General features: G+C 33.4%; 4 protein-coding genes across 5 annotated transcripts; 3 read left to right on the top strand and 1 right to left on the bottom strand.

Moving 5' to 3' along the window:
* The first annotated feature begins 22,755 nt into the window (after nucleotides 1–22,755).
* LOC117573226 (paired box protein Pax-6) lies at nucleotides 22,756–41,268 on the top strand. 2 transcript variants are annotated; one of them, XM_034256274.2, is made up of 9 exons: nucleotides 22,756–23,582; nucleotides 26,298–26,478; nucleotides 32,679–32,910; nucleotides 36,637–36,810; nucleotides 36,915–36,985; nucleotides 38,404–38,667; nucleotides 38,725–38,873; nucleotides 39,683–39,891; nucleotides 40,241–41,268. In XM_034256274.2, exons 1-9 carry the CDS (start codon nucleotides 23,314–23,316, stop codon nucleotides 40,333–40,335), a joined length of 1,644 nt encoding a protein of 547 aa, XP_034112165.1. In that variant the 5' UTR covers nucleotides 22,756–23,313; the 3' UTR covers nucleotides 40,336–41,268. The 2 variants fall into 2 exon arrangements, with proteins under 2 accessions (XP_034112165.1, XP_034112164.1); XM_034256273.2 differs by having other exon boundaries at nucleotides 36,915–36,997.
* Nucleotides 41,269–46,083: 4,815 nt separating this feature from the next.
* LOC117573218 (plexin A3) lies at nucleotides 46,084–62,119 on the bottom strand. Its single transcript, XM_034256235.2, has 9 exons — nucleotides 61,821–62,119; nucleotides 59,480–60,992; nucleotides 56,553–57,798; nucleotides 51,960–54,305; nucleotides 51,314–51,509; nucleotides 49,835–50,221; nucleotides 49,644–49,774; nucleotides 49,430–49,575; nucleotides 46,084–47,433 (listed from the first exon to the last, which is right to left on the bottom strand). Exons 2-9 carry the CDS (start codon nucleotides 60,719–60,721, stop codon nucleotides 47,266–47,268), a joined length of 5,862 nt encoding a protein of 1,953 aa, XP_034112126.1. The 5' UTR covers nucleotides 60,722–60,992; nucleotides 61,821–62,119; the 3' UTR covers nucleotides 46,084–47,265.
* A 178-nt stretch (nucleotides 62,120–62,297) lies between these two features.
* LOC117573232 (eukaryotic translation initiation factor 5A-like) lies at nucleotides 62,298–62,959 on the top strand. The gene has a single exon (XM_034256283.2). The coding sequence runs from the start codon at nucleotides 62,368–62,370 to the stop codon at nucleotides 62,845–62,847; it is 480 nt and encodes a 159-aa protein (XP_034112174.1). The 5' UTR covers nucleotides 62,298–62,367; the 3' UTR covers nucleotides 62,848–62,959.
* Nucleotides 62,960–69,027: 6,068 nt separating this feature from the next.
* On the top strand, nucleotides 69,028–71,576 carry LOC117573227 (ATP synthase subunit beta, mitochondrial). The gene is made up of 3 exons (XM_034256276.2): nucleotides 69,028–69,193; nucleotides 69,741–70,052; nucleotides 70,322–71,576. Exons 1-3 carry the CDS (start codon nucleotides 69,130–69,132, stop codon nucleotides 71,461–71,463), a joined length of 1,518 nt encoding a protein of 505 aa, XP_034112167.1. The 5' UTR covers nucleotides 69,028–69,129; the 3' UTR covers nucleotides 71,464–71,576.
* The last annotated feature ends 513 nt before the right edge of the window (nucleotides 71,577–72,089 follow it).

Here is a 72,089-nt window from a genome sequence, read left to right as displayed (position 1 = left end):
GCGGGAATTTTGTCTTTTTTTTTCACTTAAATGCTTGTTTTAGATTATTTTTCTATTTGCTCAAAATTATGGAACAATATTTGCTGTAGCTGTTCTGTTGATGCTTGCCAACATTTTTAGTGACAAATTGATTGTATAGTGTTGTAAAGCAATCTCAAAGAATACTTCAATTCTTATCGTCGTCACTAAATGCAAAAGTGAATTTATCTTAAGTTCAGTGTGTTTTGCTTGTTTACAAAAAATGTGTCAAAGAATTTAAACAAAAATATCGGGACGACACGGACGACAGTTACTGCAATTGTACAATAACCGCAAAACTCTCTGATTTGCGCACCCACCAAAAAGCATAAAAGTGCTAGGGCCGGCTTTATGCAAACAAACCAAATAGATTTTGTAACTTTAACGGTCAAAGACGATGGAGCAAGAAGCAGTGCTATGTCTTTTTGTGGCCGAGCAAACATTGTTGGCTCATTTGTATCATTTAGGAAACCTAGTCGTTAAATACTTTAAAGACGACAGCTCTATTCGTTTTTCCGCTCATTGTTTTCTACTTAAAATGAAAATACAGTAGAATCCGGTTATAGCGACTTTCAAGGGACCGTCGTGGGTGCACTCACCAAAAGTTGAAAAATACAATTTTTTTATTTTTTGGTTGCCATAGGTTTTTAAAATACAACTAATTAATGTTTTAATCAATTTAATTTGTATGGAGGCCCAACAAGTCATCGAATTTCCGTCACAAAAACTGGACGGACGCTATAAGCGGCGTCGTTATAACCGGATTCTACTGTACATTTTATTCTAAATCATGCATTTACAGTTATGGCTTGCGCAGACTTGACAAATGCTGCTATATATATAATTGGAACGTTATAAATTCCCAAAAGTTATAGGAACTGGATGAACATATGACAATAAAAATGAGGAGAATGAGGATAGTTTTAATGAAATTCTTTAAATTTTGTGAATATTTGACCAGCTTTTGTACAGCAGCTGCTATACTATACATATGTTTCATTATAACCGATTTCGGTCACCTATCAGACTATCAGAAAAATATAGAGAATCCAATGAATTGAAAAATTAGCTTTTTTTATAGCTTTTTTCTAATTTTTTCAGCTCTTTTGCATCGTTCTTCCGTAAAAAATCAGCTTTTTTTCTCAACAAACGTTGGCAACACTGGCTGCCACCGATTCAATTGAAATTTTCGACGTCAAGGTCAGCGGTGCTACATTTTCTAATGCGAATTTGATGTGAAGCATTCAAAAGATAATAAAAGTTAAATTGTAGAAATCTTATAATTATTGTGCAGTATGTGAAAATATTTGTGGGAAATTATACTTGTATAAGGTGGTACATCGCTTTACAATCCTGATTGCAATTCCTTACTTCCAATCATAAAAAGTTGCAAGAAATTGGTATATAGGTCATAGAGTTGTTGAGTAACTTTTCATGTGTTTCGAGACAACTTTTAAATGTTACATTAATCTAAAGATATGAGATAATTTAATAAGTAAATAATTTTTTAAAATTAAAAAGATTGAACGCAATGGTTTTAAAACGATAAAAATATAATAAAAACCCAAGGAAATTTAATTCGACAAGGTGAATGCCATAAACATCCAAGTTCTAAATGGTTGGTAAAATTACTTAGAACCACGGTTGCCATACAAATGTACCAAAACAGGAAAATTTTGTATGCCTTGGTACATTTTAAATATTCCTGGTCTAGTATTTAAATTTTTCATAAAATTTGATCACTAACCATACAATACATAGATGCGTCAAGCACGGTTGCCACTTTTGGTACAGATGTACCAAAACTGGTACATTTTTTATGCGTTGGTACATTGGATCACTTTTTTAAATTTTGATACATTTTTAATATGCCTGTTTTAGTATTTAAATTTTTCATGAAATTTTATGTTAACATATATTATTTTAACAAATGGCTCTGTTCCAACAGACACAAACACACAGTTAGAAATTTGAACCATGACTAACACTGGAAAATATCGCATACAGTCGAATTGCGATGACAATTGACAGGATAATTGAGAAAATATGTATGCGCCAATGTAAGACCCACTACGTAAACAGTTATTTCGTGTGGTATATTTTTGCTAAATTGGTAAATTGGTAAATCACAATTTTTGAATCACAATTTGTGAAATACAAAAAATCTTTCGTGAAAAATGTTTGGTACATTTTTGCTAAAATTAGTAAATTTTTTCCAAATTTCGGTACAAAACATTTTTTTGGAATGGCAACAGTGCTTAGAACCTTAAAAATATTCGGGTTTTTGTATCACCGCTGAAATTTCCAATCGGAATTGCTGTCAGCGAAATACATTTTGTATTATTTGATTGGTGCTTCAACTCCGTTCGCTGTGCGCTGCGGCCGATGTTCGAAACTCGAAATCAGCCTTCCGCTCAGCGGTTGTTGCCACGGCTTATGGTGCTTTTTGCATTAAAACCACCTTTTCCCCTAACTGACACATGTGTATTCTTGGGCTATATGGATGGATAGGTAAGTAAGCTAATAACTTTTGAAACAACAAAGTATATATATAAATTTATAGGTTCATTACAAAAGAGGCAGCTTTTGGTGCAACTGAAGCTAATGCTCTGCAAGTGACAGTAGATGATGAGCCAAAGTGAGTCTTTTTAAAACTTTATACAAATATGTATGTATAAGTTTATTAACATTGCATTCTTTAATAGCAACAATTCGTCCAAAGCGATAAAAATGAACTAAGATAGTTTAAAATTTTATTTATTATTGATTAAGTGAAAGTTCTGTTTTTGTTTTCTTTTACATACTGTATACTATACTATAATTTGAAGAAAAATGAAATATGAAATAATAAAAGATAATTTAAAAAAAACGTTAACAAAATGTAGTATTTAAAGAATACCTAAAAAAAATTGGTACATTTTTTCAAAATTTTGGTACAAAAATTTTTTTTGGAATGGCAACCGTGCTTAGAACCTTAAAAATATGCGGGTTTTTGTATCACCGCTGAAATTTCCAATCGGAATTGCTGTCAGCGAAAGACATTTTGTATTATTTGATTGGTGCTTCAACTCCGTACGCTGTGCGCTGCGGCCGATGTTCGAAACTCGAAATCAGCCTTCCGCTCAGCGGTTGTTGCCACGGCTTATGGTGCTTTTTGCATTAAAACCACCACTGACGTATCTACGTATGTGTATTCTTGGGCTAGTGGTCAACTGTACTGTAATCCGTTTGACAACCGTTTGCATTTTAAAAAATATGTATGTAAACAGTAAAATTATTGTCTGTAACATGTTTTCACTAACCATATAATACATAGAACGTTCGAACTTCGAATTTCGAAATGAGCCGAAGAGACTCTGGGGTTCTAATCGCAGCGTTCGGCTCTTCTGGAGTCGCAATATTGCTGTTGCGAATGATACGTTTTGCTTCAAGACTTGGAGTATCTGTAAATTAGGGCATATTAGTAATTGAATTGTCTTAATTTTTATCAGATTTGTTATGATTGAATTTTGAATTTGGCTGATCAATTATAAACTTCAATTATTTTATAGTTGTTATACAGGGATGCCACAGAAATAGCTAGCGGAAATTCCACTCAGAAATTTCAGCGGTGCCACAGAAACTCGAAAATTGTTAAGGTATTTAGCCATTTTACCAACCATTTCGAACTTGGATGTCCATGGCTGTGTCAAATTAAATTTTCTTAGCTTTTTATTAGATGTTTATCGCTTTAAAACCATTGTTTTTAATTGTTTTCTTTGTTAATTTTAAAAGTTTATTTATTTATTAAAAGCTGTCTCGAAACACATGAAAAATAAATCAACAACTCCAAGACCTATTTACCAATTTCTGGCAACTCATTTTGATTGGAAGTAATCAAGTGCATTGAAGACGCCACCTGGAAAAAGCATAAATTCTTTCAAATATTTCCACTAAATGCTCAATAATTAGAAGATAAATAACCTTGTTCTACCTCAAAAGGGTTTTATTTTCTTTTGTTGAATTTAAAACATTAAAAATTTGATTCAATGCATATCCTATCAAATTCCGATTAAAATATGTGGCATCGCTGACCTTGACTTCGAAAATCTCAATCGAAAAGGTGGTAGCATTAAACGCCAACGGAAAGAAAACTAATTGATAGCGGAATCATTCCGCATAAATTTTGTCAGCGTAATGAGCTGTGTCACCGCGAAATGGAATTGCGCTGAAGCGATTTCTTTGCCACACCTCATAGTTAATGTACTGTATTTATATTAAATATACATTCTCCGCTCATGTACTGGGTTGTTATACCCCCATTTATAGGGTAGGAGACTATTATAACTTTTATATTCCCACTTTCACCCACGAAAATCGGAAAAAACGAATTGCAAGTTAAAGCCTGAATTCTGAAAATTTGGTTGCAATCAGATAAAATTGAAGAAGTTTTTGTGGATTAATAATAATATCCCGCTGTATCACAGTCTTGTTATTTGCACTGCTATTGCTTACCTTAACTTTTTCTAGAAATTGGGAACCTAATACTTCTATTAATATTTTAATGAATAATATTTAGATTCAGTTTTATCTCAGAAAATTCTTATCACATGCGCTTTAATTCCACACGATGCGTTAATGTCGATCCATGTTCAGAGCGCTGCTCTGATAAAAGTGCCAGGCCAAACAGAATCAGCTGTTGTTTTTCACGTTGCGGTTCATTCGACTCGAAAATTAATGACACACAAATTGTATGATGAAAGAGACGCTGTCAACAACACTTGTCGGATTAAAGACATCACAACAAAACCAAATTCAAACTCTCAGTTCAATCCAAAAATGCAATTAAAACGTATTTCGGGGTTTTCACACCAAGAGGGTAGATGGGCTTTTTGGCAACTGAATATGTATAGTTTGAAATAAAACATTTCCGACCGCATAAAACACATACATTCTGAATTAACTTCAACAGCCGAAATGTCTGTTTATACCCGCTACCCATGGGGTAGAAGGGTATTATAAGTTTGTGTCGGCAGGAAATGTATGTAACAGGTAGAAGGAGGCATCTCCGACCCTATAAAGTATATATATTCTTGATCAGCGTCAACAGCCGAGACGATTTGGCCATGTCCGTCTGTGTGTCTGTATGTCTGTCCGTATGAAACACTGGATCTCAGAGACTATAAGAGATAGAGCTATAATTTTTTTTCGACAGCATTTGTTATGTTTGCACGCAGATCAAGTTTGTTTACAATTTTTGACACGCCCACTTTCGCCCCCGCAAATCAAAAAAATCGAATAACAAGCGTAATTTTAAAGCTAGAGTAGATTTTGGTATATGTATATAATAACTACTATAGTAGTTATGATTCCTGAAAATTTGGTTGCGATCAGATAAAAATTGTCGAAGTTATTAAAGAAATACTTTTGTATGGGCAAAATCGCCTACTTACTAGGGGTCTTAGTTGCTTTGGCTGACAATCTGGTATATTGTGCCGTCTATGGTATATTTTGAGAAAATACACTCGACTGTAGCTTTCTTACTTGTTTTCTATTAGTATGAACACATACATCTTTTAGATCTCAGAAACTAGAGGCGGTACAAGTGCACATGAAGTTCATATATTTTGAACCGAAATTCGAATTTCGATTCTAAAGAATTTGAATTGACGGTGAAAAACCCGGTCTCAATTTTTAATGAAAACAAAACATTCCTGCGTTATTCTTACAATTATTGATATTCCTAAATTTAATATTCTGTAAAATAATAAAATACACCGGCTATAACAGGAATATCTTTCTTCAAAGCATAGAATATTAAAAATACCAGATCATCGTCTTTTGCCATGTGGACATGATTTTTTAAAAAAACATTTACAGAAAAGATGCGTTATACTTACAATTATTATTATTCTTAAATTGAATATACTGGAAAATTATCAAAATACACCGGATATAGCTGGTATATCCATATATATATAAAACCAACGATTAATACAAAAATACTAGATTGTCGTTTTTTGATATATGAATTTGCTTTTTTAATTCACTTTACAATTCTAATCTGAATCTCGACTCCAGCTTTAAAATTCCAAGGGCTATATTTGGTTTATTGATACAGTACTACATTCAAACAAGTAAGAAAGTTGAGTCGAGTGTGCTCGACTGTGAGATACCCGCTACCCACTTTTAATAAAGGCATATATGCCCATACAAAAGTATTTCTTTAATAACAATTTTTATCTGATCGCAACCAAATTTTCAGGAATCATAACTACTACAGTAATTATTGTATATACCAAAATTCGTAACTCTAGCTTTAAAATTACGCTTGTTTTTTTTTTTTTGATTTGCGGGTGCGGAAGTGGGCGTGGTAAAAATTTGAAACAAACTTGATCTGCGAGCAAACATAACAAATGCTGTCGAAAAAAAATTATAGCTCTATCTCTTATAGTCTCTGAGATCCAGTGTTTCATACGGACGGACGGACAGACGGACATGGCTATATCGTCTCGGCTGTTGACGCTGATCAAGAATATATATACTTTATAGGGTCGGAGATGCCTCCTTCTACCTGTTACATACATTTCCTGCCGGCACAAAGTTATAATACCCTTCTACCCTATGGGTAGAGGGTATAAATATACCATAGAGTGAAAATATTCCAGATTGTGAACCAAACCAGCTAAGACCCCACTGCAGCGAGGCGTGGCATAAATTTGAAACAAACTTGATCTGCATGCAAACATAACAAGTGCTTTCGGAAAAAATTAAAGCTCCATCTGTCTGAGATCAGATGCTCATACGGACAGACAGACGGACATGGGTATATCGTCTCGGCTGTTCCTGCCGCCACAATGTTAAACCCTTCTACCCTATGGGTAGCGGGTATTAAAAAAAATAACTCTCATCTATTATTGTATATGAAAATATAATTATTTACACAAAAACATAATATAAATATAAAAATATAAAGCGGGATAAACTAGCTGGACACTTAGTTTCACAGCAACATTTTCTGAGACTTCGTAGACGTTCATCAGCTTTTTATACAATAAACAGGCAGATATAATTGTTTAAAAAAAAAAATAATAAGAAGCCCTGGCTTAACATCGCATGGCCACTTTACGGTACTATCGTTAATAAACAAAAATCTGACTAGCAGAACAAAACGTATTCGTTAGAGAATTCTTTATTAAAGATTTACTCAAGTACATATAGAGAAGGTATGTGCACAGCGTTCATGTCTTGAAAATTAAGGACAGCACCTGCCAAGATATCTTAATCTTAAGGTGCCATGTACGTACCTCAATCAACACACCGTTGGAGAATTTCTCCTTAGGTATCAACTTTGTGTTTGGCTGTACATTTTCTATTGTTTGATGGGGAACCTATCTTAACTCGTTCTCAACTCATTCACTAAATCGATGACAACATTAAGATTGGTTTGATATGTGTGCATTTAAGTGTTGATTAAATCCATATAACTTAAGAACTTATTGAATTGTTAATTATTTACTTTATACTTCGAGTATGTGTGGCAGGGAACACTAATAATTACAGAAATATCAAAATACGTAAACAAAATTATCAAATTTATTTTGGTTAATTCACTTTAAGGACAGACAATCCTATCGTTCCGCTTTCACCTCTTCCACAACTAACTTTCTCCTGTTTCACTCACATCTGCATTCAAAAATTGTGCAAATGTACCAAATAGTTTCAATGTGCCAGTATGTCTGCCAATTATAATGCTGCGTTCAGTGTATATGCCAGAAACGATTGCTTAACAGTGGATAAAAATCAGATCCACATAGGTAAAAATAATACAAAATATAAAATTAGTAAATATATTATAAAATATTAAATATAGTAATATAGTAATATATTTTATATTTATATTATTCTTAATATTAATATTAATATATTAGCGTATATTATTAACTAAGAATGAAGAAAAAATGCCAAGTAACTGTTTCTCATAATGACGGGAAGCTTGGAATAAATAGAAAGTATCTCTGAAATGAAATATTTTATATTTCAACAAACCAATGATAGCAGTCGCTTATTTGAAATAGAGCCGTTTTGACATCTTTGCTTTTTTTCTCGGACCTTGTTTTCATACTGTGTATTCGCGTATATAGAGTCACAATTTTATCTGTGTAATGTAATTATCATTTGATTCCACTGTGCGAATGCGTATAAGCTTGTCAGAGTGTGTCCACTGTGTGGTGCTTAAACATTTGGGCTAGGAGGGTAAAGACAAAATTTACTGTGGCAGCAGAGATATTGCTTTTGCTTTTCGTTCTGAAGCTAAAGCTCCCTTTTTCCTTTTTCAACTCAATGGTTAATTGCTCAGTCAACTGGCAGCTTACTGAACATGCGAGTGTGAATGTTAAAAAGGGATAGAAAATGAAATTGAGTTAAGCTATGCTATAGTTCTATCGGTTGGTCTGTTCTTTTTGTTCTGTTCTGTTCTGTTCCTGGTAATGATGACCATCCACCGCAGACGCAGCCAAATCCTCATTGTAATTGTCGTCATCGTCATCTTTATCCCGTCATTTTTGGGTGCATCGCATTGTTGATTAAATGATTGCTGTGTTGTTCATTATTGCATTGAGAAGAATAAAATAAATTTAGGACCTTAGCTAAAGCTAGAGCTACCAAATATAACCCTGCTGGAAAATTTCTGCAAAAGCGGTGGCGTGATTTGTGTTTATAATCACCAAGTAAAAAGTATGTGCTTTTATGATTAAAAAAACACCCAAAAGTTTAAATAAATATATGTCTATTAATTCGCTCGCTATAATTTAGTTCAACAAGGCTTGTTATTTTTGTACGAAAATTCGGTTGCGATCAGAAATAAATTGTAAAAGTCATATAAGAAATACTTTTAAAGTGCAAAAAACGTCTACTGATATGGTGCCTTAGTTGCTTTGGATGACATTCTGGTATATATTGTTCTCAATAATAAGCATTGAATTACTGAATGCGCGCTTATTAAATAATAACATTTTAAAATAATAAATAAAAAATACAAAAGAAAAACAACAAAATAAATATAATAATTTTTGATCTTATATGATTTTTGGTCTTAAAACTATAAGATTTGTTTTCTAATTAATGAGAACTTGGGGCTTATATTATTCTAATATTACGATTAACATGTTCTTGACGCACTTTTGGGCGTGGCAAAACGCCGCTCATCGATGATATATGTACTTTTTGGGAAGAAAGCAACTTTATTTAAAAAATTGTGTCCTTCAAATAAGATCACTTTAAGATCAAACTATTGAAACGAAGAACATACAAATGGCAATTTTCAAATTATCGAATTCATCCAAATTATGTATATACATAGTTTTTAATGTCTTCGACAATACTCAGTTATTCGAGCTGTCGCACACCATTCATCATTGTAGTCTTAGAGTAGGCCCTGTTGCAAACGATGAGTGATTAAGTGATAACTGTTTTGTAAGTAGAGTGCTCAACACACAACTGTATAACAGAATGCGCCAATTGAATAATAAATTAATTGTATAAACAGCACATTTCAAATAGTCAGAAAAATACGAAAATATGTAATTCTTTTTTTATTTTTTAAAAAAAATGTATGGTCTTAAAAGTTTGCGATTTTTCTCTCATTTATAAGAAATTTTACTCATATCAAATGTTCTCGAAAACAAGATGTGATTTCTAACTTTAAATTTTTATGTTCTTAACGCAATTTTTAGGAGAAAATTGTTAGTACTAAGACCAAAATCTTAATTTGTCAACATTTTTTTTTTTAGTTTCTTTTTTTTGCGAAGCCTGCATAGATATTTTTTATTTCATTTTAGAATAACAAATCCATAAATTAATTCACTTCAAAAAATGTTCAGTGTCTTTGCATATGTAAACATTTGGCTCTATAAAATAATATAAATTATTCAAAATTTTGAAATTCGGAGATATGGGCACACTTGAAAAAACTTGAGGCTACCGTTGTAGAGTTTAATTTTTCATAATTCAGTGGTGTGGGCGATCGATTTCGAATCATTCGTGCCGAAAAAATGTCAAAATTCAAAATTTTGAAGACGAAAAATTTTTTCGAAAAACAAAAAGATGAGCAAACGATTTTAAAGCGATTTCCGTAAAAAAATTTGAAAAAAAATGTTTTAATTTTTCAAAAAACAAAAATTTCATAATTTTGAAACTGAGGGTGGGCAAAACAAAATTTTTCCTGGGCAAACAATTTCAAGCAATTTTTTTTTTAATATCTTATTTCACTGGACCCAGTTTCTCTGCGCTGTTTTTCGTTTATTTAATTATTTTTTGGTATTATTAAATTTACTGAAGTTTTTAGCATAGAAACGCGTTTAACGGGTTTTATATTTCCATGGTGACCGTCGCATATAACCATTAGGTAATGGAAATTCTTAAAATTATTATGCCATTGGCAAGGCTGCCGAATTGGCTCGGGGTTTACAGCGTAATCACAACTCAATTAACATCTTTGTTGACAGCCAGGTTGCAATAAGATCAATGCACTCTGATATGGTCAAGTCCAAAGTTGTCCTGGACAGCAGAAGAGCAATAGAGTCGCTGAACGCGTGCGTATCTATTGGATCCCAAGCCACCAGGGAATCGATGGCAACGAGATCGCAGACACTCTCGCCAAAGAGGGAGTGGGGCTCGATGTCGGTAAAATGTGCAATGTTCCGATATCCCTGCGAACTCTAGGCAGGGAAATTGAGGTGCGCTCTAGACTTCAGTGGGACGCGAGCTGGCGTAATGCCAACTCGTGCAAAACTGCAAGGCTGATGTGTGCCTCTACTAACAAAAACTTAACCAAATTCGTCATGCAGCTTTCAAGGAAAGACTGCAGGCTAATGCTAGGCATTTTAACTGGTCACTGTCTGTCAGCTATCCATGCTGTAAAGCTGGGTATCACGAACAGTGATCAGTGCAGGAAATGCAACGAACCCGGGGTTAAGGAAACACTTGAGCATCTTCTCTGTAGATGCCCAGCGTTATCCCGACTCCGGCTGAAACACCTTAATTCGCCGTGCCACAACGATCTTCGGGACGTTTCACGGCTACCTTCTAGGATGCTGCTGGCTTTTGCCAAAAATGCATCCTTACTGTGCGACTTCTGAGACGAAGATACGCTCCACTGGTACAGCTACGGACCTTCACTGGCCCCTCCGTACAGGGGCAGCCGGTCCCACCTAACCTAACCTATGTATGGAGACCTTATTATTAAAAAAAATTACCAAAACAAACAATTTTTTCGCCGTCCAAATTTAACCATTTTTTCATTCATGACAAAATTGATACAAATTTCAAAGTCTATCGTCAATCAACAAAAACTATTTTTTAAACACACGTAAAGTAGAACGGTCTTATAACTTTTTGCTTTACTCATCTCCGACACCATAAAGTAAATATATATTATCGATAAGCCGAGGCGATAAAGCTATTCCCATCTGTCTGTATGTCCGCATTAACAGCTAGAACTTTTTCGCCAGCACCCGCAATTCGTAAATAATCAACTAGCTAGAGTTACGAATCTAGAGAGCTAGACTTACGGATCTTATCTGCTTTGTATTAATATCAATGGATTATTGTAAAATTAATAGTATATCTATATATTTATACCCGCTACCCATAGGGTAGAAGGGTATTATAACTTTGTGCCGACAGAAAATGTATGTAACAGGTACAAGGAGTCATCTCCGACCCTATAAAGTATATATATTCTTGATCAGCGTCAACAGCCGAGTCGATCTAGCCATGTCCGTCTGTCCGTCTGTGTGTCTGTCCGTCCGACCGTATGAACACCTAGATCTCAGAGACTAGAAGAGATAGAGCTATAATTTTTTTTCGACAGCATTTGTTATGTTTGCACGCAGATCAAGTTTGTTTCAAATTTTTGCCACGCCCACTTCAGTCCCCGCAAATCAAAAAAATCGAATAACAAGCCTAATTTAAAAGCTAGAGTTACAAATTTTGGTATATACAATAATTACTGTAGTAGTTATGATTCCTGAAAATTTGCGATCAGATAAAAATTGTGGAAGTTATTAAAGAAATACTTTTGTATGGTCAAAAACGCCTACTTACTAGGGGTCTTAGTTGCTTTGGCCGACAATCTGGCACATTTTGCTGTCTATGGTATATTTTGAATGGTGTACTATATCGATATACCAAACATACCATTTGGTATATTTTTAGTATTTTCGGTATATTTTGAAAATGGTACCGCAATATTTTGCCTTTATTAAAAATGGGTAGCGGGTATCTCACAGTCGAGCACACTCGACTGTAACTTTCTTACTTGTTTTGTATTATTTCAGTACATTAACTGATTAATCATCTATGTTAGATCATAAGAATGACGTCGCTGTTTTGGGCTCATTTTTTATGTATTTTTAAATGCTTCTCTTTCGAATTGCGTACCTTCGATTCAACGTACATATTTTTTCAAAGATTTGATTACATGTTCTATATGAATCAAATGGTGTAATTATTACCTGCAAATTGAATATGTTGCTTCATTTTTGTTTGTTTATTATATTAAATAGATCACACTTTTTTGCATTATTTTAATCGTATATACATATACTTGAGATGTCTTAGTCTCTTTTACTAAAAAAGAGTCAAAAATAGTTCCCGATGATTGATGTTTAATGACTATGATCTTACAATTGGTTTACAATGGAAAAAACATAAAATAGTGTCGCATGCTTAATTATTTATTTATTTAGAAAATTTGCTCTATGTTCTTTAGTTTTTGTAGATGGGTATGCTTCAACAGTTATTATTATGCACAGAAAAAAATTCTAGAATCATGATTTTGGTCTTGATAATAAGAATTTTGGTCTAAAAAGTACATAAAGAACATGAAAATCCTAATGTTAGAAATCACATCTTGTGTTCAAAAACATTTAGTATTAGACTTAAGTTCTTATAGTCTTAGGACAAAAAATCGTATTATAAGATAAAAAAAATATTATATTTAAATATATTTTATTGTTTTTATTTTACTACCTATTTATTATTTTACCATTTTACGAAATCGTTGCGTTATTTTACTCTTTTGTGTCACTTTTACTTACGAAATATTTATCAGCTTGACTAACTAAACGAAGACATTTAAATATAGATAAAAACATTATAAGAGATGGATTACAGAACTTTGAAGTCTAAATCTAGAATTTTTGGTCATCTTTCGAAAATTTGGTATTTTTTAGACTGATGTTTTTAGTTTGAAGAATCCTTTTTTATGACGAATGTTCTTGATCTTAAAACTTGCTCTTTTTTCAGTGAGTCCGCTAACCATAGAGTAGAAGGGTATTATAACTTTGTGCCTCCAGAAAATTTATGTATCACGGAGAAGGAGGCATCTCAGACCCTATGTATCATATATATTTATGATTCCTACAAATTTAGCTGCGATCACACAAATATTGTAGAAGTTATTTTAGAAATACTGTTGTATGAGCGAGAACACCTATTTAATACGGGTCTTAGTTGTGTTGGCTGACAATCTGGTATATTTTGCATTATATGCACGGTTGCCACTTCAAAAATTTTTAATAAGCCAAAAAAGATTAAAAAGAAGCCCATTTGAATAAGAGTAAATTTTTATTTATTATTTATTTTGATTTTTTTTTTACTTTTATCATAAGAAAGTAATATAAAAACATAAACAAACCATTTTTCTGCAATGAAACAGCTTAACAGCTAAGGCTTAAGTCATTCTGGGATCAAACATATTCAGCTTTTTTTTAAGTCTTTATCAGACATATCATGAGTATCTTATCTTATCTTAATTTAAAACTTAGTACGATCAAACATAGAGCGTTTTTATACCCGCTACCCATTGGGTAGCAGGGTATTATAACTTTGTACCGGCAGGAAATGTATGTAACAGGTAGAAGGAGGCATCTCCGACCCTATAAAATATATATATTCTTGATCAGCGTCAACAGCCGAGACGATCTAGCCATGTCCATCTGTCCGTCCGTATGAAACACTGGATCTCAGAGACTATAAGAGATAGAGCTATATTTTTTTTCCACAGCATTTGTTATGTTTGCACGCAGATCAAGTTTGTTTAAAATTTTTGCAACGCCCACTTCCGCCCCCGCAAATCAAAAAAAGCGTAATTTTAAAGCGATTGCGAGTAATTACTATAGTAGTTATGATTCCTGAAATGTATGGGCAAAAACGCCTACTTACTAGGGGTCTTAGTTGCTTTGGCTGACAATCTGGCATATTGTGCCGTCTATGGTATATTTTGAATGCGGTACTATATCGATATACCAAATATACCATTTGGTATATTTTTAGCATTTGCAATATATTCGGTATATTTTGAGAAAAATACCGCAAAATATATTTCTTTTATTCAAAATGGGTAGCGGGTATCTCACAGTCGAGTACACTCGACTGTAGCTTTCTTACTTGTTTTATTTAAAATTAATTCCCTGCATAGCATTATGCTGTTAATTGCAAAAAATTTTGGCTCTGCTGCACAAGAGCTGTGGGAGTGATAATAAGTTGTGTACAAAATTAATGAGATCTTTAAACACACTTTCATTTAATCCATTTGTAGTCATTGAAATGTTATCCCAAAATAAAACTATATCAGTTTCTTTTTTGATGTATCGTTTCATAATTTCAGCATTTTCCACTGATTTATTATTTTGTGAAACTCTGATTCGCAGAGGTATTAAAAATTTTTTAGTAGTGGAACAATGTTCCACTCCTCAGCGGAAAGAACCTTGGCAGGAGTTATTAAAACCAAATTTTTTATATCTTTTCTTGAGAAACCAAATCGTCGTGTTATTTGGTCAATAAGTTCCAAATAAAATTGTCTTATTATTACTTTAATGCTGTTAGATTGATCTTCTAGTAAGCCAGAGATACACAAATGTATGTTACATGATTTCTTTACTTGCTTGTCCATTTTTTACAATTCATTTTCGAACACTTTGAGACACCACAATCTCCGCCAAATTTAGAAGCACATGTGAAAGTCATCGTACCAATACCATACCTTGTTTACAGCTACCATACCAGCGGAACAATTTAGTTTCGATCTGGCACTTTTAGGTTTCAGACATTAATCACTTTTAGAATTGCAAAAAAAATGCATTAAGAAAAAATATCCAAATAAAGATCCAAATTCAATAAAAATGGGCCAACGAGAAAAAAAGAGCCAGTTTTGGCTCAAAAGAGCCAATTCTGGCAACCATGATTATATGGTACATTTTCAATGTAGTATTATATAGATATACCAAAGGTAGTCTTCGGTATATTTTTATCATTTTTGTGGTATATTATTTCGTTTTGCTTTTATTCACAGTTGGTAGTGAGTATCTCATAGTCATGCACACTCGACTGTTGTTTTCTCACATGATTTGTTATGATAAAATTATAATTTTATTGATCTTGGGGTGCACTACAATTGATGCTAACATTAATTCTGTTCCATTGTTACATTTCAAGATACTCATATGAATGACGATATTCATTAATTCACCACAATTTAAAATGTTATGAATTGTTTATTTAGATTTTAAACTTTGTCGTATGCCTAATTTTTTCCATCATCGTATTTACATTAACCGTTATGTCAAATTATATTTTTCTTTCACTTTTTTCGCGAATCACATTTTCGGTATTTTCTGAATAGATGTCGTTTAGATAGCGCAGTTAATTTAACTTTATTATCGCAGAAACGCCCACTTTTTCGTTACCCTATGTGGAATGTGGAAGGGATTAGATTGGACTGTAATGTGTATGCGGCTCACCAGCAAGCAAGCACGAGTGAGTACGTTACACAACCCCAGTAGCAGGGCAGGATCACAAGTGGTGGTACACTGTTGATACCAAATATACCTAACTTGCACAGAGCTCAGCTCAGCATTTGTCAGCTTCCTTCCCTGTCATGGAATAGCATTTACTTATATCACAAATGGGTATCCCTTTGATTGTTTTTGGGATTTTTAATTATTTCATTTCAATGGTTTTCAATTTAACAAATTTGCTGTAACATTTCTCAAACAATGATTTAATTTCTTTTCATACAATATAGCTTGCTTACGGTTTTCACTAATAATCAAGCCAACGCCCAGTCTTCAACCCTGAAAATCCATGAATTCTGAAATCTAAAAAATAACATACATACAAATTCATTGACAATACTCCTTCATATTGCAAGCGGATCAAAGTTGTTCTATATAAATAAGGAAAATATTACAATATAAAATTAATTTTGCATTTGTGTATACCAAAATATCAGGACTAAATCGACTTAACAAGCTACCTTTTTAGAAAAGAACAAATATTTTGTTCTGATTTTTGATTCATAATTGCAGTTGAAGTCATGACAATTAATATCAAGTTAAGTGAGCCTCTTTTTCCTTAGTGTCTGTGATATGTATCTAAGAAAGATAAGAATGGGCAAATGTGAAATATATTCATATATGCACTTATATATTATGATATATCAATTTTAATTGCAAAACGCATCTGCGTCGATCTAAAACAAATTCTTAGAAAATGTCAATACCTAGCTCTTGATGAGAATTTATGAGTATCTCTAAATACATGAGCAGGTGCACATGCACAGCAAGTCACAATACTATGTTTGGGCAGATCACGTCAAATAATATTTGATTATTGGCTTCACTGTCATTTAATTTACATTAGACATGAGTGATTGAGCGAGTGCATAGAAACATAGGAAAGGAACAAGTGATGCCGAACAGCAATAATTAATTTTTATGAGTATTTTTCATGACCACGAATAGACAAACCTTCCTCAGGGAGAGAGAACATCATACGAGAATATTTAAAATAATTATTTGAAAGTCTACAAGTTAGTTTATATAAGTAACAAGCAGTATTTTCGTAAAAATGCGATATAGTTTTATACAAATAGTTAACATATTCTGAAATATTTGTCAATTGAATTAAGTTCCTCCTACAGATTGAAATTTAACCACTTATTAAAACCTTCTCTACTTATACTTTGCAAAACCAATAATATTGTGTACACCTACAGATTAGCTTTGTCGACCACCTACTAATCCCATTTGTACCATGTGCATGTTTTTATTCAGCCACGAAGCAGTGTTTGTCTAGGACATCATGTGAGTTTAAGTCAAATAGCACATATACATATATTGTACATGTATATACATATGTAACAGCCCCACACACGTACCCCATACTCTTGCGACTGGGAGCTACATTCGTACTTATGCCTACTTATCATAGTCAGCTGTCCATATAATTAATCACTTTTGTGTGTGCATTTGTCCCTTTCGATATGTTAATTAATGCTGGGCAGTGTATGATGTATGTGCGTGTGTATGGTGTACAAGTACTGCTATCTCTGACAATTGTAAAAATTCCCCTTAACGGTTGAAGTCTCGGCTGACATCTTTGAATTTTACAATTGATGCTTGTCTGGTTTAGCACTTGATAATTGGCAGCCAGGCGACCAACGATCGATAACAATAAAATTGTTAAAAGCGCAAAATGCCGCAAAGTGTGTAATTTTTCGACAAGCGTCGAGATATAAAGAGGGAGATGGCTAGTGAGTAAGAAAGGGAGAAGTGGCAACGATACCGTGTGGCGAAACAACTCTATTTGAATTCATCAACGGCGTGTTTAAGCAGTTTGTCAGCGACACGTGGCCGAGCGTACGACTGTTCTTTCTTTCTAGTTCGCCTGGCAACAGCAGGCGGTTCGATTGGGACTGGGACTCGATGTTGGTATGCGGGGGTGAACGGTGATTTGAGCAGTAGAGCGAACGCACAACGAGTGTGTTTGGCGATGACGTAAAACATCAGTAGCAGCATTGGGAAAATCATGTGAACGTAAATAAATTGATGTCGTATCAACCCTCTCATTAGGTTGCTTCTAAGAAAAGGTGAAATAAATAGAGATTTATGCGCCTGTGAGAGGTGTAAATGGTCATTTGCCTGCTGGTTGTTGTTGTCAACGTAACTTGAAAAAAATAATCAAATTACTTAAGAATTAAATTAATCTTACTTCATACACTTATCTCCTATCACAAGGATTGATACCTTTAAACGCTACCGTACAGTCATACAAGCATATGTATGTAGATATAATAATGGCTTTCTTTACTGCACATGGTGGGTAAGATAGAGAGAGTATAGTATACAAGAGTAAAGGGATCTGATACGCAAGCAATTGAAACGTATGCGCCTTTAATTTTTCCTTAGGGAATAAATATACATAATTTATTGGTTTGCTTTTTATAACTCTTTAAATGCTGTACCTTATTGGTATTCGGTGGTATAGTACCCGTTGACATTGACGTTGACCCGTAGCTAACTCCACATTATTTTTCATCTCCGTCAAAATCTGAGAAAATATAGAGCTACCTTTTTTTACAATGCTAGTTTGTTAGTTTGTTTTTGGATTTTTGTTAAGCCCACCTCCGAGCACACAGTCTGAAAATTAATTTGATATATTTTAACGATAATACTACTTTCGAATTCTTTTTGATAGCAAGTTTATCTTAAAGCTTTGACTGAACTATCATGACAAGAAAACTTTGTCTCAGTAGTATGCATAACTACGTATGATATTATATATCTTAAAAAACTTTTTGCAACAACACTTCATTGCATAATTTTGTTTTTAATAATTTTTATAAAAAACAATAAACATTTTATTTTAATTTAGAAATTTGTACACAGGAATCTGATTAGAAATTACCAACCCTATGAATACATGATATAAGAAATTATTGGGCTATGCGAGCTGAAAGAATCTGAGGGAGAGAACTGTTGTATTCATGCGTGTAGCAGAAGGCTGGTCTATTGATTTAGTCTTTCAATGAAAATTGTTTGGCGATCCCAAGGTGCTGACAACCGCTCTATATTCCCTACATTGAATGTTTTTAAAAAGAGAAGAAACAAAAGGTAATATGCGAAACATTGGGCAAAGTACAATCATCACACTTAACCGCAGTTGCAGTTAAAGCCAACGCTAGTCTGGCTTTGAAGTAAAAGTAATGTAAAAAGTAATGATGTGCATTGTTTAGACTACTCGATAAATATCCTAATCCCTCTCCCAAAATGCATACAACGGATCAGGGAGCATACAAATCTACCTGGGGCCTTTTCCGTGCGTTTACCTAAAGTCATAATATCCCTATTTTTTGTTGGTCGAGCACTATGATAAAAGATAATAATATATACAAGAGAGAGAGCTAGGATATACATGGATAAGATGGCTTAGTTAACAATGAAAATTAAGGCCAGGAAAATCAACCAAACCGCAGCCCATGCCGAAAGGGAAGAGCAACATTAACCGACGGTAATAGTAAGGTCTTCTTCCAACAAAAGAGGTCAAAATTGTTACATTACACACAACATGCAGTTCAATGAAAGAAAGAAAACGAGGGACTTATGTGGGAAAGGGCATACGCTGTGAGCCTCCTACTTATGTAGGTCTGCAATATCCCTGCCTACCCTTGAATGGAAAACAAATCTTGCATTGTTATAGACTACCACAAAAATTAGCAACTGAAAGAACTATCATTATTTCGCGAGTTCTTCTCTTCTTTTCTCTACCATGAGCGAATATAAAAAGCTTTGTTTGAAAGCGAAATGGATGGATGTGACAACTCTTATATGCACAATTATTTACGGAAACACATTGAAATTGGGGACTGAGATGAATGCATTCACGAACCCAGTATTTAATAGTTTATAAGGTTTATTGAAATGTGCGAATTAGCCAGGGGAGTGAAATTAAAAAAAGGTTTTTATTTCAATACTCGTTAACCATGTAGTGAAAAGGTGTTATAATTATATATACAAATATAACTGGAATTGTAACTGGAAAACGGAAACATTTCGAATGTCAACAAGTAAGAAAGCTACAGTCAAGTGCGCTCGACGGTCAGATACTCAGATACTCATACAAAAGTAATTCTTTAATAACTTCCACAATTTTTATCTGATCGCAACCAAATTTTCAGGAATCATAATTACTATTGTTATTATTGCTATATATCGAACAAGCTCTAGCTATAAAATTACGCTTATTATTCGATTTTATTGATTTGCGGGGCGGAAGTGGGCGTAGCAAAAATTTTAAATAAAATTGATCTGCGTGCAAACATAAAAAATGCTGTCGAAAAAAATTATAGCTCTATCTCTTATAGTCTCTGTGATCCAATGTTTCATACGGACAAACACACACACGGACAGACGGACGTGGCTAGATTGTCTCGGCTGTTGATGCTGATCAAGAATATATATACTTTATAGGCACGGAGATGCCTCCTTCTACCTGTTACATACCCTTCTACCCTATGGGTAGCTCGTATAAAAATCGTATATGAGAATATGATCATGAGATCATGAACCTCGAATAGTCACAGGACACACATGCTAAAGCCACACTTGCTAAACACTATTAAATAACAAAAAAAAACTATGTACTTATTAATTCTTCTACTAATGTGCGCAAGTCCACTGAAAATATCCGCATTAGTCTGTAAAATGCAAGTTTTATAATTCGTTAAGATGTCGAAAGAAAGTTATCAGGTTTTGAAGCAATCACTTTTAGGTTAAGGGCAGATTTTATGTGCACGCGTCGCGTATTACTTGCCGGATTCGGAAATATTATTTTAAATAACTAAGCTACCATTCACAGAAAAGGAGCAAAGGGAATTGCCTGGGTATTGTATTTGGGGACTGAACAGAATCGCCCGAGTATGCAATGTATGCAATACTCATAAACGTAGTTAACTGGACTGGTTCCGTTTTGGGAAACTGTATTTAAGGGTAGACGCAACGCAATGTGTGCGTGTGTGCGTGTGCACGGGAAATTAAGAAAGGAGCGTGCTCAATTGAATTCGTAATATTGGCTTACTCGAAAGCCAGCATCATTTATTAATTTATTGCAATGATTTAAAAAGACATAATCGTTTTAATTTTTTTGTTTGACTCATTCTAATTCACATTTTTAATCAAATTATATGTATGTTATGTACACATATACATGTATATAGTTTATATAGAATCTTCATATGTCAATAGTGTACTTCATAAAACATATTAATATCAAGCGGGATTTTTCTTTTACAAAATCCAAAAAAAAAATATTTTTCAAGGCTCTACATTTTGTGGCGGGTGATCTCTGTATCTGGGGATGCAATGTGAAACAAATTAACGTTTTTCACACATTCCAGGAAAATTTGATTCGTCACCTCCACAATGTTTTACTGCACTTAAAAACCGTGCTAGGAATTTGTCGCTTTGAAGATGTAAAGGCTCTATGATGATGATTTTGCCCCTCGTGGGTTGTAGATTGTGGGTATTTAGTGAGGGGATGAGTAGTGGGATGGCCTTTCGAATCGTTGATGCGTGTGACTTCAAAAATCCAGAAAACGTGTCGGACAGCATGCTGAAATTGACGATGGCCTACGCAGCATCGAGTACGACTCGACATGGGTAAAGAGTGAGTAAGTGTTGCGAGTGCTGAATGCAAGTAAGTAAGGGTTTCTCTTGGGTGTTGATGCTTTCTTTCTTCTTCCCTTCTAATTAGGGTGGAAATTTGTTTTCCTTTTCTTAAACATTCGACATATATGCCCAGTGTACTCCGTATCAAAAAATATAATGAAAAATATAGATTAACCTACCTGAAAAGATTAAAGCGACAAGTTAATTTCCAACTTTATATTTTAGTTGTTTGTTTGCCTTATCAATAGTTTTATTTTATTGTTGTTTACATAACGTTTGTTTTATAACAAACGTAATTTTGAAAACAAAAATTATAAGAACATTGCAGCAGTGTAGAGGCATCTCTAAAATTTGATGACTCATAAGTATTGATTATTTCGTATTGTTAATTAAACAAATTTATGTTTAGTTTCAATTTGTAATAAGTGAAGGGAAATTGATAAACAATATTAATTTTTATTAAAAAATAAGAACTTTATGGAAAATAAAACAAAATTTTCTCAAATGAAGGAAAAATTGGTTAGTCACACAAATCAAAATGTACTTGTTCAGAAGATTGGGAAGCCCTTTAGTCTCAAGTTACTGGGTACTGGGTACAATAAAATCGAGTAATACATGGACATATGTATGTACGTAAGAATGTCGATGCGTACATACAATAATTTACATCTTATCCATACATACATATGTATATATATATATATACATATATATCCTACTGGCTATATATACATATACATATATATCAGTAGTTGGTATTACGTATATACATATTTATATATATATATACAAAAAGAATTAAAATGGTAAAAATATATATATATATATATGTATATACACATATTCTTGTTTATATATGTATGTACATATGTGTGGCGTCATACTCATCAGTTGTCCGTCTATATTAAAAAAGTCTTTCAAATTGTAGATTATAAATGGCTGCGAAATATTGTGAAGATTTTACTACGCCCTATTGTACTGTGAGGCATTCGAAAAACGCTACTATTGTTCTCTCGCTCTTTCATGCCCGCCATTCATAACAGTATAGCTGTTTCGTGTTTGCGTACAGCACTCAAGCACATATAGTGCCATTTCGTTTTCGCTTGGGAAAATATAATGTTAAAATGGCTGGCGATGTAGCATTTGCTGTTGTGTTCTGACTTTTGGGGTCTGCCTATATCTATTATGTACTACCCTGTCTGGGCAGGTCTGATCTTTCGCATGAGAGCTCATTAACGTTTCGCTTGGCTAACCAGTTAGTCGTCAGCAATTTCGTTTAGGACACAGCAACTCCGCCGCCGCAAGTTTTTGCTTATTTTAGCATTTTGAGCAATCAAAGTGAAGTGACTGGTCTCGCAATCCGTGGCGTTTGCCGCCGGGTAGCTGGCTGCCCATCGGCAGATCGGGACCAATTTGCATACTCAATAAGTATTATACTATAAATTCTTTCGAAGTGCTCGTTTCAAATCGAATAGAACCGAAATAAATATTCAAGTGCAAACATGAAACATAAGTTTATGCCTATTGGTACAAAAAATTAATATATTTTAAAGTATCTTATTACAACTATAAATATGATAACAAACCCGCCGATTGGAATCAGAAATATTACGAAGTTTAGCATTTAAATACTCTAAAGGAATAGCACACACAACGAAAACAACAAGCCTTACGCATCAGAATCAGTGAATAAAAACTAGTCAACAACTAATTTCGACGTGTTTGACAAATTAAAAACCATATATTGATTCGGTAATTCAAAGGATAGCTAAAGCCCAGTTGTTCTTAATACTAATAACGCGACGAAATGATGTTAACTACGGAACACATCATTCATGGCCATCCCCACTCATCCGTGGGCGTTGGAGTAGGGGTTGGTCAAAGTGCATTATTCGGCTGCTCCACAGCGGGTCACAGTGGCATTAATCAGCTTGGTGGCGTTTACGTAAACGGCCGACCCCTCCCAGATTCTACCCGACAAAAAATTGTAGAATTGGCACACTCTGGTGCGCGACCATGTGATATTTCGCGTATACTGCAAGTGTCCAACGGATGTGTTAGTAAAATTTTAGGCAGGTGAGATTACAAGTAAATAAATTTGTATAAATAATGATAAATAACTGTTTTGAAATTACACAGTCTATAAACAAGTAAAATAAATGTTTACATGCCATCTTGAATATCAACATTGAGCGCGGTCAACACCATAAAAACATTCCTTATCTATTCAACGTATAGCGACGGACTTTGTTTAGTAGAATCAGTAAAAATAAATACACTAATAACAAAAGTTATTGTTGAACAAATATACACTAGCGTATTGCTTAGGAGTTTCATCTAAACATTTTATTTTAAATTTATCTAATTATGAAACATATTTGTATTCTCAAAATATGGGTAGTAGGTCCGACCGAGGTGATTTCTTCAACTTAAATTAAACAGCAATCGCTTTAACTAGATATCGAGAAACCGGTCCTTTGTGGTTTAATGTATACATATTAACTCTTATAAGTAGTTGCTTTAATAAATAGAAAAAAGGGGAATTTAAATTCAAACTTCCTTGCACTCCATTAGACGGATATGAGCACACAATTGCCTCGGAAGAACTTAATTGTCCTAACGTTAAGTGTCCGTTCAAGAGGGTTTTGACTATATTTGAAATACTTTTAACACATAAACAAACAAATAACATTGCCACGACAGCAAATTATAAGGAGCCTAATTTATTCCGAAAACAATGTTTTTTCATGCTGATTTAAATGGGTTGGGTTAAAAAAAAAAAAAGAAAAGAAAAGAAAGGTGTGACATACCCGATACGCGTTGTGAATAAATCCCAACAGTGCGGTATTAATTTTAAATTATATTGATATTGATATAGATTATCAGCCGATACAAAAAATCGCCGCTCTACCTTCAAAATGACGCTTGCTACAAAACTTGATCTGAAAGCATAGCATACTAAATGCTGTCGATAAAAACTTAAAGCTTTATCTCTTAATATAGTCTCTGAGATCCAGTGTATTATACGGACGGACCAACAGACAGGCATGGCTAGATACCTATAGCGTTTTCACCACTATAACCTAAATATTTTCTTTGCACAATTTCATTTTTATTATTATAACGATTGTTCGATGAAATTTGCATTTACCGTTTGCCCTGTGCGTCGGCTCGTCAGTTCAGACAACTTTGGAAACATATGTAGATATTTCAATATAATTTCAGAGCGTGCCAAATATTTATGCTGTTTTCAATTAAAGCGAGGCAAAATTATTATCAGGACGAAATCAAATTTTCCAACATGTACCATTTGAAATTTGATTTCTTTCCTTCATATATAGATACAATTATTCCTGTTGAAAATAATAAAACAATATTAAATAACAGAAATAATTTTCAACAAGTAAGAAAGCAGCAATAGAGTGCTCTCGACTGTAAAATACGCCCTACTTATTTTAATAAAAGCAAATTTTAGCGGACGACAGAATGGCAAACAGATAGACGACATCATGTCGGTTGCCGAGGCTGTTGGTTTTCATTAATGTATTTTGTACTTACTATGCATTTACTTTACAAATTTAAAGAAACGTCCGTCCAAGTCGAATTGGAAATCAAAATTGCAGAAAATAAGAATGATTCTAAAAGAAATGTTTTTTAAAGTGTCCAAATGGTGAACATAAGATATTTATGAATTAAAACAAAGAAGAACACGATAATTTTATCATTTTTCGTGTACGTAAGTGTGACTTCACTGGTAAAAATTGATATATATATACATACATATGTATGTATCTCGAAAAATTAAAATGTCTGCTCATTATTTATGTTTATACCCGCTACCCATAGGGTAGAAAGGTATTATAACTTTGTGCCGGCAGGAAATGTATGTAACAGATAGAAGGAGGCATCTCCGACCCTATAAAGTATATATATTCTTGATCAGCGTCAACAGCCGAGACGATATAGCCATGTCTGTCCGTCTGTCCGTATGAACACCTAGATCTCAGAGACTTCTTATAAGAGATAGAGCTATAAATTTTTTTCGACAACATTTGTTATGTTTGCACGCAGATCAAGTTTGTTTCAAATTTTTTCCACGCCCCCTTCCGTCCCTACAAATCAAAAAAATCAAATAACAAGCGTAATTTTAAAGCTTTTGGTATATACAGTAATAACTATTAGAAGTTATGATTCCTACAATTTTGGTTGCGATCGGATAGAAATTGTGGAAATTATTAAAGAAATACTTTTGTATGGGCAAAAACGCCTACTTACTAGGGGTCTTAGTTGCTTTGGCCGAAAATCTGGTATATTGTGCCGTCTATGGTATATTTTGAATGCGGTGTTATATCGATATACCACATATACCATTTGGTATATTTTTAGTATTTTTGCAGTATATTTGGTATATTTTGAGAAAAATACCGCAAAATGGGTAGCGGGTATCTCACAGTCGAGTACACTCGACTGTAGCTTTCTTACTTGTTTTCCTTTGACCTAATTCTAAACAACTCGAACGACCACCATGCATATTGGATAGACAGAACCACATTTTTGTAGCCGACCTCCTGATCAATAATTTATATTTAATTTATTAGGGATGACTTGCTTAACTAGGCGTTGGGTATATAGCTCCACTCTAAATTTAGATTTTGTCCGATATATTTAGAAATAATACAATATGTAATTAATATTAATATGAATATGAATGCAACACATCTTTGATAAAAATATTTTTAAGTGAATTTAATTTAAATATAAACATGTATATACATATAACTCAATTTGTAGATATTACGAAACCGGATCAATAAAACCTCGAGCGATAGGTGGTTCAAAACCACGAGTAGCCACAACGCCGGTCGTACAAAAAATTGCCGATTATAAACGAGAATGTCCAAGCATATTTGCATGGGAAATACGAGATCGACTGCTATCGGAACAAGTTTGCAATAGTGATAATATTCCAAGTGTAAGTACGCGATATAATTTTGTTATTTTTAATATCATCTTTTCAACAAAAAACAAAGAAACACAAGTCAAGAATTTCCGACTACAAGAGGTTATTATTTGCTCTTTATATAAATTTAAGCCATTAAAAAAAAAACCAAAAAAAATGTTGCTCAGTTTTCCCCAATACTTCAATTAAAAATAAACATATTTTCCAATACCATTAAGGGCATAGGGCTTACGTAACCAAAGCTTTCACAATTTTTAACTAGTTAATTTGAATATGCGGGTATGTTTTCTATCTCACTATACATATGTATATGTACATACATATATGAAATTATTACATAAGAGCTTTTCGAAATTCAAATTCTGACCTTCTTAAATGGCAAACATAGTTAACGAAGTTGAATCATACTCCAACTTTTAGGTTTCTCAACACTCTCACTCTATCTTAAATAGGTCATTAGAATTTTGAAACTACTATATTTTTTATACCCGTTACCCATAGGGTAGATGGGTATTATAACTTTGTGACGGCAGGAAATGTACGTAACAGGTAAAAGGAGGCATCTCCGACCCTATAAAGTATATATAATATATTCTTGATCAATGTCAACAGCTGAGACGATCTATCCATGTCTGCCTGTCTGTCCGTCTGTCCGTAAGAATACTTAGATCTCAGAGACTATGTACCAAAATTCTAGCTCTAGCTTTAAAATTACTCTTGTTATTCGATTTTTGTCGATTTGAAACACACTTGATCTGCGTGCAAACATAACAAATGCTGTCGAAAAAAATTATAGCTATCTCTTATAGTCTCTGAGATCTAGGTGTTTATGCGGACAGACAGGCAGACGCACATGGCTAGATCGTCTTGGCTGTTGACACTGATCAAGAATATATATATCGTTATATGGTCGGAAATGCCTCCTTCTATCTGTTACCCTATGGGTAGCTGGTATAATCAGTTGCAGTTTTTACGAAACGATGTTTCTGACCTACATATGTTGGATAAAAAATAAATCATATCTTCTGTTAGATAATACTTCAAGAACTGCAAAGGTTTTTTTGAAACTATAATCTATTTTTAGTACATAATAACTACAGTATTTATGATTCCTGAACTAGACGGACATGGCCATTGTCTTGAATAGAATATATATAGTTAGAAGAAGAATATATATATAGAAGAATATATATAGTTTATGGGTCGGTAATGACTCCTTCTGGCGGTCACATACATTTTTTGCAGGCACAAAGTTAAAATACCCTTCTACCCTATGGGTAGCGGTTATAATTAATAATCCAGATAGCGAGATCAAGATTTTGTTTATGTTCATTATAAATATTTTCGAAAAACAAGTTTTTGTAATTGAAACAAGGCAATAGATATTTATCACTCCAGGCTAACAGAAAGTAGTATGAGGCATGCGATGTAAAAACAGAATAAGTGAATTTCAAAAACGAACATGTCATTACCCTTAAAAATGGATTAGAATAGCAGATACACATTCAAACACAACCACTTCGTATCTCGGTCAGGTAAATAAATACTTGAACATCACTTAATCCTGCCATAAAGACCGAACTACGTGAAAGTAGGTGCCTTTTGAATATCGAAATCTAACCTAATGCCTAAATCTTTGTGAACTCTACCAATGATCTAGAATATATTGTAAATATGTGTATATATTGTAAAACCAAAAAGAATAGAAATAATATAGCCACAAATGGACGGTATCAAACATACCTCAACGTGCACAGAAATAATTTGCATACCTTTGTCGCCACTGACCTGCATTTTACTACTCACATATGTATATTCCATTAGACGCAAAATGGTATTTCTGCTACATGGAACCAAAGGGCAAGAGAAGAATCAAAGGAATGTGAATAAATAATATTGAATTGTATTTTAATTATCAAAATTTAGCTTCTCTTTTCCTCCTCTTTTCTGTCAGCCTATTCATATCGATATACACGATATTCATATTCATATCGCACGCCAGTGTATATCCAGGAAAAGCGATATCTTAGAGACTATTGAGCACCACTTCTAGCATCACGAAAATCAAGTAGCAATAACTATGTATCATTACTGCTCACTATTCAAGAGAATATTTTTAGTGAAACCGTTCTGTATTTCTCGGACCCTATACATCACCGACTACAGCTGAGACGGTATAGCCATGTCAGTCTGTCTGTATGGACAGAGGCAATACTACAGAGGCTTACAATTTTTAAACCCATAGGATAGAAGGGTATAATAACTTTGTGCCGACAGGAAATGTATGTGACAGGTTGAAGAAGGCATCTCCGACCCTATAAAGTATATATATTCCTGATCAGGGTTAGCAGCTGAGACGATCCGTCTGTCCGTATGAAACACTGGATCTCAGAGACTATAAGAGATAGAGCTATAATTTTTTTTCGATAACATTTGTTATGTTTGCACGCAGATCCAGTTTGTTTCAAATTTTTGCCACGCCCCCTTCCGCCCCTGCAAATCAAAAAAATTGAATAACAAGCGTAATTTTAAAGCTACAGTTACATTTTGGTATATACAGTAATAACTATAGTAGTTATGATTCCTACAAATTTGGTTGCGATCGGATAGAAAAATTGTCGAAGTTACTAAAGAAATACTTTTGTATGGGCAAAAACGCCTACTTACTAGGGGTCTTAGTTGCTTTGGCCGAAAATCTGGTATATTGTGCCATATATGGTATATTTTGAATGCGGTGTTATATCGATATACCACATATACCATTTGGTATATTTTTTATTATTTTTGCAGTACATTTAGTATATTTTGAGAAAAATACCGCAAAATACATTGCTTTTATTCAAAATGGGTAGCGGGTATCTCACAGTCGAGTACACTCGACTGTAACTTTCTTACTTGTTTTTATCTGTAATTGCGACTTTTGCATGTCGCGAACGCAATTTCGTATTTCATTCTGATTCGATCCCGTAAAGAAGTGTTATGGGAAAATACAAATTAGTAAGCAACACGGGCTTAATTTAAATGTTACAATTGCAAAGTATTGCTTTCTCAAATGTGCTTTAATCTATGTTTCTCATTATCAAAGCTAGAATTTTAAAATGAATAAAATGAGTTATTAGTAATTTCGTCTGTCGATTTTTCTCAACTTTCCTGATTATTACCAGGTTAAATGCCTGGGTATAATTATACCCGCTACCCATAGGGTAGAAGGGTATTACAACTTTGTGCCGACAGGAAATGTAAGTTACAGGTAGAATGAGGCATCTCCGACCCTATAAAGTATATATATTCTTGATCAGCGTCAACAGCCGAGACGAGCCATGTCCGTCTGTCTGTTTGTCCGTATGAAACACTGTATCTCACTGTAAAATACCGCAAAATATATTGCTTTTATTCAAAATGGGTAGCGGGTATCTCACAGTCGAGTACACTCGACTGTAACTTTCTTACTTGTTTTTATCTGTAATTGCGACTTTTGCATGTCGCGAACGCAATTTCGTATTTCATTCTGATTCGATCCCGTAAAGAAGTGTTATGGGAAAATACAAATTAGTAAGCAACACGGGCTTAATTTAAATGTTACAATTGCAAAGTATTGCTTTCTCAAATGTGCTTTAATCTATGTTTCTCATTATCAAAGCTAGAATTTTAAAATGAATAAAATGAGTTATTAGTAATTTCGTCTGTCGATTTTTCTCAACTTTCCTGATTATTACCAGGTTAAATGCCTGGGTATAATTATACCCGCTACCCATAGGGTAGAAGGGTATTATAACTTTGTGCCGACAGGAAATGTATGTTACAGGTAGAAGGAGGCATCTCCGACCATATAAAGTATATATATCTCACTGTAAAATACTGTAAAATACCGCAAAATATATTGCCTTTATTAAAAATGGGTAGCGGGTATCTCACAGTCGAGCACACTCGACTGTAACTTACTTACTTGTTTTTGTTTCTTCCTATTAAATGTTGGAATTCCTACTGCCGGGAATGAATATTAAGTGGGCCCAACCATATTCTTTATTTTTTATGTTAATTATTATTTATTTATTTATTTAATTACATTTTAATTTAAAAAATTCGATCAAAACTATTCAAAAATTCACTCTTCGTAGTTATTTAGCTATGTTTTTCTGTAACTCATCTTTATAAATCACAATTTATATTTGCTAAATTTGTTGCTTTGTGGGAATTTTATTATTTTAAGGTGGTGAACATGGTTTCAAATACTCTAAGTCGTAAAGAATCGCGTCTAATTATAAATTATATATGTATGTACATATGTATGTATGAAAGTATGTGTACGTACATAAAAACATGCTAACACATATTCCTACAATGTTTCTGTTAAATGTTGAAAAGAGCGTAGTCATTGCCATTAACAAAACATGAAAAACAGCACTTTCGACATTAAGTGTTGCCACGTGACTTAAAGCATTGGAGTTGTCGTTTTTCATCTTTATGCTTCAATGTTTTTGTTGTTTTTCTTGTTCTTGTTGCGGTCCGTTGTTGTTGTTGTTGTTGCACTGTTTGACTGATTTTTATTCATACATGAAAAGATCAAAAGACATCAAAGGCTTGCAATAATGTCAAGCTAAATCGGAGCCTTGGACATGGAGGTGAGACCGTTTGTGTTTTAATTAACATTAATAAATTACAAATTATGAAGTGAATTTTCTTTCGACATCCATTTAGTTATGAGAACAAAAGTTAATGCACATGAGCATTGCCAAAACAGTTTCCACCAGGCCAAAAAAATTTCTTTGACAGTCAAAAAGTTGCAGAGCAAGCTTTTTGCTTTTTTGTGTCTTTTATTTCAAATTTAAAAACTAGAAAAGAAGTATAGTATTTATTGTGATAGATCCATGCGGCAATTTTTTTATTGTGAATATTTTTTCCACATAGACAAAGTATTTTCCTTAATTCAGCAGGTGGCTTATGGTTTTGTTTATCTAACCACTTTTCATTCGGAAAAAAGTGAGTATTTTTTTAAATTAAGCAATTAGCAAAAATGGCGACGGTCCTTCGGATTATTGGTAAGAAAGTAGGTGCAGACGAGTGGGCTTGACTGAGGTACCCTCTACCTATTTTGAATAAGAGCAAAAAAGGGCGGTATTATTCTTAAAATATACCAAATTTTTATACTGCTTACTTAGTTACTTATTCTTTATCTGATCGCAACCAAATTTTCAAGAATCATAAAGACTATAGTTTTTACTGTATGTACCAAGACTTGACTCAAGCTTTGAAATAACGCTTGTTTTTCGATTTTTTCTATTTGAAAATTTGTATCAATCTGCGTGCAAATAAGTGCTATCGTAAAAAAATTAGATCTCTATCTATGATAGTTTCTGAGATCCAAGTGTTCATGCGGACAGACGGACAGACACACAGACGGACAGACGCACAAGGCTATATCGTCTCGCTTGTTGACGCTAATCAAGAGTATATAAACGGTCGAAGATTCCTTCTCTCTCTGTTCAATACTTTTATTAGAGGCACAAAGTTATAAAACACTCCTACCCTATGGGTATTTGTACACACAGACTTTGTGCCGGCAGGCACTCAATTTTTATTTCTCTGATTTCTGCAGTTATTAAACGCACACGAAGAATGGTCAAACTTAATTTACTGCCAAAAACAAAAGAATTGTCTTCTAATTTGTTGTAAAGTTTATTAAGTCATGCATATCATATGTAATTTTCCTACTAGTACTAAATAATAATACCATAAGGGTATCTGCTATAATTATTTTAGGGTCATTTGGCCTTCATTATTAGAAACAGTGTACTTCTAAAGATTAATTAGTGACATTTATAGTAACTTTTTTTATTGTTTTGAATTAAAGATTCACATTTTTATGTTTTTTTTTTAAGAATCTGTACAGGATCTGTAAGCACGATAGCCTTAGTTGCTCAGCGGCTGTTGTTACCTCTTAAGTGTAAACGAATCAGATGCTGTGCTTGTGCCGTCGTATGTATGTCTATCCCGCTCTCGTGCATGAAAGTACGTGATTGGTTGACTATGCACAGCCAATGAGACCGAGTTGTTAGTCATCAAAAATTGAGGGTTGAAATGAAACAATATTTCCTAGTAGTCTGGTCAACTTCATATGTACTGCAGTTCAAACAAACTTCGTTTTTTCTTTCTATAAGTATGTATGTATATAAATAAGTGTGCATGTAAATATGCATTTGCTTTAATTACAGGTGTCGTCTATTAATAGAGTGTTGCGTAATTTAGCTTCACAGAAGGAACAGCAAGCGCAACAACAAAATGAGTCTGTCTATGAAAAGCTGCGAATGTTTAATGGACAATCTGGTGGTTGGGCCTGGTATCCTGGTAATACTACAACGGCACATTTGGCTCTTCCACCAACACCCACGGCAGTTCCAGCCAATCTATCTGGCCAAATTGCCCGAGATGAAGTGCAAAAACGCGGTAAGCTTACAAAGAATTTTTAACTATCATCTGATTTGTACACAGAAAGAAAAAAGTGCTAAAACTATGATAAGAATAAAATCTTGAATCAAAATTGTTTGTATAAACCAAGACGGTTTATTTTTTTCCAATCTTGAAATTCAAGATTATAATATTTTTTCAAGAATAGAAAAATCTTAATATATATATTTTTTTACACATTTATGTATATTATTTATTTTTTTTAATTTTAGTTTACAATTATAACACTTTCCCATTTTTTATATACGAACCGACAAGAGTTTCTCAATCTTAATCTTGATTTAAGATTTTAAGAACAAACTTAAAATAAGAATTTTAGGTTGAAACATAAAATTCTTATTTCAAGTTTGCTCTTTTTACGATCGGAAAAAATCGTGTATCAAGATTTTTTCTCTGTGTGCATGTGATAATTGCTCTGAAAAGAAAAACAGCTGTCGAATTATAAAAACATACAGACAGATGGACATGGATATATATTATAAACACTTTTTGTTCATATTATATATAACCTACTTAATGGTAGCGGGTAAAAAATGTAAAAGCCTGTATATATATGTATATACATATATATATGTGTGTGATATACATATGTATATATACATAAAGATAATTGCTTTGAAAAGCAAAACAGTTGTCGAATTATAAAAACATACAGACAGATGGACATGGATATATATTATAAACACATTTTGATCATATTATATATGTATATGCCTACTTAATGGTAGCTGGTAAAAAATGTAAAAGCCTGTTAAGTTTATTGAAATATACATCAAAAGTCTTTCTCCAATCCTACGAAGTATTATATATATAATCAGCATCAATAATAATTAACCCCTTTAACACTTATAAAAAAGATTTGCAATTAAAAAATATATTTACATATATTTTTGTCTGCATCAGCTGTCTAGATGATATGAACATCCCCTCCTACCTTCACAAAATCTAGATCTCAAAGTTCTACAGCTAAATCTTTATTTGTACACAATTTGTTTATTCCCGTAGTTTTTTGGACAAAATTTATCTTTATAAAGCCGAATGCAACCAAATCCTCTAATCATTTTTTTTTTTTTTGAAGTTCTCGTATCCATTTAAATGTGTCCACTTAAATTTTACTGGTACAGATTTAGTATATCTTCATCCCAATCTAGTAACTAGGCACTAGTTAGTATTTTCTCTAGATTTGTTAATAGAAAAATCGTCATAATAATACTGATAGACAAAAATAAAAAGTTAATAAAAAGATTACTTTAAGAATGAATATCATACTGATCTAGGATATTGCGGTATTAACTTTTAAACTACATTTTCTCAAAACAACGTATCAAGTACAACCGTTTCTGTAAATTTACCTGATTGGGCCTATGCCCTTCTAATGTGTAATTCTCTAAGAATGGACAGCAAGTGTCTCACGTTCTAGCCCTCTCGACCGATAGTGTTAAGATTTCCTTTAAGCAACAGTAAAAATTCAATATCAAACACAAATATATAAAAGAAATCAACCCTTAACAGTTGTAAGTGATGGCGGCATTTCGAAACATTTTGTCACAGATGATCAAACACGAGGAAGAACATGTAGTTAATTTGTTGGTCATTTGTTATTTGCCATTATATCTAATTGAGGAACGTAATTTAGCCAACTTTCAATTGTTTGTATTTATATTTGTACCGATAAATAAGGTTGACATATGTCCTTTTACACAGCTCCCTGCTCTTTCAATCTGCAACCACTTGGACGCAAATTGTATTCTACCCTTACCCATTAGTATTATTGCAATATTTCTTTGTAGTGCGAGAAGCATTATTGTGGGTAAATGTTCCGTAAGGATAAGAAAAAGTAATATATATAATGCTTTTAAATTCTACTGACTTTTAAAAATAATCGAAATCTAAAGATCGAAACAAATTAAGCATTGCCATTACATCTGCACATATCTTATAAATCGAAAAATTAAACAAAAAAAAAACTTTTTCAGTGGCACAAACTTAATTATCATATAATACAATAGTTTAGTAGTCAAAGCACCGCTAAGCCCTTCAATAACTAGCAATTCTATACTCCATATTTCTCAGAATTTAGCTCGCGTTACTTAAATGAAAAAGTTGTTCAATTATTGAGTTATTGGATCGATATGTGTTCTTTATCCACTTCGGTCAGAAACCCAATCGGTCAATAAATAGACTTTTTATACCCGCTACCCATAGGGTAGAAGGGTATTATAACTTTGTGCCGGCAGGAAATGTATGTAACAGGTAGAAGACCCTATAAAGTATATATATTCTTGATCAGCATCAACAGCCGAGACGATCTAGCCATGTCCGTCTGTGTGTCTGTCCGTCTGTCCATATGAACACCTAGATCTCAAAGACTATAAAAGATGGAGCTATAATTTTTTTTCGACAGCATTTGTTATGTTTGCACGCAGATCAAGTTTGTTTCAAATTTTTGCCACGCCCCTTCCGCAAATCAAAAAAATCGAATGGCAAGCGTTATTTTAAAGCTAGAGCTGGAATTTTGGTATATACAATAACAAGTATAGTAGTTGTGATTCCTGAAAATTTGATTGCGATCAGATAAAAATTGTGGAAGGTATTAAATAAATACTTTTGTATGGGCAAAAACGCCTTCTTACTGGGGGTCTGAGTTGCTTTATCCGACAATCTGCCGTCTATGGTATATTTTGAATGAGGTACCATATCGATATACCAAATATACCGCTCGGTATATTTGTAGTATTTTCGGTATATTTTAAAAATAATACCGCAATATTTTCCTTTTATTCAAAATGGGTAGCGGGTATCTCATAGTCGAGCACACTCGACTGTAACTTTCTTACTTGTTTTTGAGTAGATGCGGCTCCAGATTCATTCATATAGATTTTGATTTTGTGTCCTATTCTTCATTTTTCATGCGCAAACAGACTTATTGAGACTTACTATAATTTGCTATTCAGCAATGAACATACATTTGCGTTTTTTTATACCCGTTACCCGTAGGATACTTTAACTTTAGGCAAAAAATAATTCATACATATAAATAGCTATATAAACTATAAAAGATAAAGCACTAGAATTAGATGTTTACCCACTTCTGTCCTTTGAAAAGCGAAAAACCCGAGTTTCAAAACTATATTTTTGCATTAATAACTATACGTTTTCACTGCAAATTTGGTTGCGACCAGATACAAATTACAAGAAATTTATATGGCAATGGCATTGGTACATCCGGTACATTTGATATATTTTAAGAATAATACCGCACTGCTTTGCTTTTGTTGTTTTCCTCCTTTTTTTTGCCAGATTGTAATGCTCATGCATAATTTGAAAAGTAAAACATTTTAAACTAACTAAACTAAGACTGATAGTTTTCCGGAAATTTTAATTGGAATTCGTACAAATTTCAGCTCAGTTCAATCACTAAATCAGTCTACCAACCAGGAGTAAGTCATAGTTCGTTCATAAAATTTTTAATTGAATTGAAGCGCGATAGTTAATTAAGAAACATTTTAAGTGGGTGATCAGTTGATCTGCTCTATTATTTAGAACTATATTGTATGCTTAAATAGCTTTTAATAGAATAGTATATATCTACCATTTATACTGTATTTTGGGGCATTGACTGGTGGTCAGTCAGTAAAATGAGCACTTCGTTCTACACACTTGACTGGAGTAAATTGAATCCTGAATGTGTCTTTTCATTCCTAGATTTGTACCCCGGCGATATATCTCACCCGAATTCACATGAAAGTGAATCAGACTGCAATTCAGAGCATAATTCATCTGGAGATGAGGATTCACAAATGAGGCTACGATTAAAACGTAAACTGCAAAGAAATCGAACATCGTTTACTAATGAACAAATAGATAGCCTCGAAAAAGGTTGGTTATATATTCCTTTTTATTCTTATTGCACTCTTTGTATTTATCATATAATAATTGCTTGCGACAATTTTTTTTTTGTTGAATTGCAACATCGTTTATAGAGTTTGAAAGGACGCATTATCCAGATGTTTTTGCACGGGAGCGGCTTGCAGAAAAAATTGGTTTGCCAGAGGCACGTATTCAGGTTTGTCACTTATTTTTGTTTAATTATATTTGGTTTTAGCTTCATTTATTTATTTTTTATTCGGGCATTTAATATTTGCCTTTAAGTTGTATACCGTTTATAGTTAAATACAAAAAATGAAATAAACAATTACAGGATTAAAATCCTGGGAGAGCTCTCATGTTGTAACCGTTTTGTCATTGCTTTGGTACGTACAACGGGAGTGTTATAGCTATGCGAGTTGAAAGTCAAGTCAAGTCAATGTCAACCCTCAGTATACACCCTTCACCCTATTTCATTAATAATACGTTCCTTTGTGCCTTCATCGTTCATTATTGAGCTTACGATTATTCTGTATAAGTGAATAAAAACAATTTGACTGTAAAAACACTTGAAACTACTCGTGATTTTCACATGAAGTTCATCCGGGGCTGCCAACAGCAAACAGTTTCAAAGCTGTCCGAAACAACCCACAATGTATAGCCGTAATAAATGTCACGAAAATATGAAAGCATAACAAATATTGTAATCCTTATTCACCCTTTTTCAGCAACAAGGCTGTAAGACCCACTCTTCAACGGTTTTCTTTCAATTGGCAGCTTTATTTTATTTATTACATGTCTAGGCTGATTGGAACCGCGACTCGACAAAGCAAATTGTGACACTTGAGTGTTTATTAATATTGCATCCTTCATGTGAAAATCGTATTGAAACACCAACTGTTATTTCTACTCGTATTCGTCAGGATTACTTTTTTGGATTACTTTTGAACTCTTTTAGCATAGAAACCATTACAAAATTTTGCCCCGAAACTAAACATTCTGATGTTCCAGCTTTAAGAAAACAAGCGCAACTATTTTTTTCTATTGTGTTCATTAATTAACATTACTTATATTTAGTTATACGTTTTTTTATATTATTTACTCATTCCAAAGATATTGTTTTATGAATCGACTTGCGTCTGAACGCTGGATCTTCGACTTTATACAGACTAATTTATGACATCTCTAATTACTGAGCTAATACACCGACTATACCAGTCTTAATGTTAAGAATGAAGTGGATTAATTGAGGATTACAATTTCGTGCTTTCAAATTTTTATTGGAACAACAAAATAATTCGAAAACTTGAAACAAGATCAATTTAAAATTTATAATTCTCTAGTAATATGTTTTTATTAAATTGATATCCAGTTTTGAGTACATTTTTTGACCGGAATCTTACTTAAAGAACATTTTTATGATCGAAACTTTTAAAACCCACAATGAGTTTTTTTTTTGGCAGATACCAGGCAGAAAAAAATTATATTGTTTTATTAGCTTATATAATGAAACTCATTTTAAATTTTGGTAATCATATCTCTAAAGGTATTTTGGGTTGCAATAGTTACAAATAATCATTATTTATCAATTTACTGATCTTCTAGGTTTGGTTCTCAAATCGACGGGCCAAATGGCGAAGGGAAGAAAAACTACGCAGTCAAAGACGTTCTGGTGATAATGGAGGCGCTGGCAACGGACGCTCAAGCACCAATAATACCATCGGAGGAGGCTCTGTGCCTAATAGTGCAGCAGCGTCAAGCAATCCTACGTCCGGCGTTGTGAGCTCGGCTGGTCCAGAAGGAGCTTCCTCCGTCCATCCCGGTAACAGTAGCAGCACTAACGTAACTGAAACATCGAATGGTCCAACAGTATGTACATTAGTATTACATTATACGAATATACCATACATTGTTATCTGTGCCTAGATTCATGGTGGAGATGTTAGTTCTGCGCATCCCAACTCGGAAAGCCCGCCCCTGCAAGCAGTTGCCCCCCGTTTGCCGATCAACACTGGTTTCAACACAATGTACTCGTCTATCCCGCAACCCATCGCAACTATGGCTGAGAATTACAAGTAAGTCCCTCTAATATCCTTTATAGTAACAAAGTAAATTAGCTGGAAAGTTGAATATCAAAACAAATTAGAATGCATAATGCATTAGTCAATAGTACTAGGTCATTCCATATCTTGTATCGCACAAACCCACTATGTTTTATTAGGAACAGATACAGTAAAACATGGCTACAGTCAAGACAGTGAGATGTACAGCTTCAAATACGTGAAGTCGACTGTGAGATACCCGCTATCTTTTTTGAATGGAAAGCAGTAAGGACCATTCTTAAAGTATACCAAGTAAAAATACAGCAAAATAACAAGAATTGTACTGAAGGCTATATTTGATATATTATAAATTATTTCTTAAATAACTTCCAACATTTTTTATCTGATCACAAGCAAATCAGGAATATTGCACGAATAATAAGCACTGTAGTTATTATTGTATGTACCAAAAATCGGGATCCATAGCTCTATATCTTATATTTTCTGAGGTCTAGGTGTTCATACGGACAGACGGACATGACTATATCGTCTCGGCTGTTGACGCTAATCAAGAATATATGTATATACTTTATTGGGTCCCATTCTACCTGTTACATATATTTCATGGGGACACCAAGTTTTAATACTCGTGTACCTTATGGATTGCAATTATAGAAGTTGTAGCTCTGAGATATAACTCAAACGACAGACTGTCATACATTAATGTATCGACCATTTCCAGTTGACACAAGTTTTGCTTAAATGGCAAAGTTTAAAATTATACAATTCAACAATACTTACATTTACTATAAATAAACCAATAATATTGCTTGTGCTTTCAGTTCAATGACGTCGTCGTTAAGTTCCATGACATCGTCGTGTTTACAACAAAGGGATAGCTACCCATATATGTTTCATGATCCATTATCACTGGGATCTCCCTATGCGGCTCACCCACGAAATACAGCCTGCAACCCGGCTGCAGCTCATCAGCAACCACCTCAACACGGAGTTTATGGAAACAACTCTGCAGTAACCACAACAAATACAGGTAAAGCTTAGAGTCCTGAACCACTAATTAAAAAAATATATGCATATCCTAGCCCATTCATTAAAAATACAAAATATTTATATAAATTAAAGTTTGCAATGAAACAATGCAATGAATTTAAATAAATGAAATTGATGTATTTGATTTTTAATTATTTGAAAACCACACAAAAATATGGTACTTCTTACATTTGATGGCAATATTTGTCGCCAAGTTTAGAGCGCTCCATACGTATTCCATTATTTGAGTATGACAATCTGTACATTAGTATGTATAGTTAAATCGAGAAAGAGTTAATAAGATCAAAACAGTTAATTCATTATGGTGCTGAATTTGAATATAATTTCAGGTGTGATCTCTGCTGGAGTTTCGGTGCCTGTCCAAATATCAACACAGAATGTCGCGGATTTAACTGGCAGCAGTTATTGGCCACGCCTTCAGTGATCTTCAATCTTTAGAATACGCACGGATTTGCTTTCGAAAGCGACAGCTGCTGCAGTTTCTGATACCCACTATGAGCAGAAATCACATTCGCTGAAGCCCACGTCATCTCTGTTTATGGACAGACCAGAAGTAACCGAACCCGACGAAATAGATTCATCTTTGGTGTACATTAAGTTGACTGAAAAGTCAATCAATCAAAATAGTTTACCACCTATTACAATTAGATCAGTGCCATCTGATTCAAACTCGTGTATGTATTAAGCCCATGCAACAAGTCCTTCCCAAATAATTCCAAATAATCGTCATCAGTTCATTCTTATCTTTAATAATAAATGGTTAATTAATGAACGCATTCAGTATGAATTTTTTATTTTTGTCATCGTAATTTCCGTTTTTATACTCGCCACTCATAGCATTGGGGCTCCAGGAAACGTATGCAACAGGCAGAAGGAGGAATCTTCGACCCTTTAAAGTATATATATTCTTCATCAGCGTCAACAGCCAAAGCGACATAGTCATGTCTGTCTGTCCGTATGAACTCCTTGATCTCAGAGACAATGAAAGATAGAAATATAAATTTTCGATAGAACTTATTATGTTTCTATTGAAAAAAAAGCTTAATGCGAGAATCGCGAGTTTTGGTACATACAATCAAACTACGGACTTTGTGATTCCTGAAAATTTAGCTTTGTCTAATCATTTTGTATATTTTGTACTCTACAGTATATTTCGAATATATCACTATATCAATATACCAATTATTGCCTTCGGTATATATTAGTATTTTGTGGTATATTTATTTCAAATATTTTAATAATAATACCGCACTGGTTTGCTTTTATTCGAAATGAGTAGCGGGAATCTCACAGTCTCTCGACTATAGCTTTCTTACTTGTTTATTTATTTTCTGTATTCAAAACACAATATATGTATGTATATGAGCATACAACATATCTAAAGAATTTAAAAAATATGTTCATTCACTTTTCAAAGCATATTTTTATTTTTATTTCTTTATCCAAAAACCAAAATGGAAATTGTGTCAATTTGATTAGCGTGTCCAAAAAATAAATAGAAAAATAAGAAAACTTTGTGTTTTGGACTTATAAATTTTACAATACACCTAATGAGTAACTTTACACTATTATTACTATAAACACTCATTAAAAATACATTTTCAATTTGGTTTTATTAACAACCATTTACATCAAATGTGGTTGTTGTTATGTTACCAAATTCTCAGTCTTTAACTTTAAATGTACATGCACCATTCACATTTTCGTATATATTCACATATGAAAAGTATTGCCTAGAAACTTGGGATCTATATATTTGATACGTGTACTTTACACATACGAATTTAGATATCTTGCCCAGGACCATAAAGATTTTGGTAATGCTAAATTTATATTCTTCCTAAAAACGAATTTTATGTAGCCGATGTATGCATATAATTTAAGTTTTAATTGGAAATGTTGGCATATCTTGACAAATTTTCTATATTTTTAGATCACCATTTAACGAAGTCAATGAGGTTAGGTTATATTGGGGAAGAAAAATTAAATAAGAACAGAAATCTATTATTTTCATTTTGTATTTGGTTTCTGACAAATAGACAATCAGTTTCATCGATTTTAAACATATTACACATAATGAGACATTGAGTGCATTAACAAATTTGTTGTAACGAATCAAATTTGACCCTCATCTTAAATAATATGTAATCTAAACACTTATAACTAAAATCCAAGGTCTAGTCAAGACAAAAATAACATGTGTAAGATTATATATAGATCAACATAAATTCATTATTTTATTTAAAAAAATTAAGAAATGAGCAATTGACAAAATTATTATATACTCATGAAGTCATATAGTCATTATAGACTATATATAATGCTTGACTTCATGATAACTTGTGCTCAGTACTTAGTTATACTGACTCATCTTAAATAATGCCATGCCAAAAAAGGCGAAGGCATTGATTTCTTGGATGGAACTGGTAAAAATAAAGAAAGATCTATGTACATACAAATCTACATCGTTGTTAAACCGCATGTATAATTTATTTCTAGAATGTATCCCATTTTTATTTACGCCAATAATATGAGCACAGACCAAGCACGTATTTACTCAAAAATATTTTTAAGAAACATTACAAAACTGTAAAAATAAAAATAAACGAATAAAATTGCATCGACATTTTGTTTACAATTCCAACATAGCCAATAAAAAGTCATTCAGAGCGTCTCTATAATAAGCAATACAATTAAGACAAATAGTAGATTATAAAACCAATATTTACTTACTTTACTTTTATCTATGGTTCGAATTTATATGTATGTATGTAGATAACAATAAATGTAACAATTTAGTGTATATGAGAAAATAATAAATTAAATTATGTATGTACATATGACATAACAACGTCACGATAATTATTTGCTTTGGGTGATGGTTAATCAATAAATCTCATATAAATTGATTTAAATTTATTATATATCCTGTGCAATATTCAGGTCTACGGAGCCTTTAATCGATCCTTCGATGAATGCATTCCAATCCCTAATAGATGGAGAGTATAGTCTAGTTTTCACCTTTACCTTTTAGCACTTCAATGGTGAATTCTGAAAAAAATATTCATGTAAAATATGCCAGCTTCCCATTCTATGCGACGTCTACGAGGTCTTCCTTCTTTATACTATGATTTCCATTCTTCAGATTTGTTTGTAGGTGTAGGTTGTATACATTCTGAATAATGTGTTGCTTCACTATACACATTAACTGATATTCCAATATCAGAGAAACAAGGAATAAAGGGCATTGTCATCCTTCACAGTTCCGTTCTCTACGCATTTTATTACGGGATGATCTAACCCTCCTTCTCTAATGAGTAATAATGGTCTACTACAAGATACTCCGTGTTATAGGTCGGTTATGTGCACAGGAAACAAGAAATGATGTCCCCGAGCTCTTAATGGTGCTAACAATCTCAAATGAGATTAAGAAAATGGCAAAGTACAATTTTCCACAATATTATTAATATATTTTTAAAATACTTTACACGCACAGACAGACACACATATATGCAAATAAAATAATCATACCTTGATGGTTGTTACAATGTAATTATAAATTTTTCGTTTTGTTGTCCTGTTTTTACCAGTTGTAAGTTAATACTTGTTACTAGCTGTCTCTTAGTTTACTCTTGAATTAAATTTGATTATAATAGTGGCTAGAAAACAGAATAATATTTCGCTTACAAATAGTTTCTTACATATAGTAAATAGACACTCAAGTAAATACATACACTTCTGACATTAACCATATTTTTATTTATTTTAATCTCATCGCCAAAACTAATAAGTTAGTGAGTATTGCGATTCTTTTGTTAATTTGCATAGAAAGCCTCTTTTTTTTAAATATACGAAAAAAATTAAAGGTTAATGAACAAAAAAATATTGTTGTCTAACAGATATGTTGATTGTGTCAGAAGCTTTAATTAGTTTGTTTCAGTTTGTTATTACATTTTTGATGGCTAGTTATTTATATCAGATTTATTTATACCTTACAGTAGTTCAATTGCTACATTTGATAGACATTAATTTACATATTATTATGGACTACAGATTCTTACGCACAACCATAAATGTTTTGTTTTTTTTTTCATTTTTCTATATGTAGATTTTTCATCTGATATTAATAGTTTTTACAATTTGTAATTAAAATACTGAAAAAAATCCAAATATAAATAAAAAAAAATCATGTTATTCGATTCTTAGACTAATGCATTTGAGCAATGCGAACAGTTTTCTCACAAATTTTTTTTGAGTACACCCATACTATATATCTCGCTTAACGCTAGCGCCGCCTAATGTCATTTGACTCGAATTATGGCATTTAAAAAGTTAAAAATTACTAATGACGATGCATTGTGCACAGAAAACTTGTTGCTCTACTTAACGACTTTTAGTCCAGCAGCGCTACCTTATTCGGACCCAGTTAATCTCGGCCGTTAATCGAGTCGAGGTATAGGCATACTTACATACATACATATATAGTTGATTTTACATTTATTTATTCCTTTAATTAAATTTATGTTCAATTTGACCGAGTAGTTTGCAAAATATCTCAAATTAAGATGCCTAATGACTGATGTAAATAGCGCAGTATGCTATATTTAGAACCATCGACCACACAATGGCATACATATTTCCGGTTTAAGTCGGTGGTTCAATTGTACAAATCTATATACATATACGACACAACAAAAAATCTATTCGCAATATTATAAGAGAAACTATGCTAATGACTGTAATAAGTGTGTTTTCAGTCTTAGGATACAGTACACGACACAAAATCTTATTATTAATGAAAAACATAATTAATTATTAAAGCGCACGATTGAGATGTTCTTTTTTAAATACAATTATTAAAATTAACCTTACGTTAGTTTTATAAATGTTTACACACAATCGTATTTATGTTTGGTGGGGATTTTATTTATTTTATATTTTCTAAAAAATTATAGTATATTTTTTTTATTTTATTATCGATTAACAAAATCAGTAATTTTTTTATTGTAATTATTTCAATGATGACCCACACAGTGAAAGTGCATTAATGAGTTATTATTGAATTCTGCTAACAGAAGTTAACTATAACACAAATAAAATTGTATTAATCGATGCCACTCGCTTAGAAATACCGTGTACTCATTACTTTTTAATCTTAATCTGTTTTCATGCATTTCCACACATCAAATTAGTGTACTATATGTGTACTGTAAACGTACATATTTGCTTGGGCAGCACTATGAAAACTTATTAAAAATATATATATTGTTCTTATAGTCAAATTTTGTAATTAATTGAGTATATAAATATACTATACAATTTACAATATAGATTCTATACCAGAAAAAAGTGAATTTACTTCAGATAGATTGGATTTTTATGAAGTGTGGACGTAGGTCTTACAGTATCCAAAGTAAAAATAAAACTTGCTCTGTTTTGTGAATTCAGGAGCCCCCATACCAAATTTTGGATCTAAAATTATTTCGCAAATAAAACATAGATAATTAATCAATTAAAAGAGAGGGCCATTATAGGTAAAGAATAAAAAAATTATTAACCTAAAAATCAGTCAACTGAATTGTGGAAATATGGTTAAATCTAACATCAATGCTGCATTGCATATTACCAAAAATGGTTGAAACTAGTACAGTTTATGATAACATGGTGTATCGGTTGTAAAGTCACCAAATATTTTTTCCATTTTAAATTTTTATAAACATACTTATGAAAATATAAAATTATTATTTCGATTGACTCTAAGAAGAGCAACAGAGCTCCGAGTATTGTTGGAAAACCATTACTCTTGACCATATAGATGACATGAAAGAATAAACAAATGATCAACTTATCCAAGTCCATCTGATGAATATTACTAAATTTGTTGAATAATAATAATTTTTTGATCTATTAATACAAAACATTTTTTGCAATACGTTGTAGATACTTATACCTATTTATACTGTCTTGTACTCATACGAAGTATATTCGATCATTGATTATAAATTGAACAGATCTTTAATATAAATATGCAAAGTAAAAGAGTAGTGTTACAGAAAATTTATAGATGTGATTGAATTAAATCGTTAAAAATCATTTGCTTTTAATGTAATAATAAAAACCAAATTGTAATAAGGTAAATATCATTTATTCCATTGCACTTTTGTAGACAATAGATTATTTAAACATACGCTATAAATAGGCGTTAAAAATAAATAATTAAAATACGAGATATTACCAAGTATTTTAGCGAAAAATTTGTATTTCATATAAGAATGAAAAATAATGCTCAATTGTATATAAAATAAAATTATATTTAAAATGGTATGGCTTTTTCAGCAGTGTTTTCCTTTCCGTATCAGATATATCAGACCATATTCGGATTTTGACGCTGCTACAAATTTACTTAGGCTCTCTAGTCTTATTTATGTATATAGTTGTATTTGAGTCGAAGCGTTACTTTAGAATTCGTTACTTGGGTGGCGTAACGATTCGATTATATTAGTAAGTTGTTACGCTTTTATACAGGTTTGCAAGGTTACCAGGTAACATAGTATTCAAAGACCCAAATTGAAAGAATGACAAAAAATCCCAATCATTTGAGTGTTGTCATGTATATGACATTGTAGTTTTTAAGTAGCAATTATTACCCAAAAAATCTTAACAAATTCACAATAATAAATTACATTTTAAATACAGCATACATCGATTTATAAACTTTAAATTAAAATATCAATGTTATATTCAGTCGATTTTCGAGTTTTTGGATTAAGTTATAGTTTATGTATATGTAATAATGATTCTTAGCCAGTAATATTATTACTTACATGTAGTACATACACATAAATATACATTTGTATAAATACATACAGACACATATAAAAAAAAATACCCATAAAACAAAAAGTAGCGTATGTATGTATAGTGTGATTTATCAATGGAATGCTTTTTGAAAATTTTCAATGAATGTTGCAAGATTTTCGTTCGCGTTTAATATTTTAGTTTTTACTATAATGCTTTTTACTAAATGACAGTTAAATTATTGTTATTTTGTATCTTGAAATATCCTGCATTATAAAATACACAAAAATATTTAAATTTTGAAATAATCAATAACTTATGTTATGTTATTTGTATATACTCGTCATGTGGAATACATATTTGCGGTGCACATTGAAATTGAAATATGTATATATATTTGCATAAGATTTTGATATAGAGAAATGGCATTTGCTGCTAAATTCTATTTAGGATGATGATAATACATAAAAACATTTAATACCATATTTTGCTCTCCATTACGAGTTTTTTTAATTTTCACTTAAATGGTAACAAAATAATAGTAGTATACATACACTTATTCAGCCGACATTATATTGTGAACTTGTTCTAATTTGAAAGCCAATCGCTGTTTTTGCGAAAATTCATCTTCCTCCAGAGTGACAGTTAGCTGTTCATTATACTTTACAGCATAGGTATAGAGCTCATGCAACGCACAATTTGTATTAAATTCCGTTGTGTGTAGCTAAAAAAACAAAAATCAAAAACATATAGTAAAATATAGGTAACACGGACAAACTGTTTTTTTCTTACACAAAACATTCCGGTTAAGTGCATATTTATAATTTATTATTATATTTATTTGAATGTAATATTTGAAAATAAATCACGTAAAAGAACTTTATAAAATTACAAATAATTATATGGCAATTTCAGCGGTGCAACTGAGACCTTAAAAATTTTAAAGGCATTTAAAAAATTTTGCCAACCATTTAAAACTTGGATGTCAAAAAGTTTATTTAATTATAAAATTAACTGATATCTTGCAATAAATCAAACATTTAAAAGTTGTCTTGAAACACATGAAAAGTTAAGGCCAGCGATGCCACATTTTATAATCCTAATTTGATGTGAGGAGGTCTTAATAAAAAAAATATGCATGGAACCAAATTTTTTTGCTTTAAATTCTACTAAAAAGATATAACTGTTTTGAGGTAAAACAAGTTTAACTACAAAAATCATTTAATTATTGTGCAGTTTGTGAAAATATTTGCCAGAAATTTGTAAATAGGTCTAAGAGTTATTGTGTAACTTTTCATGTATTTCGAGACAACTTTTAAATGATTTATTAATTAATTAATGAGATCAAAATTAAAAATGAAAAAAATAAAACCAACGGTTTTAGGGAAATTTAATCTGACCAAGCGAAAGCCATGAACATCTAAGTCCGAAATGGATGGTAAAATTGTTAAAAAGCTTAAAAAATTTCCGGTTTCTTGGCACCGTTGAAATGTTCGAGCGGAATAAATTCTGCTGGCGATTTATGTGGTACCCCTGAATTAGCTGATTAAGAAATACTCTTGTATTGGGAAGAACGCTTAATTACTATGGGTCTTATATGCTTTGGCTAACAATTTTGTATATTTTGCGGTATACTAATTTGATATGTCAAACCACTGAAAATTTTCAGTCACGCTACAAAAATCCGAGCAGTTAGTGGGTGGGTTGTAAAATCCGCCACATTGCATAATTAAAAATCTCCTTATAACTTTGTACCGGCAAGAAATGTATGTAACAAGTAGAAGGTGGTATCTCCGACCCTATAAAGAATATATATTCTTGATCAGCGTCAATAGCCGAGACGATCTAGTCATGTCCGTCTGTCCGTGAAACAAACTTGATCTGTGTGCAAACATAACCAATTTCGAGATCTAGGTGTTCATACAGACGGACATGGCTAGATCGTCTCGGCTGTTGACGCTGATCAAGAATATATATGTATATTTTATAGGGTCGAAAATGCTTCCTTCTACCACTTACATTTCTGCCAGCACAAAGTTATAATATAATAATGAAGAAAGAATCGATTTTTAGTACAGACAAGAATAACTGACGTATATATGATTCCTGAAAATTGGTCATCATAAAAAAATGGGTAGCGGTTATTCACAGTCGAACACACTTAATTTTAGCTTCCTAACTTGTTTTTGTTAGTGCTTCCAATTTTAAACTTGTTGCTGCTGATTTTGATTTAATTTAATTTGAATTAAAAGATATCCAATAAAGTACATAGACGCGCAACATATACTGATTTTAATCTCTAAATATTGCTTTTACTTCACCGACCGTAAGCCGCTTTCCCTATCTCATTCGTACGTTTCTACGAATGGTATAAAATTTCAAACATATTTAACATCTGTAGTACTAGATTCGTAAAACATTTAGTTTTTCGGAACTATGCTGTTGCAATGAAAACATAAGTGACCGACGTACAGTATGGTTTTTATAACTACTTAAAATATAAATGGGTTTGTATACGTAATGATTATGTAAAGTTATGTTAAGGGAAAGGAGGATCATCAATATTTAGTAAAATCAATAGTTGGTTAATAATCAGCCTATGGCAATATTGCACTACAATTCAACAAATCTACCTAATTATTAATGGATCTCAAACCTAACATTATTATCCATCAAAATATATGTTTTTACAATAATAGTTAAAAGCTTTATTTTCTTACTCTGGACTCTTCGGCGAGCATTGCATTCATGTCCTGGTCAGATATAGATGACATATCCCTAATATCTCTGTAATATCGATCCACCCACTTGCGATATTCAGGTATATCTTTGGCATACAGTAACTTTGAGCTTGGCGAATCCTTGCCTATAATGTTACAATTTACAATATAAAGAAATGCAAAACAATTAAAATATTAATAAATTGAGTCATACCCAATCGATGATCCGATGTTGAACAAGAATCCATAAATGTTTGAGCTACAACTGATAGACACGAATCCACAATATTTGATTTATGTATATCGAAAACAAAATTGGGATTTTTGATCAAGTTCACCCAAAACCTAAATAAATATTAATTAATAGTGAAATTTATTGCACACATAATAAGAATAAATACTTACCGTAAAGGTAAACTGTTGCTTTTCCAAGTGTGCACGACTTCTGGATCGGTAATGCCATGTAATAGGGCTTGATCGTCCAAAAAATCAAACATATATTTAATTGCTAACGGTAACGCCGAGCCCCTGTGAGCTGTACTAAATATTGTCTCAAAGAGATCATCGACAAACTTTTGTAAGGTTCCCTTCGTTGCCAGCAGTCTTGTTAAATAAATTTCCGAAACCAATTTATTGACGCGTTCACCTTCTTTTTGAATGTCACTGTCATGATGCTTGACTAAATGCCAATACTTTAATCCATTGTCTTGCATATCATTATTAAGAGGACTTCCAGCCCGACTGAATGTGGGTGACGATGACGTATATTTTGAGAGGTTCAGAGTTTCATATCTAAAATTTTGATAAAACGATGCATATTATTTCACACGCCTATAAACGTAAAATTCAAATGCTAAAGGCTCTTATGTATTTGGTGCCGGTTTATTAATATCTAGTTAAAATATTAGATAGGTAACGATAAAATATAATTTTCGCTCGGTTTTCTTAATGTATGGTAAACCGCAGATTGTAAAGGTTCATAAGTATTCTGTTAAATGAAAAACCAACACTGTGCTTCAACTGTTTTTGAAAATTTCAAGTTCATTCTTCTTCATCTGCTTTTTTTTCGAGTACATAAGTTTTTAAGTATCCGTCGGTTTGTCAGTCCACATGAAAACATATAACTCAAAGACTATAGATTGAGCTATAATCAGCTATAAACAGCAAGCGCAATTTAATAATAATAATAATAATGTTTTTTAAATGTGGTTGCGATCAGATAAAATTGTAGAATTTATTTAAAAAATAATTTTATACGGCAAAAACTAATGCAACATTCAAGAAGTAAGAAAACACTTATTACCCATATAAATATAAATTTTTCATCAGTGTAATCTTTTTAAAAATATAACAATAATTCCAAACCCTCATAAATTTTTAAAGCGATTTTGCATATGACTTAAAAAGAATCTCCATTCCTTATCTGCAAACATTTTTGAGGTGAGTAAATAGGCTAACCCTAGGGTTCGGGTACCATAGGCACATTACATTACTTTATTGATTGAATTTGGGCCAAGGCGGTGGCCATTTTTACCAGAACTTTTGTATGTCAAGTATTTATTTAAAATTATTATCTTAAATTATTTATCTCCACTTTCAATTTTCGATGACTCAGTGTCTACATAACATTTGGCAAGTCATTTTCCATCTCATAAAAGCTAAAACCAATACCTGAAGCAGCTTTGAATCCATTTTCTGTCTAATCTCAAAATTAGTTTGAAATGCCTAGCTCTATATACCAATATTAAATAACTGATTTTTTTAATAAACTTTTTGCGAAACCTTAATATCATTCCAACGAGTGTTAACTAATGTCATTTTATAAAGAAATTTTAAATAAAATAAAGAATATAGATACTTTTTTAAACAATTAATTTTACTCACTTGTGAGACTTTTCGTGTTTATCAGATAGAATGCTAAAATTATATATTGAACTTTGCTTTGGCACTAAACTAAGTCCAGCTCCATCTGGAACATTGTAATGTTGCAATGTGTTTAATTTTTTCCATTCGCTTTCCGTTTTTGATGTTGCATCCTCATCATACAAAATTACACGGCCAGTCGCCCCAGTCCTCCATTCTGTTCAAATAAATTTTAAAATAATTTTCAATATTATATTAAGCTTATTTTAATTAGTTAAATAAACTATAATTTTAGATTGAATATAGAATACATCTTAAATCCATTAAGAACAAGTATTTGCAAAATACGATTAATATTTCCCAGTTTTTTAAATGAAATCTAAATTTTTTTTAATATTGACATATAAATATTTATATAGACATATACATTTAAAAATAAAAATAGTATTTTGGTTGAAAATTCCTTTTATAAAAAAAAATAAAAACAAACAAAGATTAGCATATATATATTTTATTCCGAATTGGAAATGAAAATATTCATGCGGTCTTTTTTATTTTTTTCAATTTTTCCGGTAAAAATTTAAAAAAAAACGGCTTAACATATCATTTCAATTTATTTTTTGAATACATTGGGGGATACCAAAAGTGTGTTAACAAAAATACTTACCCAAATCGAGATCATCTTTGCGTGGCCTTTGACTGGATGGAATATTTTTGTAAATTGCTTCCAAGCACTTCTCTTTTACTTGTCCAATTGTATCGCAATCCAGTACTTTCACAGGTATGTTTTCCATGTGCGATGGCAACATGTCCAGATTATTACAAAATATTGGTTGTTGTATTATGCTGGCATTCACAGTCATTGATCGGAAATCGATGGATTGTCGAATTAATTTCTCCTCGCTTAACGAATAGCGTGCCTCATGTGTACATGCATCGACGGGTCCCTTATCTACCTGACCTTTGACCGCTCGAAATAACATATAAAGAGGTTCGCCAGCGCACTCCTTTAAGAACTTGTACAAGAGAAAAGTAAACCAAGCACTGAGCATTTTTTCGGCAACGCTTTCTGTGCGTCGCAGCAATAACTTGGGATGACTTTTGCCTTCAATGCACTTCTCAATTAAATCGCCCAATAATGTCTTCAATATATCCGTGCAATATTCGAGTTTTGATTGCAGAGTAACCATAATTAATGAAGCCACATTAACGCGTTCACGCATTGAAAAATATCTATTGGACTCTAAGGTGCGTATAAATAACAAAAGAAATGTTTTGTTCATAATCAGTTGAGCAAATAGACGCAATCCCTTCTCTTTGCGTAGAAGCTCGGGCCTTTCCCATTGTAGCACAATATGATCTTCATGATTAGGAAATAATATCTTCATGGCATACGAACGATAATCTAAGAATGGTATGCCGCCCGACGTTAGATCACCAGTTAAGTCCGTCATTTCAGTTTGAAGCTCAGCAAATGCTTCTTTACACTCAGCGGCTACACGCAGCTCTAAAATATCCATTTGTTCCTGCATATTTCGGAGTACTCGATTTGATTCTGATGTTTTCTTTCGGTAGGCAACAAGCAAGGCAACAAATATCAATAAAAATATTACACTGCCTGCAATAACGCCAAACACAACATTATCACCCCAATCCATAATGATGTTTGAGGTCTCGTAACTGAGAATGCCAATGCGATATTCTAACGAAGAACCGATTCGTACAATTACTTCTGGACCACTTGGACTGTTTCTTGTTGCAGCTGCTTCCGATGGTGGCCGGCATGTTAGTTGCTGCCGGGACAATGATGTAATATTGCAATATCCATCACCAATTTGAACAACAACATCACTCTCCTTGCACGCCCGATCTAAGTTACGGCCATTAATGGTCAAATATTCGCTCTTAAAATATTTGACGCGTTCCTCGAAGGTGAAATATTCAGGATTTGGATATAGTTCAAAGTGATTGTTGTGCAATCGCGACAAGTTTTGCACTCGCAGTACATTGTCCATCAGAAAGCCGTATTCCAGTAATATTGGATTTTCAGGATCAACTACAATTTGATCAGATGCCTTCATATCAATAGCTGGCGAAGGACATTCCATTTCAGTATCGGATTGCACTCGGCATTGATTTGCAAACATTTGATTTTTGTAGATCACATAAATGCTTGGCTCTTGGATACTGGTAAATTGTGTACCTATCACTGCAATTCGAATGCCGCCAGCTGGTATGCCCTTAGGTACTTTTATTTGGCCACTGGGGCCAGAACTAACTTGTTCCACTGTTGGATCCAGTACATATTTGAAATTGTAATCGTTAAATTCGCGAGGACCATTGTCGAAAGACATCTTAAGACGTCCCTCAATGATACCCGGTGATGGTGAAGTACGGCAAATCGCTTGTGAAGTGTCTGTACTGATGATCTTACATGGTAAATGATCATTGATAAAAGCCTGTATGCGAGATCCAGCATTTAAATGTTTGCCTATAATTCGAATCTGTGTTCCACCTGAAGTTGGACCAAAGCGTGGATAAAAATTCGAGATTTTCGGATCAACAAATTCATAATCTTCTTTGGATTCTCCACGATAATCACCAATTTGAACAACAATGCGACCATTACGATACATTTGCTCACCGGGACTATCAACAGTGCAAACGATTTGCTTTGTGTCAATGTAAAACTGTTGAAATGGCATACAATTAATTCCAGCGATACGAACTCCCGAATATATATCATTATAATTTTTCCCCAAGTTAATGCCTTTGATGGTTATATTGGTACCACCCTCCCAGGGTCCAGTTTTGGGACCAAATGAATGTATTTCTGGATTTGGACAAATTTCGCTGCGATTCAGCCAATCAGTTTTGCCATCATTATTTTTATTGCATTGCTCAACCACTTCGCAGGTATTAGTCGATGAGCACCAGCCGCAGTTATATTTCTCATCCAGCGCCAAACATATTCCACAGCTGTCCGCCATATCTCGACATCTATATATCACGACTGAAACAAAAAAAGGAACATCATTTCAGATTTAAAGTTATGATTCAAAAATCAATTAGATGAAAACCATTTAATAAACAAATATGAAAGCTTCAGTCAAGTCTCCGCGTCCCTTTTCTAATAGAAAACAAGCAAGCTACAGCCGAGTGTGCTCGACTGTGAGATACCCGCTACCAATTTCGAGTAAAAGCAAAATAGAGACGTGCTAATTTTACTACTTAAAATATACCAAGATATATAATTTTAGGTATAATGATGAAGTCCTACCATAAATTACAAAATATACCATATTGTCATTCAAAGCAACTCAGACCCGTAGTAAGCAGGTGTTTCTGCCCATATAAAAGAATTTCTTTAATAACTTCTACAATTTCTAACATAAAAACTATAGTTATTATTGTATATGCCAAACACTCTAGCTTCAAAATTACACTTATTTGATTTTGTCGATTTTCGGGGGGTGAAAGTGGGCGTTGCAAAAATTTGAAACAATCTGCATGCAAACACAACAAGTGCTGTCAAAAATGAAAATGAATGAAGTTTTTTGATTTACATTTTTAAAGAACAGTTGAACAGCACTCAGCTCTTTCCCATAAAAAAAAGGGGATGTCACGTTTTTTACCGATTGATTTCCGGTGCTTTCAATTACTTTTTTTAATTAAACAGATTAATTTATAAAAAAAAAAACATTTTACCTAAATTTAATAAAATTAATGCCATCCGTTTCATTATAAAAGTAATTTTAACTTGTTTTTTCATTTCCCCAAAGTACAGTATATTTGGCGATAACTCATGGTGACAGATTTATCGGTCGCTCACCAAAACAACAAGTAAGAAAGCTACAGTCGAGTGTGCTCGACTGGGAGATACCAGCAACCCATTTTGAATAAAAGCAAAATATTGCGATATTATTCTCAAAATATACCGATATAATATTCTTCAAAATGCGACAGGTGGTATATTTGGTATATCGATATAGTATCACATTCAAAATATACCATATAGTGTAAAATATACCAGATTGTCAGACAAAGCTACTAAGACTCATAGTAAGTAGGCGTTTTTGCCCATACAAAAGTATTCCTATCTGATATATAATATTGTATATAATTCCACTTTGAATTGTATATAATTCCACTTGTTAATCGATTTTTGACGATTTGTGATTTACATGCTTAATTGATCTTCTAGCGGTTTGAACTTAACGTCAATAATCCAATAAGTCAACTATTGTTTTCCTTCTGAAAAAATATCACATTTGATGAAAAAAAAGCATTTACTTTTAATTTCGACAAGACAAATCTGCTCGTAAATGAAAAGAAACTAGTTATTTTTAAAAGCGGCATAGCACTGTATATCTCTATCTCTTGTAGTCCCTGAGATCTAGGTGTTCATATGGACGGACGGACAGACGGACATAACTATATCGTCTCGGTTGTTGACGCTAATCAAGATATATTTACTTAATGGGGTCGGAAATGACTCTTTCTGCCTGTTACAAACAGTAGTAGTATGAGTAGAAGGTATAAAAAATCGAATTCAGTTATGTGGAATCAAAAAGCCCAAGCTTATGCTCTGATGATATGACATATAGTTCCCAAATGGATCTTCCTTTCGATATCTACTCGTATAAGCACAGTATACGAACCAATTAGTTTTGTATTTAATTTAAGACTATTTTTAGAAATAGGAAATCTATTAATACATTTTTTATCATAAAAATTTTTGAAAACAAGTTAGAAAGCCACAAAAAAATGTTTGCATACAAACATAATAAATGCTGTCGAAAATTATAGCTCTATCTCTAAGTCTCTGAGATATAGGTGTTCATACGGACAGACGGACATGGCTAGATCCTCTCGGGTGTTGACGCTGATCAAGAATATATATACTTTATAGGGTCTAAGATGCCTCCTTCTACCTGATATATATTTCCTGCTGGCACAAAGTTATAATACCCTTCTGTGACTCGTACTCATTTTATAAGAACTAAGAATTTGAGAATCGTTTAAGGAATTGAGATGAATCACGCGGCCTTAATTTAAGGTCTTAATAATTCACATTTATTTATAAGCAGTAACAGTTGGCAAGCAATTGGGTAACTGTACCAAATCTATCTTCTATGACAAATTAAAGGCCATAAAATTTACATAATACAATACAAAAAGTGCAGTAAAGAAGTGAAGTAGTAAATGGTTAGTTTATCTGTGAAGTCAGAATTATGTAAATAACAAAGTATGCACTTACCATGAATATTGTGCGGATTATCTAAAGGCTTTGATCCACCCCAGATCACAGCAAATGTTGCTGTGAGATTTGGTGATCGCGATGTGTATTGAAACTCCATGCTATCGCAGTATATAGTATCGCCGAGTAATTGGGCATTCAAGCTTGTCACGCGACCCTCAATATTAAACTGGCACACAAATCGTGTTTGGACAATAAATTGTCCTATGATATGCACTTTCACTTTGATTGATTTACTTGTGCCAGCGGCAACAAGTACTTCGCTACCATCGCCGGTAGCATTAATAGTGGGACAAAACCCTGGACCGGAACGATAACTGGGCCCTATGCGACTAATACCAGTCACCAAGATATCGTTACGACAATTCTCAGCTGTATCGTGTGTACAGCGGTGTGCTTCAACGCACCAATCACAGGGGAACTCCGACGAGACACAACGTGTACACGACGAGTGCGTGCTACAATCGAAAAATGTGAAGTCAGTGGAGACCAAATCTGGCCCATTTCTCGTGCGGACCGAAAGTTTCGCGGTAAAGTGATGTTTACCCTGCTCAATTTGCGGCAACATATCCGTACGCGGTGTTGTACAATTGACTCCATTGCGTTTCTTGGTCGCATTCGTAAATAGAGCTTTGTCTTCGGTTGTGAAAGCACAAATTAAATTTTCTTTTAACTGCGGCAAGTGATCGATTATTAGCTCCAATGTACGTGCCGTTGTGCGCTGTAATTGATGCGGTACCACACTTGTGATTGTTGTGCATTTGCCTGTTTTGTAGCTAACCCAATACAATGGATCATTGGCATCGTCTTGGCAATTAGAACGTGGACTGCATTTATTTTCAAGTGAACACCATCCGCAATAAGGATCCCTTGCACCAAGACATTCCCCACATGTTCGAAAGTCAGCGCAATCATAAACCTTCACTTTAGACACTTTCTGTTCCGACATTGCATAAATGTATAAGTTCTGATTATCAAAATGCATATCCTTATTGATCGCTGAACCCAAATCGACTGGTAAGCTGGCATATTCATTGGCAATAGTCGAGGATTCAATAACAACTTTTTTCAGATATCCATCGGCGGTTCCAATAAACACCACTGTATAACCACTGGTGCTGGTTGCAGCTACAGATGTCAGTCTTGTGTTGAACATAGCAACTGGGACGGCAGTGATCGGTTGCTCGCCTCCGAGTGGTGAGTTCACATCCAGACCACAAAAATCCTCTCCGATCGTTTGCAGTTTCTGTAACAAATTTCAAAATGTCAATTAAATATTAAATAACCTTATCCTTTTTTTTTCCTAATCGATTTATTCAGAGAGCCATCAACGCACTGCTTAAGTGGTAGAAGCTTTCATAGCTTTAGAGTTTTAAAATTCTCACTCCAAATACTTTAAAGGCGGTCAAAGTTATAATTATTTTTTTATGTTTAATACAAGTAGGCATATGATAATGTACACAGAACTGAAAACATCGGAGTCATTAAAAACAAGTAAGAAAGCTACAGTCGAGTGTGCTCGACTGTGAGATACCCGCTACCCATTTTGAATAAAAGCAAAATAGTGCGGTATTATTTTCAAAATATACCGAAAATACTACAAAATACAAAAAACAAACCCGAATGGTACATCGATATAATACCGCATTCAAAATATACCATAGACGACACAATATACCAGATTGTCAGCCAAAGCAACTAAGACCCATAGTACACACAAAAATTCGCAGCTCTAGCTTTAAAATTACGCTTGTTATTCGATTTTATAGATTTGCGGGGGAAGTGGGCGTGGCAAAAATTTGAAACAAATGCTGTCGAACAAAAATTATAGCTCTATCTCATATAGTCTCTGAAATCCAGTGTTTCATACGGACAGACAGACAGACGGACATGGCTATATCGTCTCGGCTGTTGATGCTGATCCAGAATATATATACTTTATAGGGTCGGAGATGCCTCCTTCTAGGTAGGAGGCACAAAGTTATACCCTATGGGTAGCGGGTATAAAAAAAAATAAGTTCGCGGCGATCTCCAATATATTTTAAATTTAAGTACGCGAAAATATATGTTGTTAAACAGTGATAAATTTTATTTTATTACCATGCTGGGTTGACCTTTATCATCAATATCGGCGATCTTATTCATAGCTAATTTTTATTTCAATAGTGGCATTAAATGTATCAAATGTATTTTCAACGAAAAACGATGTCACGATCGGAAATGCCCTACACATTCTACACCGCAATGGAAAAACTATATGTAGTTAAAAAAAAAACAATTTAATCAAAATAAAGCCTAATCCAATGGTAGTAACATAATAATACAAATTATTAAAGCAGTTTTATGTCAAAGATAATTGTGTATACCATATATATAGGTATCTAGCTTGTATAATCGTGTTTCCTTAGTTTGTATTTGTAAATGGTTTACGTTTTTTGGTTAATATACATATGGGTAGTTCTCTGATGGATGTCGCGTGCGACCATCTTTTCAGTGAACAAAAAAAACATAACCTGAAACAATTTTCAAAGTAAGAAAAGGATACACTTACAGCTCTAGATTAGTATTTTAATTAGAGCTAAGAACGGTTTTGAAATTTTCTTTCTGTTTTGTTTTCTGTTCTGATAATTGCAAATAATAACAAATTCGTACGCAAAACCAAAAAATGAACGAATTTATATATTTTACCGTAAAACAGAACAAGTTTCTAATCCATAGCTTTAAGAATAAACTTCACTAATTTTTAAAATTGTTTTAGTTTATGTTTTTTTTTTAACTGTAAAGGTGGTCGCACGCGACATTTACCAGAGAATTACCCATATATTGTGAAGTATATACATATATTGTGCGTTAATAGTTTACTTAGTCAGTAAGGAGAAATAATTTTATACGTGTTTTTATATATACATATATAGACAGATACGTACCGTAAGAACACAAGGCATGCTTGGAGATATGAAATCCAATCCTCGCATGCCATTGCCATTAAAACAGAACTTGATATTTTGCATAAACTTGCGACGTACAGACTTTAGTGAGTAGATGCATAGAGCAGAGTGGTTTGTAGGATTATTGCCATCACCTTTGGAGAAAACAGCAAAGAGGACATCGTCTTGTATGGAAATGCCTAGACTCTGCGCAAGATCCGAACTAGGTTTACCCAAGAAACCTGCCTGAACCAAATTGAATTTGGTGCCGCCCTGTGCGTCGCTGATGCACTCTACCGGAATTTCAGTATACGAATAATAATTGGAATCCTCCTGGCAAATGCGAACTAGTTTTGTGATGTACTCTTTAGGGGAAGAATGGTGGCTGTGCTTCAATTGTGTGGTGAGAAAATACGAAAAACGCTCCGAGCTAAATCCGTACACATAATTCACCAAATATGATTCACGTGCATAAGAATTAATGAAGGTTCGTGTGCCTGTTGTGACCGCTGAAGAAGCGATTTGAAACATTTTTGTCTTCTCCAATGAGCGTGATGCTACAGCTGGAATCTCGCTACGATATGGTGAATTATTTGTGTAGGTGACGCCGACATACATAACATTTGTCACCGGGTGTTGCGGTGGTCCTGGCGCTATAAATGCTACCGTTGATGAATTCGCATCGTTGGCGACAACAGCATCGGGTACTTCATGCTCAACGATGCTGACGTTTTGTAGATTTCGCACCGTACAAGTGCCCTGAAACAAGGATCCGCAAGCAATTAAACGTGATGTGGCTCGATCGATAAGCAACACTTTGTTATAGTTATTTGTTGGTTTGCGTATGGCATTGAGAGGACAATCGAGTATAGTACATTCAACGGAATCATTTTGCGGCCCAGTTTTTACTGTCTCATGTAGTTCCAAGTCTGGAGATAACTGATACAATCGATTAACGCCACCAACAAATACACGTCCTGTTATTGTATCCACCAGCAAATGATTTAGCATTGTATCGAATTGAGCGACGTTTGTAATTATACTGCTAGTACTTAAATTACTATTACCTGCCTCAGCCATGTCAGTAAAATTTGCTTTAAGGACTGCATCAGATCGTCCCAATGCAATCCTGTCGACTCGTAAGCCCATGGCTGATGGCAGCGATTCACTCTGTTGCATTTTTGATGGATTGGCATTTGAATGGCTTATTATCAATAGTAACATATATAGTAACATATTCATTGCCAAAATCGCAAATGGCTCCACAGCTGCGATCAATTTGAATAATTCAGTATATGATTGGTCTTGGCAAGTTATCGTGTGCTTTTCGCCTACTTCCTTAATATCATAAAAGTGAAACGAGCTACGCACTCTTCGTTTTGTATCGCTACTTCCAATCAAGTGGATTTTAGATCCATTATCAATCTACGTAAATGTATATATAGCTTGTTTTCAAATGCGTCAACTTCCACTTGTACTTGTTGTCAGTTTACAAATTATCATTTTACGGCATCTGAAAAAGTAAAAATGTAGAATGTATAATTCATCAAAATAATTGGAAACTTCCTATAGGAACATAGATATTTCCTAAAATAAATATAATATACGTTTGTATATGTTAAAAGATTTTATTAATGGCCGTTTTTTGATTAATTTTTTCCTTAAATTGTTAAGTTATTATTTGACACTAAGTTTTAAGAAATACAATTCTCTTGTTTAAGCATAACAAATATTTGTTCAGACGAAGAAAAGTTGCATACGCCTCATTGGGCTGTTTATTTTCACCCTTCAATGACAAAATATCCCGTACCATTACAAAACTCAGTCTCCCGACCGGCCACTTCACCATTATTAATAACATATTTTGCAAATGTAATAATGTATTTGCAAATATTGCAATAAACGTGCAAAGCAAAAAAAAAATATAAACTAATCTTCAATGATTGAAATTATGAAAAGCAAAGCTAAATTCCAATATCAATATTATATATACGCATTTAAAATATGGAACGTAGGTGATATATCTGTACTACTGCCGCATTGGATTTGTTTTTTACCACGCCCATGAGATAAAAGTGTTGATGAAATTAATACGCGCATACTTTCATGTACATACAACTCTAAACATCTGTATTAATTTGTAGTGAGTGCTCTTTCATTGTTTTTGGTCAGTAAATTAAAAAAATGGTACTACTAGTATACTAAAACCTATTGCAGACATGCATTTATATACATATATACAAATATGTATGTTAAAATGTTTTCTATGTGTGGATATTCGTACATATTTAAGTGCGCACACTGATTTTAAATCTACTCAACTAAATTAAAGCATACTTACTTTTATTATCGACATATTAAATGTTTTATGCTCAGCGTATATATGCAAACATCGTTATCACCGAGTTTTAATATTTTATTTATTTTATTACTTTTCACAAATGGCATTCATGGAACCATTACATTTAGTGAATGTTGAGATTTATACTTTAGTGTTTTTGTGTAGGCAGTCGCACAAGTTTATTACTTAGTTTATTATTTAGCTTTTAAAACCAAAAAAAAGCCCACCGAACTTAATTTTCTTTTAAAATATAAAATGAACATATTCTACATCACCACCAGCAACACTCACTGACGAAACAGAATACAACACTACAATTTCCAAGATGTCGGATACAGCAAAATATATCGATAAGATTTCTAGTGCTCTACAATCAAATATGTTTCGAAAATGCAACCATTTTGCAGTGCAGGTTAGTATCGACATTTTTCAAAATGCAGCCATGTTTCTCTATCTGCTCATCTCTATAGTGTGACCACTCTTCTAACTCCTTTTCTTCCATAGCGTGCCGCGTGTAAGGTTTTTGCAACGAGAAAATATTTTAATTATGGAGTCGGACGAAGAGCATTTTAATACTGGTGACTCTGGAGCAGCCGCAACGTACCCAATCCAATGCTCAGCACTGCGCAAAAATGGATACGTGATGCTTAAGGGACGCCCTTGCAAAATTGTCGACATGTCCACCTCGAAGACGGGCAAACATGGTCACGCCAAAGTCCATCTTATTGGCATTGACATATTTACACAGAAAAAATATGAGGATATTTGTCCCTCCACGCATAATATGGATGTGCCCCATGTCAAACGCGAGGATTATCAACTCATCACTATTAGTGATGATGACTACCTTTCATTGATGACCGAAACTGGAGACCTCCGTGAGGATCTCAAGTTGCCTGAGGGAACATTGGGAACTACTCTGCGCAATGACTCCGATGCTGGCAAGGATATTCTTTGCACCGTAATGAAAGCCTGCGGCGAAGAATGCGTCATTGCCATCAAAAACAATACTGCTCTTGATAAATAAATACGTATATGATACTGGGCAATGATGAGTCTGTTGTTCACCTATTCAACATAAAACTGGAAGAGTACAGATATAATGAAGTAATATCAATAAAATGATTCAACAAAAGAAATTGCTGTTCTTAATTAAAATTGTAATGTTCATAATTTTGCTTACAGCAGTTCTTAAGTATAGACTACACCTTTGTAGATACATGCAAATGTTTGTACAAACACGTGGTTATCCCGATTTTTCCAACAGATGGCTGTAAAATATAAAGGTCGACAAGCTTCCATTTCATTGTTAAATGATCATATGCATTTATTTACATATATATGTATATGTAAACACGATATCCAAGTAAATGTCAAGGTATAGACATGCACGTAAACAATCTTGTATGAAACTTACATACATACATACATGTTTCTTTTCTGAAAAAATGCTTGTCTATCTTTTTATATATCCATACATACATATGTATGTATGTGCATATAAGGCGAATATACAAATGTATATGTATAGTTTTATGAAAATGGTACAAATGCGTAATTCCATGGCGAAATTTGTCCCGTGCGAGACTTTGCAGTGCACTGCAGTGAAAATAACATAAACTGAAACAATTCTAAAAATAAGTGAATGTTACTCTTAAAGATCTAGATAAGCCCTGGAGCTAAGATTGATTTTAGGAACTTGATCTTTTTTCCAATAAAATATATAATTTCGTTAATTTTTTGGTTTTGCGTACGAATTGGTTAATTTTTGCAATTATCACAACAGAAAACAAAACAGAAAGAAGATTCCAAAACCATTCTTAGCTCTAATTAATGTACTTATCTAGAGCTATAAAAATAAACTTTTCTTATTTTGAAAATTGTTTCATTTTATGTTATTTTCAATGTAAAGAGTCTCGCACGGGACAAATTCCGCCATGGAATTACCCATATGTACATACATATGTATGGTAAATATGTACAATGCATACATGCATCAACAGAAACTGCAATCTCGTGAACATTTACATACATAAATCGAATACATATATGTATGTACATATACATATGTCAAACATTTCTGGTCAAGCAAAAATATTGTGCCCTTGTGCGTCTTCCAAGACAAATTATTGTGAAAAAATAAGTTCCATTTTTATTTACATATGTATATGTATGTAAATTGTGACTACAAACTAAATGTACATATTTGATATTCCGAATTGTAGCTAGTGTCAAATTAGATTTCGCACTTAAAATGATTACCTAAATCAATATGTTTGTTACCTAATAAATTTAAATCCTTATTTACATTTTCATAAATTTATCTGAAATGACCATTAATTAAGTGCTACTTTCCCCTAAACGTAATTTAGCTGTAAATGATGGACAAGAGCTGACAGCTACAAAAGCATTGTTTTTTATAATATCGATATTAACTCCGTAACTTTTGCGTCACCTTTCGATACAAAAATATACATAAAGATATGTGCGTCAAAATACCTCCGCTACTTTAACGTCACATTTCGATACAAAAATATTAGATACAAAAACATTTTTATTTTTGCATTTTTACTTAATATTTAATCTTAAAAACCAAAACGTTGCAAAACAAGAGAAAACTAAATTTTCTTTCTATTAAATCCATGTTCGTCAAATTGTATGCAGTATTTATGCAATAAAGTCAATGAAAATTAGGGTAGTAACATTTTTGCCAATATCTCGGCTCTGACCAAAATTAAAACATCCCCAGCACCAGCTGTATCAACTGTCATTAACATTACGGCCATCAAGAATTCATGTGTTCATCATATTTGCAGAAATTAAATATGATAAACTAACAATAGTTTGCAAACTTAAGAAAGGACTTGTATAACGGCCTATAGTAGCTGTTTTATAACATGACCTTCAGATTATTATTGACGGTTTCAAGAAGTCCGAGGACGTCCTTCATCTAAGCAAGGGAGGAGTTAACACCGTCCCCGCAACAGAAAAGTTGCCAATCTCATGATGCATGAGAGTAATCGCGTCAACTGCGAATATTGCACTACGATGGTACCAGAAGCCAAGGCTTCGGTCAGCACAATCAGCAGGCACTGCGAAAAAAGCGGTACTATGCACGGGTCAGAGCCTAGGGTTAGCTATTGCTATTAGAATTTATGTACTTAGTGTTTAGTCGATGTTTGGAAATTATGACAGTCGTAGCCTCGCTAGCCCCTAGAATTTTCATTAGCACAGTACCCCGCGTCTTAGATAAATAGTAATAAAGAAAATACTTAAAATGTAAGCGGTTAACTTTAAATTACCTCCTCCAAGAAGCATTTACATAGTTCCAGAAAATTGAGAATGTGTGCAGATCAATAAAAGCCTATCAAGTAGAAGTCTGACAGAAAAAAAGTCGTTCACTACAGTTTCATTTCCAAGATTTGGATAACTTCTTTAAAATAGTGGGAGCGTATGCATATTAAAATTATAGTGTTTATATCCTTAAAACATTTCACTATGTTTTTATTGAAAATATGGTCTATTGTCCGGTTATTTTTATAAAATCAAGCTCATTGTATAAGACTCTTAAAACAGAGGCATACAACATTTTGAATTATTAAAAATAATCTTTCTTTAGTTATAGCCTATTTCCACTGCCCAAAAAAGCTGGGTTCGTTTCGGTTCTTTCCCGTTCAGGTCGAATGTTAAAACCCATAAGAATGATTCGAAACGTAATAGCCTTTTTCCACTGCACTCAGTTTTTTTTTTTTAGGTTTTTCAAAGTCCCGTTTCAGGGTTTCCATTGGCACGAACCGAAAAATATGGGCAACGTTAAATTTCTCAATATGAACACTCTGAAATGTCAGCTGTTTAAATGTAAACGCGAATTGGCGAATAATGCAAAAAACAGCACGCTCATTTCTAAAATGGACAAATTTCTTAAATTGCAAGGTTTATATGAGGATTTTAACGAAGTGGAGGAAGTATAGGTCATTGCCAATAGTAAAGAAATCGCCATCAGTTTGGGCCTATTTAAGTCGAATTGCTGGCAGCAATGTAATATTTACATAAATACATTTACTTTTTAGCAATGGCACGGGTGTTTTTGGGAGCGTGATATTCCTGGAAACAGCGAATTTATTTTTTTTTTAAGATAATTTTTAAATTAATAGGGAGGAGTTTGGCATCCTTGTGGAGCGCCTTCGTGGATTGGCCAAAAAAGACACTTCATTTCTCCTCCATGAAAGCCTCGTGGATGCCACTCCACGATATTGACGGCTTGCGAGTTTTTTGGCTTATCTAAAATATAAAATATTTGCTTTAAAAATACAAAATTGAATTTTTATTTTTCTATTTTCATACCTTGGCGCACTTAAATGTCAGCTGTTTGTTTAGTGGTGAGCTCTCCTTCGATGTCATATCGATAAAATATCGCATAATTACCCAAAAAGTGCGTTAGCTATTTCTACGTCGTGGGGGGAACGTAACATTCGGCCTGAACGGAAAATAACCAAAGAAAACCGAGGTTTTGGGTGCTGTGGAAATTAGGCTATAAAAGAACTGAGTTGGAGTGGAAATAGGCTATTAGCCGCTTTCTTTCTATTTTTTTTTTTTTAATTATCCATCTTGATGCTTCTTTTCACTTTGCCGATATAGGTGCGGAATAATAGGTTGTCTATTTTTCCGCATTTGTAACTGCTGAGTAGTAGTATCGATACGCTTAAACATTTTTTTTTGGCTTGTATCCAGCAGGTGGAAAACAAAATGACCCCGCAAAAATTTTGTACCACCCTTATTTTTATATGGAGCTCGGAAAAAACAATATTTCGCGCATCTTGGAACAGACCTTTAGTAAAGGAATATTTTGTTTTTAATAATTTCAAGTTACCTTGCAGCCAAATACGCCGGCACTTTGGTCAAACACTTTATTATAGCTTGATCAATCTGTCATATGCCATTTAAATCATTAAATCATCTCAAAATGAAAATACCACTGCCTAACAGCACGCTTGCATATAATATACTACATATAAAGCTGCACTGTTAATAGAGAGTATCTGTCAGAGTCAGAATCAATTGATGAATTATAAATAAAAATTATATATACTTATACTTTTTGAATTCTCAGTGTCGCATAATTTATTCAATTGATAAGTTTCGGTTGATTTGTTTCAATTGCCTTTGATATTCTTCTTCCTTCCTGAGTTTGTTTACTTTTTCACCCCTAAGCAGCTGTTCGCGTGATGCGGTTTTGTTGTTAACACTTGCAACATAGAACTGCATCACTTAAGCTGGATACACTTGGTCTAAATACAGTATACCTTGTTTAGACTGCATCAATGATTCCAAATTTGTGGCGGTTGGAAATTAACTGATTATTCCAGTTATTGTTTTCCAATTCTTCAAAAAAAAAACCTTAGTCGACAAAACGAAAAGACATATATATAAGAAAATGTTGAATGAACATCCCCAAACCGATTAATTCGACCGCTTTGTATATAAATATGATCGTTATCGATCGTGTGATATTCTTGTTATTCCTGCCTAAGTTTGTTTACTATTTCACACATACTCTATTTACACCAAGTGCATCGCTTCAATGATGCAATTGGTTACACCAAAACTGCTTTACGCGAATGTCTAATTAGGCTTGAAAAAGTAAGCAAACTTAGGAAGAAAGAAAATAATATCAAAGGCAATTGAAACAAATCAACCGAAAATTTAACGATTTAATAATTTTGCGACACTGAGAGAATTCAAAAACTACAAATAATTAAAAGTTTAATTTATTATTCATCAATCTACTTACTCTACTTATTGTAAAATTTTATGAAGTATATGCACATAATAAAAAATATACTAGTAAAAATAATTGTATTTTCTATTTATATTAAAAGAATATTTCAAATCATAGAAGTTATTTAAAAAAATAATTGTATATGGCGTACAATGACGACTGCAGTCGTGTTATTGCCTATTTCCACTGCACCAAAAACCTCGCGTTTTCTTTGGTTTTTTTCCGTTCAGGCCGAATGTTACGTTTATAAAAACCCATAGGAAAAAAGTCGGTTTTTCTACGTTTGCGAGCTACGTACTTTTTGAGTAATCACGGTAGTTTTTATCTATGTGACAACGAAAAAGAGCTCACCACTTAACAAACAGCTGACATTTAAGTGCGCCAAGATATGAAAAAAAAATAAATTTTATTTTGCCTTTTAAAGCAAATTTTTTATATATATTAGATGACCCAAAAATCTCGCAAGCCGTCAATATCGTGGAGTGGCATCCACGAGGCTATGTTGTTCGAGTAATTGGAGGAGAAATGTAGTGTATTTTTTGGCCAATCCACGAAGGCGCTCCACAAGGATGCCAAACTCCTCCCTATTAATTCGAAAATTATCTTCAAAAAAAGATTAGCTGTTTCCAGGAATATCGCGCTCCCAAAAACACCCATGCCGTTGCTAAAAAGTAAATGTATTTATGTAAATATTACATTGCTGCCAGCAATTCTACTTAAATAGGCCCAAACTGATGGCGATTTCTTTACTATTGGCAATGACCTATACTTCCTCCACTTCGTTAAAATCCTCATAAAAATCTTGCAATTTAAGAAAATTTTCTATTTTAGAAATTCGCGTGCTGTTTTTTGAATTGTTCGCCAATTCGTGTTTACATTTGAACAGCTGACATTTCAGAGCGGCCATATTGCGAAATTTACCCTTGCCCATATTTTTCGTGCCAATGGAAACCCCAAAACGGGACTTTGAAAAACGTAAAAAAACTGAGTGCAGTGGAAATAGGCTATAATAAATATATTCAAAGATTTTATTTTAAACATTAGCCAAAGGCCTAACAAGCCATAGCTAGTAAATTTACGCTAAATTATAAATTAATGTATAATCTATGTCTTATAAAAATAAATAATAATTTTACACATTGTTTTTAGATTTAAGACAATTACATATACATATTATTATATTTAAACGAAGATAAGTTTGTCTAATTTCTCACCCACACAAATACTATATTTATTGATATGATTATAGGATTGTTTGGTGCAAGCCCAATCATTTGTTAAAAAGTACTGTCATCAATGAAATAAATGACTTTAGAAAAGGATTTATGATTTTTAGAACACCACAGGGCAGATTGACGGCAAATTGATGTCATCCCTAATAATGTTATAAATTTGGTATATCGCATATTTTTTCCAAATAAAACGGTATCTTTTACAATTTTTCATGCGGTCACTCTATAAAAGTTATGTATTCACATTCTGACGGCAAGGATTTGCTATTTCTACAATAAATCGTCAGTAGGTTGAAAAATGTTCGCGTTACGTGCCGCCTCCAAAGTTGATAAAAATTTGCTGCCTCTTTTGGGACAGTTGTGTAAGTACTAAAATTAGCTTAAAGCAAATTAATTAAATCAGTGTTTTGGACGTGCCTTTAAATATATTATAATATTGTATTATTAGTTGCCGATTTAACTCAAAATTCGAACATAACCTAACTTTTTGCATAGAGAGTGGTATGATTGCATAATATATTTATAATTTTTTGGATACGTTCAAAATTGTAGTCATATGTATAGCTCCAGATTCTTGGATTTATTTATTTCTATAGCATAATTGATGACTATGTATTACCATCTTACGTAAGCTTATAAAATTTTCCATAGCTCGTTTGATTAAAATTTGTTTCTTTATTTTCTTCACATTTTAGAAGTTAGTAATTAACTGTAAAACTTATTAATTGACTTCCAAATAAAATGTCTAAATAGAGTTCAACTTACATAGTATATTTATGAATATATAAATTTTGAAATTGATAACTTAAGAGAAGCTATGTGACGTAATCTAACTAAGCATTGAAGTGTCCCGTTTATTTGAGAGAATGACAACTATTCATCTTTAATTGTATTAATCCCAACTAACAGCTCGAGGCCATGCCGCAAAGGCAGCTAAAGTGGCGGCCGGAGCCAATGGCAAAATTGTAGCAGTCATTGGTGCCGTTGTTGATGTTCAGTTTGATGAGAATTTGCCACCCATTTTGAACGCTCTGGAAGTCGACAATCGTTCACCGCGATTGGTCCTGGAGGTGGCTCAACATTTGGGTGAGAATACCGTGCGCACTATTGCCATGGACGGTACTGAGGGTCTGGTTCGTGGACAAAAGGTTCTCGATACTGGCTATCCAATTAGAATACCAGTTGGAGCCGAAACTTTGGGACGTATCATCAATGTGATTGGTAAGTAATAAAAAAGATTCGCTGCATACATTATATAGTAGGGATGAGCCATATTTTACAATAATTGCGTTACTGGACTGCATTAGAAACGGTGTTAAAATGGTGTTAAAACATAGAAGAATCGTTCTAAACTTAATGTTTCCAGCAAATAAAAAAAACACTGGCTGTTTCTCTTATTCATAATAGAAACTTACCCATCCCTACTGTATAATGTATAAAATATTAAAAGAAAGTATGCTATCAAAACTAAAATTCCTTAATTTCCAAAGGTGAACCCATTGATGAACGTGGTCCAATTCCAACTGATAAAACGGCGCCAATTCACGCCGAAGCTCCCGAATTCGTCGAGATGTCGGTCGAACAGGAGATTCTGGTCACTGGCATCAAGGTGGTCGATCTTTTGGCCCCATATGCTAAGGGTGGCAAGATTGGACTTTTTGGAGGAGCCGGTGTTGGCAAAACTGTGCTTATCATGGAACTGATTAACAATGTCGCTAAAGCTCATGGTGGTTACTCTGTGTTCGCTGGTGTAGGCGAACGCACGCGTGAGGGTAACGATTTGTACAATGAGATGATTGAATCTGGTGTCATTTCACTTAAGGACAAAACATCGAAGGTCGCTCTTGTCTATGGACAAATGAATGAACCTCCTGGTGCACGTGCCCGTGTTGCATTGACTGGTTTAACTGTTGCCGAATATTTCCGCGATCAGGAGGGTCAAGATGTGTTGCTATTCATTGATAACATTTTCCGTTTCACCCAGGCTGGTTCGGAGGTGTCCGCTTTATTGGGTCGTATTCCCTCTGCTGTTGGTTATCAGCCCACACTAGCAACTGATATGGGTTCTATGCAGGAGCGTATTACAACCACCAAGAAGGGCTCCATCACTTCGGTGCAGGCTATTTATGTGCCAGCTGATGATTTAACTGATCCAGCTCCAGCTACAACCTTTGCTCATTTGGACGCAACCACTGTGTTGTCGCGTGCCATCGCCGAATTGGGAATTTACCCAGCTGTCGATCCTTTGGATTCTACATCTCGTATTATGGATCCCAACATCATCGGTCAGGAGCATTATAATGTCGCGCGTGGTGTACAAAAGATTCTGCAAGATTACAAATCACTGCAGGATATTATTGCCATTTTGGGCATGGACGAGCTATCGGAGGAGGATAAATTGACGGTGGCACGTGCCCGCAAGATTCAGCGTTTCTTGTCGCAGCCATTCCAAGTCGCTGAAGTTTTCACCGGTCATGCTGGCAAGCTGGTCCCATTGGAGCAAACCATTAAGGGTTTCTCACAGATTTTGGCAGGTGAATACGACCATTTGCCCGAAGTTGCTTTCTATATGGTCGGTCCTATCGAAGAAGTTGTTGAAAAGGCCGATCGTCTCGCCAAGGAAGCAGCTTAAAAAGTCATCCTTGTGTGGAGTAATATTCATTTCAATTAAGCATTAAAGTTATCGGCGAAATTAGAAAACTTCTATCCTTAATGGACATAATAAAATACAATTAAACACATCAATATTTATTATTATTAACTTATTCGTTATTCGACTGCGCAAAATCAAACACAAGACGAAATATGTGTTTTTTTTTCAGCCGATTGCACGAGTCATTATGAAACATGAGATTTATATATTAGTCCACATTAATTATTTACTATTTGACACATATAACACATGGGCTGAAAAGTCCCGGGCCTAGCAAAGAAAACACGCTTTTTTTGGATCAAAATTGGCGTTACTCATAAATTTAATCTTTATCAAGAGCATCGCAATCATTCCAGAGCCGCTGTAACATTTCAATACAAATTTTTTAGAACGATTTATTTTTTGCCTCAAAATAGGCTTCAATTTCAGTACGAAATTTTTTACTGGCGAATATTTCTTTAGGACTGCGATCCTCCAGAAGTCGCTGGGAGCCTAATCTGGCGAATACGGTGGATATGGGAGTAATTCGAAGTTAAATTCATGTAGTTATGTCACTGTCATTGAATCATGAACACATTCTTGTTGTTGGTCAAAACTGAGCAAAC

Source organism: Drosophila albomicans, chromosome 4 (genome assembly GCF_009650485.2).
Source record: "Drosophila albomicans strain 15112-1751.03 chromosome 4, ASM965048v2, whole genome shotgun sequence".
NCBI lineage: Eukaryota > Metazoa > Arthropoda > Insecta > Diptera > Drosophilidae > Drosophila > Drosophila albomicans.
The sequence above is the reverse complement of the archived record's forward strand: the minus strand, read 5'-3'. Positions and strand labels throughout refer to the sequence as shown.

Bases quoted from the DNA above. Each gene is read 5' to 3' on its own strand.
- LOC117573226 (XM_034256273.2), top strand. From the start codon at position 23,314: ATGATGTTAACTACGGAACACATCATTCATGGCCATCCCCACTCATCC. The intron at 36,998-38,403 runs GTTTGTCACTTA...CTGATCTTCTAG, and splicing joins TGCCAGAGGCACGTATTCAG to GTTTGGTTCTCAAATCGACG. The intron at 38,668-38,724 runs GTATGTACATTA...ATCTGTGCCTAG, and splicing joins AAACATCGAATGGTCCAACA to ATTCATGGTGGAGATGTTAG.
- LOC117573218 (XM_034256235.2), bottom strand. From the start codon at position 60,721: ATGAATATGTTACTATATATGTTACTATTGATAATAAGCCATTCAAAT. The intron at 50,222-51,313 runs GTGAGTAAAATT...TCAAAATTTTAG, and splicing joins AAACACGAAAAGTCTCACAA to ATATGAAACTCTGAACCTCT. The intron at 47,434-49,429 runs GTAAGAAAATAA...TTGTTTTTTTAG, and splicing joins TGCTCGCCGAAGAGTCCAGA to CTACACACAACGGAATTTAA.
- LOC117573232 (XM_034256283.2), top strand. From the start codon at position 62,368: ATGGAGTCGGACGAAGAGCATTTTAATACTGGTGACTCTGGAGCAGCC.
- LOC117573227 (XM_034256276.2), top strand. From the start codon at position 69,130: ATGTTCGCGTTACGTGCCGCCTCCAAAGTTGATAAAAATTTGCTGCCT. The intron at 69,194-69,740 runs GTAAGTACTAAA...CCCAACTAACAG, and splicing joins GCCTCTTTTGGGACAGTTGT to CTCGAGGCCATGCCGCAAAG. The intron at 70,053-70,321 runs GTAAGTAATAAA...TAATTTCCAAAG, and splicing joins ACGTATCATCAATGTGATTG to GTGAACCCATTGATGAACGT.